We start from the raw sequence: 72,089 nt of genomic DNA, 5'->3' as shown, positions 1-72,089 counted from the left end.
AGTGTAATTTCTCCAACCCTAGCTTATTTACATATATTTCTTTATTGCTAACAATTGTTTTTAGCTGATGGCTTTCGACAATATCAAAGTTGGCATCACACATCAAATCGTGGAACTATTTTCTTCGGCAGCGAACTAGGCAATTTGTCGGGAAGGATAATCAGACTTCCCGACACGGGTCAAAGATCTACCTCGAACACTCGTCTCTAATTACAAGCATTCCCTTACATTCCAGCAATTCAATTTTCAGAATTCTCAAGTTTCTATCATAATACCCAGTGTTATCATAATTCAACACTAGGACAATATTTTGCAAGTTTCGCGCCAATGGGGGTTCAAGTGTCGTAATTATCTTAGAACTACACTCAACCTGATTCTCGTAAAGCCCGAGACATGTAGGAAACTTAGAGACCGGAGTTCGGTCATAATCCTCTCAAATTCCCTTTAGCCGGGACAAAATAGGCTACTGAGTCAACGTCTTTGCCCGACAACTCTTTTCATCATTACCGGGCAAAGAGGGACAAGTTGTTGACACCCAATTTTGTCCCGCCTCTCCTCCAAAATACCTATTTACGCTTCTAATATTTTTAGAAAATTAAAAAATGCATATATTTATTTATTTTTACTATAATTATTAGCCTTTTATCAATACCGGCACTTCATTATTATATTACAGTTACTTATTATTATTATTATTATTATTATTATTATTATTATTATTATTACAGTTCACAATTTTTATCATTTCAGTATTTTACCAGCTTACGCACACGCATCGCATTTATCTTTGCATAATTAAATAATAGTATTTATCTTACTGTGGATTTTCAAAATATTATTGCACGGCTATTACAACGCCATTTTTTATCTGAGCATTAGTGTTTGCATATTTCATGTCGAGCAATATTTTAACACAAGTTATTTAAATAGGTCTCTTATTCAAATTTAGAAGCCAAACTATTTCTTGCACTCGGTCCGTATTTTGACTTACCGGACTCCAAATCAAAGTCCGATTAATTTTTAATATCTTTTGGACTAGCCCATATCTTTTATCTTAATTTTTAGAACAATCCGTGTTTTAATTCGCTAGTCCATTCTTTTAATACCCGGTCTAAAATTGACCCAGTCCATAAATGGACCGGGTCTGACCCATTTATTGAAAAATAAGGGAAACCCTCATTTTCCCTTCATTTTCACTCCCTCCGCCTCTTTTTCCACCCGTCGTCTCCTTTTCCCTTCTCCTTCACCTCGTCTCCGCCTTCCCCTAAACCCTAGCGCCGCACACACCCCCACCCTCTCTCCTTCTCTTCCTTCTCCGCTCCCCCCCTCTTTCATCGTCATCCTCCACCTCTCTCACCCTGTCTCCTCTGACTTCGCCCATACCCCCACGTTATCTCTGACACCCTCCACTACACCTCTGCCGCCCCATTTCTCTTTGTCGCCCACCCCACGCCACTGTCACCCCCACCTCGTTTTGTCCCCCCCGCTCCTCTCTCTCTCTCTCCTTCTTCATCAGAAACCCTAAACCCACCCTATAAATAATTGTGGAGTGGAATCGATTAAAGGGGGACTTTTGGGATTCAGAAAATTCCCCCAAGAATTGAAGCCTTAAAATCGTTGAAATCCCCCTAAGAACAAGTCGTTTTTTTTTACGGCAGAAATCCTCTAGAAATTAAGGGAAATTCGGAGAAATCGCAGAAATTTCCCATATAAGACATTAATTCTTTAGCTGTACTGTTCGATATCAAGTCAAAATCCACACCTTTTGTTCTGTTTCGTCCTTAGCATCTGTCTAGATTCGAAGGGTATGCAAATTCGGGGTTTTTAGTGTTTCGAAATAGATTTGAAGTGTTCGAGTGGATATTGAAACCTTCGCCTCACTTCGCTGCACCCGAAGAAGGTAATCCTATTCTCTTTAAGTTATTTTTAGTATTGCTTGCTTATTTTCTGCCTATACATTAAATTGTTAGTATAGTCATGTTAATCATCAAGTTAAGATTGTTTTTTTGGTAATTGATATTCATTGCTTTGTGACGCCATCTGTTAGTTAAGCACGTTTACATGAGTTCGATTCCTGTCTAAACATGTTCATGAGTTAGTTCTTAATTTGGTCCCGATTAGTTAGGTTCAGGGATCAGTATGCAAGAGTTAGATAAGTAGATGCCTATTTTAATCATGTCCAGTTTGTATAGGTTAATTACTGATCCTGAAATCCTGCTTAGTTACTTCTGCTGGCAATCCAGTCCCTGTTGTGTTTGTTGTTACTAGCTGAAGATATTCTTGGTATTCGAAAATGTTGAAGGAGGTTCAAAATGCAATCTATACTTTCGATATTGGCTTAATGTTGTTTGGTAAAAATGGAACAAAATATATGACTATGTTTCAGTTAGCCTTAATCTTGATATTTGTTCATGTTTGTATTATCTGAAGATTATCTTAGTATAAGTCTTATCTGTATATTGGCTTGTTTAATCAAATAGTATGATTGATAATCCTTAACTAACATACAGTAATCCCTGCCTTAAAACTTTAACAAATATGTCCCCTGTTTGGTTCAATTTCTTTTTTTTTAGTAGTTACTTTCATGATTTGGTTCAGTTTAATATCTTTGGCTCGATTGCATTTTGTTATTCAGCAGACTTAAGACATTTAGTCCGTTTAGCATGACTAGTTGTTAGCCTGGTCCATTTCGAGTATATCTTTGGGAATTATATGAATACGATTTGTCTAGTTTCATGCGTGTCCTGTGTTAAACCAGGGTAGAACTAGCTAGTCGATTGTTACATAATAGGGCCTAAGCATGATTGGATTCAGTTTAGCTATGCATAATAGTGTAATCAGCCTGCCTTTATGTCGTTGCTTATCTGAGTAAAATAGACTAGAAGACATAAGAAATAAACTTATTTCAAGCTTATGTGTGAATTCTGTTAGCTTGAGGATTCGAAGTATATGTATGAATTATGGATATGGTATAATGAACTAGTCCCCTGCATTCAAACCTGGCATCCTATCTTTGCGTCTGTTAAGTATGTCCATTGGCAAACATGAATCTCCTCCATTGCTATGTGTGAATCTGTGTTGAGCTAACAGATCCAGCCAAGCTTATCACGCATTATTTTGAATGAGATGTGGTCTGTCTTCCAAACATATACCATTCCTTGTATTCCTTTTAAAACTGATCAGTATGTCCCCTGTATTCCTTTTAAAACTGATTTTACAAACGAATGAATGGTATATGTTTTAAATTTTGAATGCAAAAAGGGTTTCTATGGTCTTGATTCATGCTGGATTTGTCTAAGGTTCATCGGCCTTGTGTCATCCATTCCAAACTGTTGTCCAAAATGAGTATGTGGTCTGTCTTAAAGAGGATATCACTTTGATTAGATTACTGTTGAGGTGATCATTAGTATATCTTAGTTCTAGCATTTGATTGAGTTTAAGGCCAATAGCTTTTGAAAGTTTAAGTGATAGGCTAATGATGGTATGAGCATGAGTGCAGTTTGCTTCAAAGGTTTGTTGGTTTCCAGCATATAAATGCTCTATTGCTGAATTTTGTCTTAAATGGATAACCATGTATAAGTGTTCAGATGATAACATAAATCAAATAGTCCTTCAATCATGTTGTTTTACATATGGTTAACTGTAGCATATTTTCAATCCCTGCATAGTTCTTCCCCTACTCCCTCGCTGTTCAGCCTTATCCGAACGCAGTGTTTGGCATTTCATGACTGTTCCCAGTTCTGCTGCGATCTGAGCAGTTCTAGTTAATTTTCTGATTAATATCTAACTGTATATTATGCTTGCCTGGAATGTTTATTCTGGTCTGGATTACATGAGGCGTTCGCAAATTTCCTCCTCTGTTTCTGTATAAAATTGAGATATACCCAAATACTCCCAGAATATACACGAATTATTAATTTCTTTTGAATTCATATTCACATGTTTAACTTATTCACCGGCCGGGTACTAATCCTTTTCCTTCTCATTTCATACATGACCATCGCATGCGGGTCCAAAAGACTCGTTCTTCTCCCGCATTCGGAGTTGGGCCAAAGCCCCAACGCAATCTTCTCGGGTCGTCCCCATCAATCCTGCCCGCAACAAAAAATAGAAAACAATATTCTGGGCCAAAGCCCAATACACAGGAACAGCAGCAACAGCCCAACAATATGAAAACTGCTGGGCCGAAGCCCAACAGAAAATGGGTCCAGCAGTCCCCAAACGGGCTGGCCCATTTGATACTTATTACCCTCTTATTTTATTTTTGTGCATATAAATTTGTATTATGTAAACTAATTCTTTGTTTGTTTTGCTTTCTTAGTTTAGATAAATCTTAAATAATTAGTAGGCTTAGTTTTAGTAATGGGTAGTTAGTTTAAACAAAACCAATAATTTATCCCATAAGTTTTCATTTTTTTTTCTCTCCACATTAAATTATTCATAGAATATATGATATTTGCTTCAAGAATAATTGATGGCATAAATTCATATTTTTGATTTCCAAAACACCACTATTACATAAATGTAAACTCAAGCATATTTTATGAATATTGTTTTCAAGGTTCACCCAATTATATATTTTTTAACCAGGCATAATTAAATAAAGTTTAAAAGAGAAAGAAAACTCACTTCCTTTTGCTTTCCATTTAAAGAATAGTCTAGATTTTTGTACATAGTCATACTCATATCACACTATCTTATTCAAAGTTCAAATTTGCGAAATCTTCTATTAAAACTATTACTCATATGCAAATTATCTCTTACAGGTTTTATTTTTTTTATTTAAAATTATATCAACATATTTTTAAGTGTTACTTAGCATTTCAAACCTTCTTTTGCTAAACGGCATTTGAAATTTCCTTTCTCTATAAATTAGCGTATTTTCTATTCGTCTTATTCTAGCTAATATTTCTCATTTAAAACCTTAGTAATATCTATAAGCATTATTTTTAATAGCATTATTACATTTTTATCTTTTAAACCTTAGCAATAATTTACAAAATTATTTTCTTAAATATTATATTTGCATCTTTAGCCTTAATTAATTAACCTAAGTTTGGTCGGATAACGGTAAGTTAACGGATTCTAAAGGATGCCTAACCCCTTCCCTTTAGGATAATATAGAGCTCTTACCTAGAATCACACTGGTTAAGGAGACTATTAACGGAGGTTTAGTTTTAACTTTACCTTAATAATATTTAGGTGTCCTAATTCACCGTTAAATTAATTAGGTGGCGACTCCTTAAAACAAAAGAAACGGGAATCACCAATACGTCAAGCTTCTAAATCTACCCGGTTAAAATGGGGTGTGACAGTACCTCCAAGATTCATTGCATTCAAATGGATTACAGTATTAACACCCATGAAAGATAGTTCATGTCCTACATATTGAGGGCAACTAACTCAAATTTCGTAAGATTAATTATAGATTGGAAAGAGCAAAAAAATAGTACCTTTGTCTAAATAATTTCTTGAGATGATAAGAGTCTTCCTCTCAGCTTCCATTATCCTAAACGTTGTTTTTCATTTAATTAACTCACTAGTGAATTTGTCTGCACTTCGCGCAGTCATAAAAAAAATTATTAAATAATATATAGATAAAAAGGTGTGTATATATATGGTAACAATTTTCATACTTCCAGGAATTGCATGTTTAAATCAAAAGTAAAAACAGTATTAGTAAAAACAATATTACATGTGAGATGTTGTCCTTTAAAGAAAGTTTATAGATGACCCGATTTTTATAAACAGACTATTTGTAAAGTTGATATGTTTTCTTAATCAATTATCTCTTTATCTAGTATATATTTAATATATTTGCGTATCTAAGTCAGGATCTTTAAATATATTTCGAGAGTTTCTCCTTACATAAAAAAGAATATAAAATAAAGGGAAAATGGCGGTTCTAGTCCCTGTATTATTGGCTTATTATGATTTTTGTCCTTGTATTATTGTATTAAGCACATTTAACCCATAATTAAATAGTGTGCAATTTTAGTCCTTATCCCTACTTAAAATTAACACCATTAACTTTTGATATCTTCAAGAAAAAATATTACGCGTACTCGACCGTTTTTATAAATACTCAGTGTAACAGCCCAGGCCACCGCATGTAGAAATTGTCCGCTTTGGAGCCTCAGCCCCTCACAGTTTTAACTTAAGCCTTTCCTGAACACCCTTCAACCACTAAGACCATCTGTAACAGCCCAGCCCACTAGTGATATTGTCCGCTTTGGGCCTAGGCCCGGACGGCTTTAAAACGCGTCACTAGGAGGTAAGGCATGCTTACTTATATACCCAGCACCTCTCCTGTGCTATGCTGATGTGGGACTTTTCCTCCTAAGCTGGGGTGTCACATACACCCCCTCTTATGGACTCAGCGTCCTCGCTAAGGTTTGCCCCACCGCATGGGATTTGCCTAGACTCAACACTGAGGTTTGCCCCGCCTACCCGGGATTTGCCTAAACTCAGTTGAACTCTAGCCCCCCATCGACAAGGCTGACACAGGAGTGGCTCTGATACCATCTGTAATAGCCCAGCCCACTAGTGATATTGTCCGCTTTGGGCCTAGGCCCGCACGGCTTTAAAACGCGTCACTAGGAGGTAAGGCATGCTTACTTATATACCCAACACCTCTCCTGTGTTATGCCGATGTGGGACTTTTCCTCCTAGTGACGCGTTTTAAAGCCGTGCAGGCCTAGGCCCAAAGCGGACAATATCACTAGTGGGCTGGGCTGTTACACTCAGACCTACAATTTGATTCCCTAAAGAGAAACGTTAGAAATTCACATGTGATCATCTTCTTAAGAAGTGAAAGAACGCAATATTTATTCTTACAATTTACTTCAACTTTAACATAAATGCACCATTTCTCAAAGTAATACATGTTTGTGTTTATTCTCCCTCCACACCCACGTTGCTTTATATTTATCAATTCTCACGTCATACGTGTTTTTTGGTAGTTCTTGAAACTTAAACATAACAAACACTAAATGAATGATGTATTTCAATCACTAAAATTTATTCCTTTTAAGCAATCAATTATAGATTTTGAAACTTGATTAGTAGTTAGCATACTTCCAATCATAAGCCACTAATTTGAACCAAAAGAAAATTACAAACTTACAACAATCAGAAAGTTATATACAAATTAAGCTCAAGATCATAGGAAAAAATAAAGAAAGACAGAAATATAATACAATACACACATCGTTACGACCTTAATCATTAAAAATGAAACTAAAAAATATGAAATCAATATATATTTTTCAAGGCTCTTGTCGATATTCCCTCCCACAAGAAAATTACAATACACACATCGTTACGACCTTAATCATTAAAAAATGAAACTGAAAAATACGAAATCAATAAGTATTTTATTCCTTTTAAGCAATCAATTATAGATTTTAAAACTTGATTAGTAGCTAGCATACTTCCAATCATAAGTTACTAATTTGAACCAAAAGAAAATTACAAACTTACAACAATCAAAAAGTTATATAAAAATTAAACTCAAGATCATAGGAAAAATAAAGAAAGACGAAAATAATACAATACACACATCGTTACGACCTTAATCATTAAAAAATGAAATTAAAAAATAAGAAATCAATACATATTTTTCCAAGCTCTTGTCGATATTCCCTCTCACAAGTCGATCATCATCAAGAGCTTTCTTCGTCTTCAAGTCAAACAAAAACATGAATATAGTACTGGAGTGAAAATGGAGAACAACCTTGGGTAGAGTGTCATGAACAAAAAATATGAGTTTATATAGATAAAAATGGAGAAATACCATAAGGCATCTTAATCTTTGAAATTAAATATTTGGGGGTTATGAATATGAAAACTTGAGAAGCATGAAAGTTACAAATATTATTAAAAGTAGAAATTAAATCGGTGAGTTATGAAGATAAAAATGCAAAGCAAATAAAGGGTGAAAAAAGATAAATAAAGAAGAAAGAAAGATGCAAATGGTTGACGTGCTATAGTGCGTGGGGTCTGTTTGAGAAAACGGATGCTTTTTAGCCTTATTAATGTTCTTTGCTTTTACTCATACATTTACTACAAATTACTCACATTAAAAGGGAATGATAAAAGAGGACATTACCCAAAGGTGGGCTGTTGTAGCTGCATTCATTTGTGAGGCTTTTTATAAGTCATTTATTTGATTTTTTATGTAGAAATAACTCATAAAAAATTTTAAAAAAAGGAGAAAAAAGATAAATGTCAATGGAGGTCATAGAGAGGTGCCACATAGGATTGTTTATGCCTAGCTTTATATTATATATAGATTTAATCAAGTAACTTATTTAACCACTTTCAAATTTTTAAAAATAATTTAAACATAAGAATTTGGAGGAAAAAAATAAAGAATCCACAAAAAGATAAATCTAGATGTTGGCCATAGAGAGGTGACACGTTACCTTGTCTATATCTAGCGATAACGTTTTAAAAATAATAACGCTATAAGAAGAATATTGTAGAGAAAAATACATAGAAGAGAGCAAGAGTTTTATTCTTTTTGTGGATGAAGATAGAATTTAATTACTTTTTTATTTTTATTCTTACTCTAATAAATGTGAAAAGAGATTAATGTCGTAAAAAAAAAATATCAAATGGAGATCAAATAATGAATAAGGTAAATTAGTCAAATTATAATTCTAATCGACGTTTTCTTAAAAAACCATGCAAAAGACAACATGACAAGTAAAATGAGCTAAACCGAAAATATTTACCAAAAATTAAAAAATAGTATTTCTTCGTTTAAATAGAAAATCAATTTCTACTTTGTTTCGTTTTAAACATGTAAAATTAATTTAATAATTTAAATTAGAATTATCCAAATCAAAATTTGATAAAAAATAATAAGTATTTTACACCTTTAAATTAATCGAATTAAAATTGAAAGTATCAACTGATGCTTAAATATTGTTATTATTTTATCTCAAAGAGAGGAAAATAGTTTCTTTTTAAACAAGTCTTCTCTTTTAAAAAATATTAATAAATTTGTTGATTTTGTATTCGTAGCAAACATTAATATAATAAAGTTTTAGATACGGAGCACAAACTACAATGTTATATTAATCGTGTTTTGAACATAATATATATATATATATATATATATAATCACTATTCAAAGACAACTATATACACATAGATGCACTATAATCTAAAGTGTTGGGCCCGTGCGCTGATAACGTCCAAATACACTCCTCAAAGAGAAAGTGTACACGGTCGTATGCAATATATTTACCCAACTATGAGTCGGGGTCGATCCCACAGGGAACAATGTGCTAGGCGATTAAGAAAGTAAGGAACTTTCACCAACTACGCTAAAGCCAAACGATAGGTAATATTTTGGTTTTTGAGAAAATTATGACTAATGCGGAAATGTAAACTAACCTAGAAAGCGAATAAAATGATCAATGGCCACAAGCATGGATAATAGGAGATTACACTCAAGTAACGATCCAACGTATTTTACGATTTTACAACTAAGAGCGGATTTGTGTTGATAGATAATGATATCTAAAATCTCATTGAAAGTCTTCCAACCAAATCAATGAATTTCACTCTAAGCTTTTACAATCAATTTAACCTCAAGTAACTATCATCTTCCGAGCTCAAGTTATTAGATGAGTTTAATGACCCAAATTCTTGTTAATTAATCTTTCCCAACCTAGATTTCCTCTTCCAAGCTCAATCTAAGTAAATGGGTGAGTCCTAGGGTTAGCTACTCCCTTTGGAAACATTCAAGAATGAGATTAATTAAATCAACAAAGACCCACTTCAATAGCAATAAAAATCATTCAATACATAAGCAAAACAAGAGTTTCAATCCAAACTTTAATCAAGAATAGTTTCACAATCAAGATTCAAGTAATGGAATAAATACTACACACTTAGATATGCAATACAAAACAAGGAATTGAAGAAAGGATTAAGAAATATCTCATTGAAGTGCTTCCAATCTTCTCCTCCAATATTGTAGAAAAACCCTAGCCTCCAAAACTTGCAAAATGACCAAAGATCTCTATGTTTTTCCCTAAGCCTCTCTTTTGTAGCTCCTCTAATTCTTCCAAGTTTAAAAGAATGTCAAAATCTGCCCCCATATTTCTGTTTTTGCAATTCTACCCGTTTTTTGCAAAACTGTCCACTTTTGACAGTTTTGCAAATCTGTCCCGTTTTTGCAAAACTGTCCAGTTTTGACAGTTTTGCAAAAATGTCCAGTTTGGCCTCTTTTTTGACTTTCTTTTCACTTGGTTTCTTCCGATCACTCATTTCAGCTACTTGGCTTGTTTTGCTCTATTTTGTTCCATTTTGGTCCATTTTGATCCATTTTGCTCTTTTATGCTCTCCGGGTATCTTTTCCTACAAAACAACATAAAAACATAAAAAGTAACAACAAAAGTGCTTAAAGAGTCACAAAAACTTAAGGAATTAGCATCGAATATCGCGTAATTTCACGACTCATCATGCGCAGCACGGGCATAGGTCGTCTAGTTACTACTATTAAGAAGAGTGAGTTCCAACTCACTTTCTTGTCGTCCGTTGCAATTTAATAAAAAACAAAAATTGGCCCCATATATATTATTTAAACAACAACTAATATAAAAAACAATTGTGGTCACTCTTCTTAATAGTAGTAATATCCGCTCCAATTTAATTAAAAAAAAATTGTGGGCCCCATATATATTAAACAACAACTAATATTAAAAAAATAGTGCAAATTAATAATGTCCAAAAAAAAGTGCACCCCGTATTAAAAAATCAAACAATATTTATATAATTTCCAAAGTATCTCATTAAGTCAATAATGATGGATTCATTGCCACGTGCGTATTTGTAGCAAACACTAATATAATAAAGTTTTAAATACGGAGCACAAACAACAATATTATATTAATCGTGTTTTGAACATAGTATCCCAAATCAAGCAATATATATATATATATATATATATATATATATATATATATATATATATATATATATATATATATATATATATATATAAAAGTGAATCCCATATTAAAAAAATAAAAAAATGTGGGCAAACACATTGTATTCGTCCAAACATATTAAAAAAAATGCAGACTTTGTATTCGTAGAAAACACAAAAAATTGTGGGCCCCATATATATTATTTAAACAACAACTAATATGAAAAACAAATTGTGGTCACTCTTCTTAATAGTAGTAATATCCGTTCCAATTTAATTAAAAAACATTGTGGGCCCCATATATATTAAACAACAACTAATATTAAAAAAATAGTGCAAATTAATAATGTCAAAATCAAAAATTCACCCCGTATTAAAAAATCAAACAATATTCATGTAATTTTTAAAGTATCTCATTAAGTCAATAATGATGGATTCATTTCCACGTGTGTATTCGTAGCAAACACTAATATAATAAAATTTTAAATACGGGGCACAAACTACAATGTTATATTAATCGTGTTTTGAACATAGTATCCCATATTGACAAAATCAAGCAATATATATATATATAAAAAAAAGTGAATCTCATATTAAAAAAATAAACAATGTCAAAACAAAAGTGCAGACTTTGTATTCGTAGCAAACACAAAAAATTGTGGGCCCCATATATATTATTTAAACTACAACTAATATAAAAAAAAATTATGTTCACTCTTCTTAATAGCAGTAATATCCGTTCCAGTTTAATTAAAAAAATTGTGGGCCCCATATATATTAAACAACAACTAATATTAAAAAAATAGTGCAAATTAATAATGTCAAAAAAAAAGTGCACCCCGTATTAAAAAATCAAACAATATTCATGTAATTTCCAAAGTATCTCATTAAGTCAATAATGATGGATTCATTGCCACGTGCGTATTCGTAGCAAACACTAATATAATAAAGTTTTAAATACGGAGCACAAACTACAATATTATATTAATCGTGTTTTGAACATAGTATCCCATATTGACAAAATTAAGCAATATATATATATATATATATATATATATATATATATAAAAAGTGAATCCCATATTAAAAAAATAAACAATGTCAAAAAAAAAGTGCAGACTTTGTATTCGTAGCAAACACTAATATAATAAAGTTTTAGATACGGAATACAAATTACAATGTTATATCAATCGTGTTTTTAACATAGTATATATATATATATATATATATATATATATATATATATATATATATATTATATGCATAAAAATAGTGCAAACTAATAATGTCCAAAAGGGTGGGCCCCATACTAAACAACACCAAGCAATATAAAAAATAAAAAGAAAAAGAAAAAGAAGAAACTACATAAAGCATGGGTTTAGACCCATGCTTCGTCGTCCGTTGTCCCTTAAAAAAAAGTGTGGGCCCCATACTAAATAACACCGAGCAATAAAAAAAAAGGAAAGAAAAAAAAGTGAAACTCACCATCTCCAAACTCATGGGAAAAAAAAAAGTGGACCCTATATTATCAAAATCAAGCAATAAAAAAAAAAGTGAACCCCATATTAAAAAAAATATAATATTAAAAAAAAAGTGTTGGCTTTGTATTCGTAGCAAACACTAATATAATAATGTTTTAGATACGGAGCACAAACTACAATGTTATATTAATCGTGTTTTGAACATAGTATATGTATATATATTATATGCATAAAAATAGTACAAACTAATAATGTCCAAAAAAAAAAAAGTGCCCCCCATAAAGGGTGGACCTCGTACTAAACAACATCAAGCAATATAAAAAAAAAAATGGAACCCACCATCTCCATACTCACTGTAAAAAAAAAAAGTAGACCCCATATTAACAAAATCAAGCAATATAAAAAAAAAATGAACCCCATATTAAAAAAACAAATAATGTGAAAAAAAAAATGCAGACTTCGTATTCATAGTAAACACTAATATACTAAAGTTTTAGATACGGAGTACAAACTATAATGTTATATTAATTGTGTTTTGAACATAGTATATATATATGCATAAAAATAGTGCAAATTAATAATGTCAAAAAAAAAGTGCACTCCATATTAAAAAATCAAACAATATTCATGTAATTTCCAAAGTATCTCATTAAGTCAATAATGATGGATTCATTGCCACATGCGTATCAATCCATTAGTGGGAGCAAATGAAATTGTTTTTCTTCAAAAAGTTAAGTAGTCAAACCATACAGTTTTTTTTTTTTATATTAGTCTGAGATCTAATCTAGATATTAAACTGTTGTATTTTCTATTCCGCCATGTCATTTATTTGTTATGTTCACTAAAATAAATATACTTAAAATATTTATATTTTAAAATAAGATAGAATTTAATTACTTTTTTATTTTTATTCTTACTCTAATAAATGTGAAAAGTGATTAATGTCGTAAAAAAAAATATATCAAATGGAGATCAAATAATGAATAAGGTAAATTAGTCAAATTATAATTCTAATCGACGTTTTCTTAAAAAACCATGCAAAAGACAACATGACAAGTAAAATGAGCTAAACCGAGAATATTTACCAAAAATTAAAAAATAGTATTTCTTCATTTAAATAGAAAATCAATTTCTACTTTGTTTCGTTTTAAACATGTAAAATTAATTTAATAATTTGAATTAGAATTATCCAAATCAAAATTTGATAAAAAATAATAAGTATTTGACACCTTTAAATTAATTGAATTAAAATTGAAAGTATCAACTGTTGCTTACATATTTCTATTGTTTTATCTCAAAGAGAGGAAAATAGTTTCCTTTTAAACAAGTCTTTTCTTTTAAAAAATATTAATAAATTTGCCGATTTTCTATTCGTAGCAAACATTAATATAATAAAATTTTAGATACGGAGCACAAACTACAATATTATATTAATCGTGTTTTTAACATATTATATACTCTCTCTCTCTCTCTCTCTCTCTCTCTATATATATATATATATATATATATATATATATATATAGAAAACTACATACACATAGATGCACTATGATCTAAAGTATTGGACTCGTGCGCAACACGGGCATAAGCCGTCTAGTCTATTTCTAAGAGTGAGTTTGAGACAGGATCGTCAACCAACCAAGGGAAATTCTGTCATTTTACTCAATCCAAGTCTCTATCAAAGTGCAGGGCTGCAGGCTATTGAATTTCCAGATCGGAAAAGGGCCAAATATACCCCTGTACTATCAGAAAAGGATCAAATATACCCCTCGTTATACTTTGGGTCCAAATATACCCCTGTTATTATACTTTGAGTACAAATATACCCCTTCTCCGTTAAGTTATCCAATGTGGACATGTACACACACGTGACACTGACATTTTATTGAGATGGACGCCACGTGGCATGCCACCTCAAACACCCAATCCATTTTACTTCCTCCCCTCACCTTCTTCCACCACCACCATTGCAACTATGTTGGTGGTGGAATAGGAGTAAAATGCGAAAGCTAAAGTGGAACTGGTAATGATTCAACCAACCCATTTAAGGAACGAAGCTGGCATTACTTGGGTATAACAAGCTCGAGGAGAAGAAGGTGTTAACCCTTTTGCTAATTTTTCATCTTTTAACTGCAATTCAGCTACAACCTTTCCTTTTCTTTAGTTATATCTCTTGAATTTTATTTGTCTGTAGTGCTTTCACTGGCAAGTAATGGTCTTTTTCCTTCCTTTTGTTTTAATTCTGTTCTGGGCTATATGTTGGGAATAAAATAGACCCGCAAAAAATAATATTCATGGTATTAGTGATAAACGTGGAACACTAACTTATGGTTAAATCAATAAAGCCTCACCCCAAAAGGAATTCGGCAACTTTGCTTCAAAAAGCAAACATCTGACTCTTTCCATCAAGGTCCTGTTCATCCTCTCTGCTAAACCATTAAGCTGAGGAGTCTTAGGAGGAGTCTTCTGGTGTCTGATACCCTGTTGCTTGCAGTATTCGTCAAACGGTCCACAATATTCACCACCGTTATCAGTACGAATACACTTCAGCTTCTTTCCAGTTTCTCTTTCAACTGAGGCCTGAAACTGCTTAAAGACACCCAACACTTGGTCTTTAGTCTTTAAGACGTAGACCCAAAGTTTCCTTGAGCAATCATCAATAAAGGTAGCAAAATAAAGTGCACCACCCAAAGTCCTTGTCTTCATTGGACCACATAAATCTGAATGCACCAACTCAAGCAACTCTGTCTTTCTTGAAGGAGGATGAGACTTGAAAGAAACTCTATTTTGTTTTCCAGCCAAGCAGTGCTCACACTTTTCTAATTTAGCACTTTCGAAATTTGACAATAATTTCTTTTTGGCCAGAACATTTAGTCCTTTCTCACTAATGTGGCTAAGCCTCTTATGCCATAACGTTGAAGAGCTATTGCTCTCAACTGCATTCACCATATCAACACAGGTAGAGGCCGTAGTCCAGTATAGACCACGACGCTTTTCGCCACGAGCCACAATCATGGAACCTTTAGTAAGCTTCCACTTTCCAGCACCATTGGTACTGATATATCCCTCATCATCCAAAACACCAACAGAGATCAAGTGCAAACGAACATCAGGTGCATGCTTTACATTGTTTAAAACTAGTTTAGTTCCAATACTAGTTTTCAAACAAATCGTTCCAACACCAGCCACCCTAGATATAGTCTCATTACCCATACTCAAAGTTCCAAAGTCACCCGGAGTATAGGATGAGAAAAATTCCTTCCTTGATGTCACATGAGATGCGGCACCACTGTCCACAACCCAGCTTGACTCATCACAAGCAATGTTTATCAGATCCGCATCAAGGACAGTAACAAGATCTTCTGTAGTGACAGCGGCAACACGATTGCCATCTTCTTTCTTTTCCTCCTTATCTCTATTTTCCTTTTTCAAAATCCGGCAGAACTTCTTTGTGTGCCCTTTTTTCCCGCAATGATAGCAATCAATATCTTTAAGTCTGCTTCTTTGCTTCTATGATGTTCTCTATTTTGAGAACCACGATTCTTGCCTCTCCCCCTAGTGTCAGTCACCAAGACATCTGATGATGAGGTAAGCGCTTACGTCACGACTATGATGAGGTAAGCGCTTACATCACGAAAATGTGAACAAAAGAATTGGCTTGTTGGCCAATTCCACAATTGCTACCAATGTGATTTTGTCAAAGGAAGAAAAATCTTCCTTCCTTAAAATATGGGATAGGGTACTGGACCCCACAAATCTCCCCCTCCAGTCCCATTCACCTGAAGGAGGGTACACTGGCTTCTAATTTGAGTGCATGCCAACAAGTTCTTTGCACAATTCGAACTTGTCTCTCGGTACCGCCTTGGTCAGCATATCTGCAGGATTTTCACTCGTGTGAATCTTCTTGACCTGGAACAATTCACTCTCCACTTGTTCACGAATCCAATGATACCTGACAGTGCGACACACTTCTGCAACTTCGACTGCCATGGTATAGCTCCCCCTGAAAAAAATAAACAGATATCCAGTAGTGGATTTTCTGTTATCAAGGTCACCTGCCATATCAGAATCTGTATAGCCTTTCCAAATTGGATTTGATCCTCCAAAACACAAGCATTCATCTGAGCTTCCTCTTAGATACCTGAGTATCCACTTCACAGCTTCCCAATGCTCTTTCCCTGGATTTTCGAGAAATCTGCTAACAATACCAACTGCATGAGCAATATATGGTTGAGTGCATACCATTGCATACATCTTGTTGTTACCAGTTTTCCGAGCATACAAACTTTCAAGATGCTCCCATAGGGTCCGAGCATGTGTCTCTCCAGAAATATGGTTCAACACATTATCGTCAACCCACTGTCTAATAAAGCCGCAAACCTGCCGATGCAACAAATTCCACTCTTCATCTGATTTATTATCAGGCTTTTTATTTCCAAAGACAGGTTGATGAAAATTCTTGACATAGAGCAAATCTTCCATTTTGCCCTTTCAAATGGCATAATTTACGCCTCTCAAGGTAACCATTCTACTAGTGTTGGCTTCCATCGTTTATCACAAATACAAATACTATTTTATTCGAAGACCAAAGTAATTCTTTTCTGATGTGGAAGTTCAGACTGTGCTGCAACCACAGAGCATACTCAGACAGAACCTTGGCTTTGATACGACTTGTTGGGAATAAAATAGACCCGCAAAAAATAATATTCACGGTATTAGTGATAAACGTGGAACACTAACTTATGGTTAAATCAGCAAGAATAAAATGCAACAATAATGACACCAAAAATTTACGTGGAAACCCTTCTAAATAAGGGAAAAACCACGGCCAAGAGGAGCAGCTGATATCACTATAGCGAGGAAATTTACACTGTGTAGTAACGAGTACAAATACTCCTAAGACCACTACACCCTCAAAAAGAAAAACACTCTTTTGATTTTCCCACCTCACTATAATATCACTCACACTCTATTTTTCTTCACAGACTATTTTCTTACAGTCTATGGAACATCTCACTTTGCTCTCACTCAGATGTATTGTCTGAGATTTTGATGTGTATAGCAAATGATCTTGGTGTGTTACAAATGAACCATAAGCTGCCTATTTATAGGAATGAATTTCCTATGGTGAGGTAAGCGCTTACATCACGATTATGATGAGGTAAGCGCTTACATCATGAAAATGTGAACAAAGAAATTGGCTTGTTAGCCAAGTCCACAATTGTTGCCAATGTATAATTTATCAAAGGAAGAAAAATCTTCCTTTCTTAAAATATGGGATAGGGGACTGGACCCCACACTATGGACATACAACGGAATCGCCGGAGAGCTGACCAAGCTGGCATGCTTTAGTTGAAAACTAGAGACTCGGAATCGGTTAACATTCTTCTATATTTAATATTGGGAAAAGGTCAAATTTCCATGAACTTTGGGAAATCAGATTTATCCCCCTTTATTAGATCGATCCTCATAGTTATAAAAGTGAACTTTTTTTTTTTGGTAGCAAATATGTTGCAGTGGTGATGGAAGAAGAAGGTGAGGGAGGAAGTACAATGGGTTGGGGGTGTGAAGTGGCATGCCACGTGGCGTCCACCTCAGTAAAATGTCAGTGTCACGTGTGTGTACATGTCCACATTGGACAACTTAATGGAGAAAAAGTATATTTGAACTCAAAGTATAACGGCAGGGATATATTTGGACCCAAAGTATAACGAGGGGTATATTTGATCATTTTTTTGACAGTATAGGGGTATCTTTGGCCCTTTTCCGTTTCCAGATTGACATGCGTGCGTCTCATAACATTGGGAGCAAATGAAGTCTATGTACATTTCTGAAAATGTTGGTCCCGACTGTGGGCCCTATTTAGTAGCATTCAAAAATCAAGACCAATTAAATTCTTTTTCGGTCTTTCTAAAATTACCGTGATATCTAATCTAATTAATTGTTCTACAGTTCTATTTTGCCACTTTCAATTAAAGTAAACCAATGGATTAATTATAAATTTAAATAGAAAATGTATTTGAACGTTGTGTCATTTAGACATATGAATTTAATTTATATATTATGAACTAATAAAAGTTTAATTTATTTTCTAACCTTAGCAAATTAAAATTTGATAAGCTAATAAGTATTCTTTGGATCAAATTTATAACAATGACAAAAAAAAATTACATTTTAAAACTAATAAAATCAAAATTTAATCTCTTATAATAGACTGGTTGCGTTAATTTTCAAATTAGTTCATAATTCTTAATATTAACATTATTTTGTCTTAAATAAGAAACGGAAAAGAATTTATTTTTATGCAAATTATCTCTTTTAAAATATTAATTAATTCTATGTAATATTATATTGGCAAACTTTGAGTTTTCACAAGCTTTATGTTCAGAGCCAAACATAGCGATTTTCCATTTTACTATTTGGGACAAGACATTATTTAATTTAATTGATTTGATAAATACCTATACATCGTAAACAAAGAAAACTTCAGTAAAAGAATTTAAAACTAAATCTTGATAGGATAATCTAAAATACGCTTATGATTTAAAATTATATGTAATATTTTTCATTACAGTGACATAAATTATACAAATACTTTATTATGCATCAGTTTATTACAAATAAAGAATTGAAATAAATATTGTATCATGCTAACATTCTTTTTTACTAACGGTTAAGATAAATTACACACTTAGTTTTGTTCAATAATGATTTACTCTATTTATTTATAAATTCAACTAATGAGCAGGAAACTGGAAAGTAAGCTCTCCAGGATAATAATGTATAATAATTCATCCTCACGAAATTATAGATCAACTTATGAGCAAGAAATTGGAAGGAATGACCTTTAGAACAATAATGCATAAAAAATCAACCTCGTGAATTTATATAATACAATTGTAAAAAAAAAATGAATGCTAGATTCATGGTACTTTATATTTTTTTGAAAAAAGAATTTTATCGTAATTAATACTATGCTAATACATCAAGCATGTTCCAATTGAGGTTGATGAGTAAATGAGGTGACTTTTTTTTTTAAATGGTTAACTTATTTACATAATAGACATTTGAGTTTACACACAGAGAGTTTATCAAAATTTAAGTTTGAAGTATCTAATAGGAATAATTTATCATGTGTTCAAGTGCTTAGTTGGAAAAAACATATGTTTAAGTGTCTAAATAAAATTTATTGGCAAGTTTAAGAAAATGTCAAGATATTAAGCCCTAATAATGACAATACTTGACAAAATTATAGGATTAAGTTACTTTATTACTTTAATTATTCTAAAGTTTAGCCTAGGACCAACAAAATGTTGGTTAAAATATCCACACAAATTTGTGAAATTATATATACCTTTTTTCTTTCAATTTCCATTAAATAGGCAAAATATAAATAAATTTTAAATTTACTCTATATGTAATTGATGGAGTATGAAATTTCAAAAAAAAGTCACATCGAGCCCGTGCGAGCACGGGCTTCAGATTATCTAGTACAATTAGAAGTAGTGATCTTACAATTGCTAAGGTGAAAACGCTATAGCTTAGTTCATTAGTGAAGTGGCACTTAAGGTTCGTTTTCTCTTTAAGCTCGTTGCCTGTAATGTTGACATTTAGAATTGTTGGAGAAAAGGGAGCCAATACGAAATGTTTCTCTCCTTTCTTGTAGAAAAATATTTTTTTTCTTCTGTTTTATGAATTGAGGGGAAGGAGAAAAATGGAGGTAAAATAGAACCAAATGACGTCAAAAAGAGAACTCCTTGTTTGGTTAGCTGAGAAAATAAGAGAAGATGGAACATATTGTGGCTTGCAAGGAAAATGTTTATAGGACCTATGTTAATCTCGGCACGGGTTGGCTTTTCAGGGAGCTTGTGTCATCGCGTTCATGGAATATACTATTGTGACTTCTCTTCTTTAAGAAGGTTAAGAGCCTGTTTGGATGGGTTTAAAAAAAGCAGCTTATAAGCTGAAAACAGCTTATAAAGCAGGTTAAGAGCCTGTTTGGATGGGCTTAAAAAAAGCAGCTTATAAGCTGAAAACAGCTTATAAGCTGCTCTAGATAAGTTAAGCCAAACGGGCCAAATTTTTTTTTTTGCTTATTTTAAGCACAAAGCAACTTATAAGCCAATCCAAACGGGCTCTAAATAGAGGCAAATCTAGGACTTGAAACTTATGAAGTTTAGATTTTAAGACAACAATCTTAAGTGCTAGTAATTGAATTAATTTTGTATATATTTAATGAATTTTTCTAATACAAGTACGAAATTTGAGTCAAAGCTATTATATTTTTATTGAATTCTTATACTAAGGCTACATCCTCTTGATGCTAAGCGCCACTTTGCTAGCTGAAATTACTTGTGCTTTAAGATAATGTTCATTATGAGGGACGTAAAAAAATGAGAAAATCACTGTGTAACGATTGAGACATGCAGATAATGATCATTCTGAGGGGCGTAAAAAATGAAAAACCTTTACTCGGGGTTAGGTTATAAAATCCCTCACTCTCGCTTGTATCCCATCCGATTTTTCATCACTAAGGTTATTATTAGACATCATTGTTGTCAGAGGCGGATCCAGGATTTGAAGTTTCCGGGTGCCATGCGTCATTCAATCAATTTGGGCTTTGGGTCGGATTATTCGTCTTTTCGAACTTTGATTCGGGTTATTGGTCTTTTCCGATGAAACATTTATTTATAGCAATATACAGAAGAGAAAAGAATAAAACTTTCAATAATATTACTAATATCATAAATATCCATCATTCATTTACAATTGTCCTCGACGAGGTTTCATCTTCTGAAAATGATCAATGACGACATCATTACTTACATTTGTGAATACATCACGCTCTGTGTAACAAACTAAACAATCATTCAAATATTGATCACCAATGCTATTTCGCACTTCATTTTTGATCCGTTTCATGGATGAGAATGCTCTCTCCACAGTTGCGGTAGCAACAGGTAAGATCAGAGTTAATTTCACAAGTAAATAAACAAGTGAATAAGTATCCACAAGATTTGCCTCAACTAATGCTTTTGCCAAATCACGAATTCCTTGCAAGTTGGAGAACTTGGGATTACCACTTCGCATATGAAATATGAAAGTATCGAGTTGGTAACTCAAATCTCGAATATGTAGTTCATCAAACTCATCTGGGTAACACTTTGCTAAAGTCATAATTCTACCTTTATCAAAATTAGCAAAAGAATTGATAGGATTCAAGCTACCCATCCCAAGAAGCAAATCACTACTCACTACATCAAAGCGATCATTAAGCTCTTGAAGTTGCACATCAATCACATCACAAAAGATTTCAATACGCAAGTGGTGTGAATAAGAAACACCAGAAGACTTACGCTTTGACTTTCCAGGAAAATAAGACTCATCTAACTTGGGAATCAAAATATCTTGTGCATCACAAAATGAGGAAACATCATCCAACAAAGGCCTCCATCCAGTTTCCCTCATATGTTGCAATCTTTCTTTTGCAATGTTAAGAAACTCCACGGCATTAATAATATCTTGATCCTTTTTTTGTAAAATTTTGCTCAACTCATTTGACATTGCTAACACTTTCAACATCAAGTGAAGCATAAAAACAAACTTGAATGTTTTAATCTCAGTCAAAAGATATTTTGCTTGATTTCTATCACTTGAGGTGGAACCTTCATGTTTAATCACTTCAAGCACATGAACAATAGTTGAGAAAATAATAATAAAATTATCTAATGTTTTGAAATGTGATCCCCAACGAGTATCACCTGGTCTTTGAAGTCCGCGCATTTGATTTAGTCCTCGTCCAGTATGAACTTCACCTGATTCAAGTAACTGCTCCAACTTTTCAGCTTGATGATGACGAATCAAATCTCTACGCTTAAAAGATCCTCCAACAACATTCAACACATTAGTAACATGATCAAAGAAGTCTTCAACATCCCCATGTTTTTTAGCAATAGCTACAAGTGTTAATTGCAATTGATGAGCAAAACAATGAATGTAATATGCCGATGGACTGTCTTTCATAATCAAAGTTTTGAGACCATTTATCTCTCCTCTCATATTACTAGCTCCATCATAACCTTGCCCACGTATTTTGGACGGACTTAGTGAGTGATTAGAAAGCAAAGAGTAGATTTCCTTCTTTAACGAGCATGCCGATGTATCACTAACATGCACTAGACCGATAAATCGTTCTACCACCTCACCATTCTTATCAACATACCGCAACACAACAGTCATTTGTTCTTTGTGTGAGATATCTTTGGACTCATCCACTAATATACCAAAGTAATCTCCATTCAAGTCTCCAATTATAGCTTTCACTGTTTCTTTTGCACAAGCGTGGACAATATCTTTTTGGATCATAGGACAAGTCAAAGTATCATTTTGTGGAGCATTTTCTAATATCACTTTTCCCACATCCGGATGTTTATCCCCGTGCCATCGCAAAAATCCTAAAAAGAAGCCTTGATTTGTTGAAGATTCACTTTCATCATGACCTCGAAAAGGCAACCCATGGTGCAAAAGAAGTCTTGCCACATCAATTGAGGCTTCCAAACGCATTCGATAATCATTTTTTTCCTTCTCGGAATGTTTTTCAAGAACAACTTGAATTGATTGATGATGATTTGACAAATCTAGCATCTTCTTGAAACATTTATCATGGACACTATTAACCTCACCAACATGCAAACGAAACCTTTCAAGAGCCCTATTCCAACTCCTAAAACCATTTTTCGTATAAAACTCACCCGCAATTCCATGTACAAATTCATTTTTGAACAAATAACAACATAGGCAATATGCAGCATCTTTCTTCATGCTATACTCCAACCAATTAGAATGTGGACCTTTGTACCAACTTGAAACAAATTGACGACCTCTATTTCCTATTTGAGTTGTAGGAAATTTTTTCAGTAAAGGTTGAAAAGGTCCTGTTTGAATATAATGTCTCCTCACTTCATCCCGAATTCGAGGGTTGTATTCAGCAATAGGTATCCTTTCTCCTGGATCAGCTTCAAGCGATCCTAAATCGAGCACATCTATAAGTTGAGAACGATTGACATCCATACTAGAACTCGGTTGAGAACAATTAAATTTTGTGAGAAATTTATCCATCTTCAAAGAATCAAAGCACTTCCCTACAAAATGAAAGTTCAATTCACCTCACAATTTGAAGTAAAGCACCACAAATTTAAGCAGCCAACAAAAAACACACAAAGCAATATGCCAACTTCTTTACAAAAATGTACATACCCACAAGCAAAATTACACTTTTATACATAACTCTACAAAAATTCACTATTGATCCTACTATTCCATTCCTTCCATTTTCCTTTGTTTCTTTCTTTGTCATGCATATAAATCGATTATCCATCTTTCAGAATCCAAATAATATGTGAATTTTTGTTCACAACCCAGATACTATTTTGCTCAACAATATGTGAAACTGGTCTAAAAAATGAATTCTTTTGCACAACCCAGATACTCTTTTGCTCAAAAATATGTGAAAACTGATTTTTTGTGCACAGCCCAGATAATCTTTTCTCTCAAAATATGTTAATTTAGGCTGAAAAATGAATTTTTGTGCACAACCCAGATGCTATTTTGCTTTAAAATAAACAAAAAATTACGAATTTTGAAAGTAAAATGGAGATTTAGGTAGAATTTGGATACTGTTTTTTTTTTTTGCTAAAAAGTCCTGAAATAGTGAATCTGAACTGCCAAAATGGAGTTTTTAGTACAAAACCCAAATACTGTTTTGATTAAAGGTCCATAAAATATGTGAATTTCTATTGCAAAAATGAAGTAGCTAAAAACTGAGAAACTATTTTGACAAGAAGCAGCTAAAAATGACTCTCAATCAAGAATCAAGATTACAACTTTTATACGTAGATGTACAAAACCCACAAGCAAAATGACAACTTTTATACATAAATGTACAAAACTCACAAGCAAGATTACAATTTTAACACAAAAAAGCATTTTTGTAAGAAAAAAAACTCAAAAGAAATCAAGAAAGAAAGATGAAAAGATCCTTACAATAGGTCAATGGAGGAATCTGTCGAATGGGATTGGCTTTGGAGCAATGAAAAAGGTTTGTTTAGTTGATAAGAATTGAGAAGTTAGGGTTTGTTTCTTTGAGAATTGAGAAGAGGGAGAAAGGGTTTGTGTCTTTTTTTTAATGAGAAGGAAGAGAGGGAGAGGGTTTGTGTCAAGAATTAATAAATTAAGTTAACAAAGACTGCTACAGCTCATTGTGTCTGTTGAGCAGCACTACAACACGGGTTAAAAAAAAAATTATGCAGCCGCTGGGGCTCGATCCCGCGACCAGAGAGCAGAAATTAAAGCCTCTGTCCACTGGCACCAGCAGGTTACTTTGTAGTGGGGGTGCCACTTTAAATATTTGTACATAACTTCTGTATATTACATATATATTCATAGAGTTTCGGGTGAAGCTTGCGGGTGGCGTGGCACCCCCCGACCCTTAATAGATCCGCCCCTGATTGTTGTTCAGGCTCTTAAGCACTTCAGTGTTTTCGGTTACTACTCCCCGAAGACGTTGCCAGTCAACTGCTCCCAAGATATTTTGATAAGAATGTCTTGCCTTACTTTATTTATCTTACTTATTAAATTGTCTTGCTTTATTTATTGATATTATCTAGCAAATGAGTATTAACAACATCATTGTTTATTTATCTTAATCTGCGTGCTGCGTGTTCTTGAATCATTGATAAAATTCAATTGTTACTCTAAGTCATAAATTTAGGGGTAAACACAAATTACATTAAAAATAAATTACTACACAAGTCATATCAAGTGACATGATCGCATGAATGATCCTTTATTAAACATGCAAAGAAGAGGAACCATGCACCTAAAATTAAATAATAATATGTATTTTATTTTTTATTTTTTATAATGATGCCTCCTTCCACCGGAACTTCATTCACCTTTGTTCTTCCACTAAGTAAGTGAAGGAATGCTTGGTTCATTCCTAAAGAAGTTTGAAGGATCCACCTTAGTCTTCACATGAACCAATCTATCAAAATTAGTCTTAAAATGCTTAATCCCCCAAACCTTAGCTTGCCCATAGCTTGTATATCCCTTGATGTTGTTCACACCAATATCAATATCCCTATAGTTGATATAAGCAGCTCTTGGAAATTTTAGAAACAGAAAGAGCCATGTAAAAATAAAGCCTTCTTATCCAACTTATATGACTTTCAACTATTTCTTATTTCTCTCTTCATCCCAACACACCAAATATTCGATTTTGTATAAATCCCTGGATCTGTGAGGGAATGGAATAGATGATGCTTCAATCTCATCCAGTTTTCCACCATATGGATTCATCTCCAGTTGTGTTGCTACGGCTTCATCTTCAAAGAATAATTTCCAGATTCCTTCGAGACCTCCCTCTGGGATTTGACTGATGCACATAGTCAGATTTTGCCTTGAAGTGGCGCTTCGAGCGTTGAACCCTACATAGCAAGACATCAAGAGGTTCACCTCTTGGGAATCCTGCAAAGTACAATCTAGACTCTATCCAGCTCATTTCGATGCAATCTTCTCTTCTCAATCCTAATTGAAGGAAATTTCTTGCATGATGGGAAGTAATCGATCGATTCCACCGAGGAATATGGAGATGAATGAAGCTACAATTTTTAATTTGTTTTTATCACCTTATTCACTTAAGTTCACTCTATTAATCAAGATCCTAATGAACAAATCTTCCTGTAATTTTGGAGCAACATATTGCCACTTATGAACAATTTTGTGGCATTTGTTCCAATGTCTTTTTGAGTTTGAAAACAGTTACTTTCTCAAGAACATCTACTAATTTGATTTTCCATGCAATGACAAGTTCAAAGTTATTACATCCACCTCCTCTAACTGCCCAAAATAAATTTTCCCCCGTGGAAACCCTATCAAGAATTCTCCCATTCGCGTCGATCAAGCGTGCATCTACAATGTTATCTGCTGCTAGGCCATATTTTCTCAACATAACTCCATAACTACCTCCACTAAAATATCCACCCACACCAACTGTCGGACAGATCCCAGCTAGAAAACCTAAGGTTTTGCTTTTCTCCGCGATTTTGTAATAGAGTTCTCCGATAGCGGATACAGCTTCAACCCATGCACTCTTGTCATTGACATTAACATTGATTGTTCTCAGGTTAATAAGATCAACCATAACGAACGGAACTTCAGATGCATAAGAAAGGCCTTCATAGTCATGTCCTGCACTACGAATCCTAACGTGCATCCCAGTTTCCTTAGCACAACGAATGACTCATTGGATTTCGTATTCACTTATTGGGGTGATAATTACAGGAGGTTTAGGAGTTTCAGTGGTGTTGAACCTTAGGTTTTGTCTGGAGAATTGAAGGACCGATCAATAAGAAGAGTTATTTGGGGTGTAAATTGATGAAGTTTGGTTACTATGAGATAGGCATTGGATGAATTCTTCGTAGTTATTAGCTGACGCTGCCCATGAAGTTGATGAGAAAACAAGAAGTACTAAAAGAAAGATACCCCAAGAAATCTTCATTTTGCTTGAATTTTGTTCAGTTGTGCTATGGAAATGAAATAGCAAAACCCCTTCTATTTATAATGTGTGAGGAACTAAATTTATAAAGGAAGAATATCCAAACCATCCAGATCAAGACCACCATTCGAAATAAAATCAATGATTTGCAATAGGAAAAAGAGTGACCATGCGACTATATTATGATTATCTAGTTCTAACTTTTATTTCAATTCCTTACTATAAGCCAAGTTTGGTTAGTTAATTATTACAAAATAATTTGTTAACTATCTAGCTTAAAGATCTTTAAAAATTCTTCTTATGTAAAGAAAATAAAAGACTGACCATATACACAATATTATGATGAGCTAGTTCAAAATTTTAAATTCAATTTCTTACTTTAAGAAAAGTTTGGTATACTTTTACAAAATAAGATAGTTTGAGATCTAGCATCACGAATCAAGATCTAAAATATTTTTCTCTTACAGAAAGAAAATAAAATAACCACCATAATAATATAGTATTATGATAAAAAAAGAAAGAAAATAAAAGAATGACAATAATATTATAGTATTATAATCTAGCTCTAACTTCTAAATTCAATTCCTTACTTTATTCTAAGTTTGGTAATTCTGTTACAAAATTAAAGTTTGTAGCCTAACTTTTAGATTTATAATTTTCTTCTTACAGATGGAAAATAAAAGACCGGCAATAATAATACTATTATGAATTTATGATAACTAGTTCTAAATTCAATTGAACTTTGAGGGCTATTTATGTAATAACATAGATAATGTCTTTTATTTATTTATTTATTTTTATACGTGATAATTTGTCTTAGCCGAAAAAGCAAAAGAAAAAGATAAACAAAAAATTGATAAATGTCATATAGATGATTTAGCCCACTATATTTTTTTTTTTTTTTTTAAAAATTCTATCTATTTTTTCCTTGACCCTTGTTACTACATATTGTTTTAGAAGCTTATCTAGCTACAAAAGTATTTGGTCGAAGGCTCTGGATGACATTCATATCGGTTATAATTAGTTCTACCAGATATGATGACCGACGAATTGAGGTCCTCTTCCACTCGAAGCTTTATGCTGTATTGGTTATACGCGTCGTTCCAAGCCGTAGGAGAAAATTTCCTCGAACTTTCCTTGAGTTTTCTTGTAGCTTCCAAACTCTGAATATTCAAGTTGTCATTAAAGGCTATTACAGACCAATTATCTAGAACATTAGACAACAGCATTCTTTCCCTCTGGAACCGATCCACAAACACTCGGAGCAACTCCTCCAGTCTTTGCTTGATTGCAAAGATCCATTTTTCTACTAGCTGAGCTCCGTTGTGTGCCTTCATGAAAGCATATGCTAATTTTGCGAACGACCCGATAGATAGCAAGGTTAGTATCTTCTTCCTACCTGCAGATTGCTAGTAAGCAAACATATATTATGTGGATGAAGGAAATGCCAAAAACTGCGATATTCCAGCTTCCAAGTATTTGTGATAATGCAAATATATTTTTCTTATAATATCTTAGTGTTCTTTTGAAAATGATTCTACTTTATGAGCATGTTTCAAATGGTCCTTGCTTCACTATAATCGGTATCAATCTCCAGACTTACGACTTAATATTGAGTTCTGAAATTTGACATTCCTAGAAACGCATCTTCGGTAGAGGAAGAACGAGCACTACAAGAAAAAATATATTTGGCAACAAAAAAATTTGTTGCCATAAATTGATTATTGTTGCAAAAAGTACTTTTGACAATTAAAAAAAATATTTTGTTGCATGAACTTTTCCCAATGGTTGTTATTGCAACAACGTGCAACAACTTTTTTTTCCATTGCTAAAAAATACTTTTTGCAACAAAAATCAATAATATGGCAACAAAAAAAATTCTTTGGCAAAAAATATTCTTTGTCAACAATAAAACTAAGTTGTTACCAAATATAAAAAATTTTGTTGCGATTTCTATACTTTCTTATAGTGGAGCTTAGAGGCAGAGAATGATTACAGCCAGCGAAGCTACTAAAAGGCAGGTTTCAAGACTTTTTTTGGATGATAGATAGATGACATGACACTTTGAAATCATGTCTACTTTCCAAGATAACTAATTTCCATGAATGAATTAGATCAAGCGAGATACATTGTGGCATTAAACGATGCATTATATTGGTAAAATTGTTGGATGTTAAGGTCTCAGCATTCAGGTGTCATCATCCAAAAATCACATAGATGTCATCGCGATATTTGGAATTTGAGTAGTGACAATTCGGTTCACCAGTCTCATGAGTACAAGAGCAATATCTAGTAGAGTCTTGCGGATCGGTACGATGACATCGATACTTATCTTCGAGAGGCTACGAGACGTAAAGAAAAATTCTATACTTTCATTCCTTATCATGCATATTTAATTCTATTGGATCATAAATTTCAATATTTCATTCTCTCACAGATGGTGAGGACTCGTTCGACCGCAACTGGAGATTAAGAGCCCATACCCGTACCTACAGTCGTTTCTATGGTCGTGGCACGAGGTAGAGGCAGGGGACAAGGTTAGGGTAGAGCTTGTCTTGCAGCACCAACTAGAGGCCAAGCACGATAGCCGCCCAAGCCCGTGCCAGAGTCGTGTCTGCTGATTCGGAGGTAGTTACTGAGGATGAGCCGATTTCAATAGAAGAGTTTGTGCCAACATAGGCATCACCAGCTAATTTTATTGCTACTCCAGTGCTTCAGGACACGTCAGCTCCTATGCAGGGATATCTTAAGGGTATGGTTCTGGCAGGCATTTTGCCTGTTACTCCAGATGGCTCACTAACTAGTGTTAGAGGCTAGACTCCAAACCAGATGCTTGGTCTTAAGATTCCAAACTCTAGGGGCTCAATCAGCTGCTATTGGGGCTCCCGGTTCGATGAGGTACCATTCCTGGGTATTGCATCACACCCAGCTACTAGACCTACTATGTTTGTTGATGAGCAAAAGATGTGTGATAGATTCAAGAGGATACTTTGGAGATCAGAACGAGGCATATGCGTTTCTGATCAATTTTCTTGAGGGTATGGCTCTGGTGGGCTTTTTGCCTGTTACTCCAGATGGCTCACTAACTAGTGTTGGAGGCTAGACTCCAAACCAGATGCTTGGTCCAGGATTCCAAACTCTAGGGGCTCAATCAGCTGCTATTGTGGCTCCCCGGTTCGATGAGGTACCATTCGTGGGTATTGCACCACACCCAGCTACTAGTCCTACTATAGAAGATATGCGATAGATTCAAGAGGATATCGTTGGAGTTTCGAGCGAGGCATATGCGTTTCTGATCAATTTTCTTAAGAGGTTGCACGACCTGGAATTAGTGGTATCCCACACAGTTGACTATACCACATTTTAGATGATTTGGTCAGCAAACCTCTTTATAATCGTCATTCATTACAATAGCATTTTATTATAACAGCTTGATTTTTTCCGGAACTGATTTTTTATGTTATATTTTACTTCTCTATAACAACACTTTACCTATAACAGCAATGACATTCATTATAGCGGTACACTCTTTGTAAAACTACCTCTCTATAACAGTCATACTCAAATATTGTATAATAATATTTTCTAAGAAATATATTACCTAGAAAAATAAATATTAAAATATTTATGTTGATCATCAAATATCATGCACATAATAAATTTCAAGGGACAACTGATGCAGAAGGTGAGAATGAAAGTGTTGATGAAGAGCTTAAACCTACTGCCACTAGGGGTGAGATAGAAGAATCAATTGTTAAGCTCTTAGACAATCTTTAAGCGAAAGCTATTGAATTCCCTTTTGCTGAAAGTTTGACAAAAAATCTTCGTCAATTTAAGCGTTATATAAGAGACTGAAATTTATTAAACAACTTACAATTTTAGAACTCTATGTCAAACTTGAAATATTAAAACTTCTAATTAATTTTAAATGCATATGTTCCTTAAATTTTAATTTTTATCGGTACGGTATAACTAGTTATGGATTTATGAGTAATTTATTAGTCTTTTCAATTTTTAGTTAATGATATAATAATCAATTGAGATTTTAAGTTAACAAGTATTTGTTTTTGTTTATAAAATAAAAAATACAGGAAAATAGTTTTTTGTGTACTTTTGTTTATAACAGCTAAATGAAATCTAAACATGAAATGTCAGTATACGAGCATAACAGTACTTCGCTATAATAATCATGAAATTTTCGAACAAACGCTATCATTATAGAAAAGTTTGACTGTAATGGAGAAATTATATTGATAGCATGCCAGGTGGGTCACCTCCACTTATATGGACTCAGTTTTCGCAATGGTTTCTAGAGAATTTTGTTCCCCACAATGTGAGAGAGAGCAAGAGGAACCAGTTTGAAGGATTGCTGCTATGTTTAGTCTTTATTCCTACCATCTAATTTAGAAGTGATGTACTGTACTAATAAAATATACTCCTTCTATCTCAATTTATGTGATATATTTTCCTTTTTAGTTTATCCGGAAAAAAATAATACATTTTTATATTTTAAAATAATTTAACTTAAACTTTCCCTTTTACCCTTAACGAAATGATTTAAAGCTACAACAATATCATGACTTGTTTCGGACCACAAGTTTTAAAATAGTTCCTTCTTTTTAAAAAAAAAATCATGCTTAGTGAAACTATATCATATAAATTGAGAAAGAGGAAGTCATATGGGGAATAGGGAAATTAGGAACGTTGGTAATGGCGCTTTGGGGTTAGTTTAGGTTAGTACTTTTTGGGTATTTTTTCCTTTATCCTTTACTTTTTTGTTTTTCTTTTTTAAAATTAGAAATCATGTGGCTTTTTGTGATATTGTCACTTGGTGTTATGAATGGGCTGAGACCAGTAATAACAAAGCAGCCCAATGCTACATTTGTTGGTTATGTGTGAGATCCGGGTCGATAAACAGTGCATTCCAGGAGCAATAGGCTTATGCGATTTATGTTAAGCTTTGGCTCTGTCTGTTATCCCCTCCTCCTCCTTCTATGTTCTAGTATCTCATCTACCTTCTTCCCCTGTTATTCTTAGATTTCCCCATTAGTATTGTTCATTATTACCTTGTTGTTCCAATTCTCAGTTGTAATTTGGATGCTGTAAGTATAATTTATGTTAGTGTTGTGTTGATAAATTTGGGTTGTTACACTTGGCTTAATGTAGTGGCTTTGCATATGTTTTTATGATAGATATTTCTTCACAAACCTAACTTTTCAGGGATGAAATAGCATCTTTTCTTGCGATAAAAAGCAAACACAAAATTTAAAAGTCATTAATACCTTCAAAAACAAAAGTAAAGAAAATGATTATTTTAATATATTAGCTCTCAAGATCCTACGAGGGGAAGAGGTCTTACTAAGACGAGAAGGCAGCTTTCTCTTTGTGAAATCCGAGTGGCACTGCCTCCTAAGTTGAGCAAAAGACAAACACAAAGAATGGTATTCACCACTTTGTATTTGACATAGGATTACAGATCGCTCCAAAAAGGATTATCTTTTTTTCTTGAATATATATTTGAATATTCAAAATATTTAAATATTCTTTTTCCGACCGATTAAGAAAAATTATATATTTGAATATAATTTGTTAAGCACATACTACAAATAAAGTCTATAAAAAATAGTCTCTCTATCCCAAAAAGGTAAAGTCGTAGAGATAAGGTGTGCACATCCTATCCTCCCTACTCACATATGGAATTACACTGGGTATGATATTGTTGTTGTTATACTGGTACTAGAAATAAAGAAAAGGTAATTAAAAAATATTATATTGACAACCCCATTAAATTAAAGCTAAGAATGAGATTCTCTAATTTTTTTTTGGTCACTAATGAGATTCTCTAATTAAACTATTAAAGAATGCCAAAAAAGTGCCTAGTCACCTCCAAATGTGACACTTGATACTCCAAAAACCCGCTCAAGGCATATGAACGATAATTTTATGGCTGGAGAAGAGATGAAATGAATTGGATATGGAAGTACATAAAATAAACTATTAGATGAAGGGGATCATCTATACACCATTCGTGTTAGATCGGTCGAATCAACTATAATTAATTGAATATTTCATTAAATTCCAAAATAAGACATCAATTAAGGTTTGTGATTGAATGGATGAGATCCCTCCACCATTAATCATAGACTTGAGTTTGAGCCCTTAATATGAAATCAGGATCAATCGGAGTCCAAATGGGAGTATCAAAAGAAAGGAAAGAGACCCCTACGCCTTATGTTTATATTAAATCAATAAATACTCTCACCTTCCATGTTTAGTTGTCCAAATTTGATTTGACACACTCCTTAAGCAATAAATAAAAGATAATTTCTATATCATCCCTAATTATTATATATTGGGAAAAGAATTAAAAATAATTATAGTGTTTAATAAGGATAAAATAGGCATAAAATAGTAATTTTTCTCTTGATTTTCTAAAATAGACAAGTAAAGGTGGACATCTACTTTTAAGGGCCGTTTGGCCATGAAATTTTTTCACTTTTTTTTTCTGGAAAACGTTTTCAAACACAACTCCATCTTCAACTCTAACTCCAAAATATCAAATAAAATGAAAAGTATTTAATTTTCATGGCCAAACACAGTGGACAAGTAGAAGTAGACGGAGGGCAGGGACGGCCAACGACGTGGGACGGTGCGGTTGCGGGGCTAACCCTCGTAAACCCCCAAAGACTCTAACCCGCCCCGCCCTATTGCCATCCCTAGTCGAAAAGATTTCAAGATATCTATTTTCTATACTCACTTATATCACTTAACCATATATTCTTACTTTAAGTTATATTCCTCAATCAAATTATTGGATCTGACATACATAACAAATGTGGGCAAGTATTTTCCAAATGAAAGCTAGCCAATGAGAAGGAAAAGTTTACCAAAATATTTATCTTTTAAAAAAGACAAAAACACTAAGTTTGAAAATGAAAGAAAAGAATTGAAGGGAAGAGATGGTCCAAAAAAGCCAATGGTACCAATCAAATAAGAAAAATCCAAATTGCAGAACAGGACTTATCAAAATACCTTATTAATCACCTTGTCCCGGAATATTACAAAGTAGATTCCGGGCCGGCCAAGTTAATTAAACAACAATGTCATTCTCAACTTGGGCAGTCTAATCCTGCCCGCGGTCAGTTTTAAGTTTTATTTACGTTAGAACCCCCTTATTTTTTCCTTAAAACAAATTTTCTCCTCCAATAAAGTTTCAAGAAATTCAAAAATACTGAAAGAGTGAGGAATTCGAAGATCGCATCGCTATTATCACTGTAAGATTGTTTTATTTTAATAAATTAATCTTCTTTTGTGAGCTTCTTGTTTCTATTTCTCAATTTTCTGATTCTTTTTTCGTTTTTGTTTTGTTTGGTCAGTTTCTTGATTTTGTGGTGTGTTGTATAAGTGATGAAATTTAAAGATTGAATTTTTATGTTTTCCTTTGATGAATTATGTGGGGTTTGGGCATGTAATTTCGGGTTATGGTAGATGACTTGAGTTGACTACTTTTTTCTTTTCTTTTGAAGCTTTAGAGAGGAAAATTACAAGTAATAACTTGTGTTATGAGCTGAAATGAAGTGTTTGATACAAGGGGTTGAGTTAATTAGCTGGTAAAATTAAAAGGGTGATTGTAATTCTGAATTTTGGTATATATTGGAATTTGTGGTTGTTGTTCTTTTATATTCCTATACTACAACTACAACAATAACTAGGTCTCAATCTCAAAACTAATTTGGTGTTGGAATATGAATTTCTTGAAATTCATTCTATACTGTTTGGGGTCATTTTATTTGAATACTTAATTTTGGAGAATCAGGGAAAAGGCTTATCAGTGTAAATTTGTGTTTAGCTTAAGTGAATTATATATGATACCAAGGGTGACTTGAGCAGCTGGTGAAAATCACTAGTCCTAATATACTCCCTCCGTCTCGAAATATTTGTCGTCTTTTCTAAAAATACTTGTCTCAAAATATTTGTCTATTGAAAATACTTGTCTCAAAATATTGGTCGTTCTATTTAATCAAGACAAAATTAAGTAACTTTTTCCCATTTTACCCTTGTATTAATTAGCAATATTTAAGAGGTTCTCACCATTGATGGAGTAAATATTTATTGAGGAGAGGTTACTTGAAATATGTTAAGAGGGTAAAATAGTGAAAATGCTACCCTTATAAAAGATTTCTTAAGGGGCGTGTAAATGAAAATTGTGACAAATATTTTGAGACGGAGTGAGTATAAGTTTAGCTCATTTGAAACCTGGGATTGTGAGTTTCAGAGAATCTCCTCCAAAATGTACAAGTAAAGTGAAATAGATATCTAGAGTTGAATGAGTGTGCTCATTCAAGAAAGCTAAGAAGAAAAAGAATAGCTTCTGAATTGAGCTACACAGATGGAGTAAGGTGATAAAGTATTATTGATATGATCTTGAATGAGCGTTACAGTGTAATGAGCTAGCTTATATCATTAACCCCCATTATTTTTCTTGATAAAGTAATAAGTTTCATAAAGAGGGCAAAAAGGGCCCGTATACAAGTAATATATCGTTAACCATCTTTTGAAAACCTCTTAACAATGTTATTAAGTAGTGATAAACTAACTTCCAACTAAACTAAATGAATATTGTTCCCCTCATATCTTCTTAATTGGACTATTATACCCTTGTCTATTTACAATTGCAATCTGCATAACATTCAGATAGGCGACCTCAACTAGTTTCGAGTTGAGTCATAATTATTATTGTTGTTGAAACTAGGGAATGTCGTCCTTGTACACTACTATAGACTTGTCAATTTTGAGTACAAGGGCAAAAGCCGATAGCGACAGTGGTGGACGCAGGATGTTAAATTCACGGGTCCTCTACTAGCTATTGGCACAATGTACAAGTGATACGTCTATTTGAAACTTGATGGTGAACTTATTTAACATGTAAACTATAATTAATTTTATAGCTAAAAAAGATAATGTTATTCGTTTACCATTGTCAAAAAAAGAAAAAAGGATAATGTTATTCACAATTGTTCTTCGCGTTTACATATTTTGAAAACGATAAATAGAAGCATCATTGCTTACACTCAATTTATTGCAAAAATATTGGCTTTAGATTAACATAACTTGGAAGTTCCTATATTTACAAATACCAATTTTAAACTATATTTAATTGGTCCCTTAGTATCAGAAGTCAAACAGAAAAATTTAGAGGGAGGGGGATTACGTCGGCAGAAAAGTCAAACTGTTGAGACCAGCGAGAGGGAGAAGAATAACGCCGAAGTTTCTTCGGGAGAGGTTAGGAAGGATGAGTTTCATTCTACTGTTGAGGAAGAGGGAGCTTCACATGGTTCAGGAAGGTGGGATTGTGGTTTGGGGGTTTTTGCGGGGGGGGGGGGGGGGGGGGGGGGAGTTGGAGAAAGTAAAAAAGGAAAAGCGAATGAAGAAAAGAGAGAGGGAAAGAAGGAATTTTTTTTGTTTTTTGTTTTGGGAGGAGTGGATATGAAGCCTTGGCGTAATTAGTAAAGTTGCTGCCTTGTGACCAGGAGGTCATGGGTTCGAGCCGTGAAAATAGCCGCTTGCAGAAATGCAGGGTAAGGCTGCGTATAATAGACCCTTGTGGTCCGGCTCTTCCCTGGACCCCCGGCATAGCAGGAGCTTAGTGCACCAGGCTATCCTTTTTTAGTGGATACGAAAATTGTGAAAGAAAGTAAAAATGGAAATGACAAAGTAAAAAAGGACAACAACTATGGTAAAAAATGAAGAGATTCGGGACAAGGTGGGAGTGGCCTCCATGGCGGACAAGATACGGGAGGCTAGACTGAGATGGTTCGGACATGTCCAAAGGAGAGACATAGATGCTCCGGTTAGGAGGTGTGAGAGCCTGGCGATGGAGGGCTGAAAGAGAGGTAGAGGTAGGCCGAAGAAGTACTGGGGAGAGGTGATCAGGCAGGATATGGCTAGTCTTCAGCTTACCAAGGACATGACCCCAGATAGGAGGGTGTGGAGGACAAGGATTAGGGTAGAAGGCTAGTAATAGGATTAATAGCATTTTCCTTTCTTGTTGGAGTAGTATTATTTCCGGCATTTTCTTGTATTTCTTATTTTAGTATTCACATATTTCGTGTTCTTAGTCTTCTATTACTACTTACTGTCTCTTCTACTTTAGTTTTCTTGCTATCCTGATGATTGTTCCTATTTTACTTGAGCCGAGGGTCTATTGGAAACAACCTCTCTACCCCACAAAGGTAGAGGTAAGGTCTACGTACACTCTACCCTCCCCAGACCCCACTTGTGGGATTACTGGGTATGTTGTTGTTGTTGTAAATAAGTAAAAAGAAATGGAAATAAAAAGCTTCAGCTGAAAAAGACAAAATTCTTGAGCGGAGATTTGATCTTGCACCACGAGGAAATATAGAACTGCTTCATCCGCCTTATTAACTAATGTACCGACTGACTTTTTGAGTCTTGGTCGGCTCACTCATATTTCGCCATTTCTCGCCTCTATAAATATATAGCTCCCCTCATCCCCAGTCAAAAGCGATGGGTGCTCGAGCTACCACAGAGTTCGACTTGTGTCTGCCCTTGTGAAATTGAATACTTTGATGGCCAAGACAATTTCAATAAATAATGAGTTAACTAACATATAGGAGAATTAGTTGGCCAGGGAATTGTTATAAATGTAAAAAAGGGTACGTGGTGACAATATTTCTTTATATGGAATCAGGGGAATGGGAGCATTTTCAAGAGGACTAGATCTTTTGTTTTCTGTGCGTTGAGTTTCAGAAAATAATGTTCTTTTATTTGTTTTGCTGATTTTGAAATTCTTGTAGTACTTTTTAATTCTTTGTTTTATGACTGCTTCATTATTTTCTGTAGATAAATGAAATGTATCAGCCCAAAGGCGCTCCCAGTCCAAGCTTAGTCCAGAACAATGCAGCTGTGCATAGCCAGTCATTAGACTGTGGTGGCGGCTCAATGGATCCGATGAGTGGAGGCAACAACAATCCCAGTCTTGCCTCAAAACAACGTCTGCGTTGGACCAACGAGCTTCATGAGCGATTTGTTGATGCTGTAGCACAACTTGGTGGCCCGGATAGTAAGTTTCTGGACTTTCACTTTGGTCAGTCTCCTTATGTAACCAACCCCCCCACACACACCCCACCTCTCTTGCCTATGGACCACGGTAGCTATGTTGGAGTGGCTTGGGTTTCTACCTTTTGGAGAGTCCTTTGGGAGCATTACAGTCAGGTACTCGGGTGCACAGAGATGCTTGTGCACAAGCATACACAAATCATAAATAACCGATGGTAGATGGAAATGTAAATGCGACCCTGCTCCCAAGAATCTGGGCGGTCAACTTTCACTTGACCCGATTATTGGTTATTTTTCCATATATTTGCTCAAGCTTTATCTTTATGCAAAATATCCGTAAAAAATAAAATGATAGCTTATTAAAATCGTTGCAATTGGAGATATAATCGAACTTTGGTAAATTTGTAAGGTGCTATAAGGTTCAATTTGTATGTTTATATAATATATGATCTACCAGCAGTCAATCATTAAATTATGTGGATTTGGCTACTGTAATAACTAATACACTTTTTTCCTAATTCATATTTACACTTTTTCCTTTTTTAAACGTCCTAGAATGTCTGATGATTCAACTAAAGAATTACTTTATACAACTGCTTCAAGTTTCTAGAATTCATATTTATTTAAGTAATCAGATTTAAGTTTTAATGTGATGATTGCTACTAAATTTTTAACTGTTACATAACATTTAGTCCAGTGTAACTACCACTTAGATAATATATAAGTCAAACTATCTCATATTCCATGCCAGTCAAACCATGTTACATAAAAAGGACAGAGGAAGTACCAACTCTTTGAGGTGTGACAAAAGTATCCAGTATCTCCTTGTGTTTACATGTGGTGTAGGGGTAGTATGCTAGAAAATCCTGCCTTTCCTTTTGGATTTTTTGGAAGCCTTGATACTGTAACTGCTGTCCTGTTAGGACCTCTTGTACTTCTGCTGTACCTCTTTGGTACTCTTTGTTAATAAATTTACTTTTCCTTATCCAAAAAAATAATAAATGTTATTGATATTCTGTTCTACGGTTCAGGAGCTACACCGAAAGGCGTTCTTAGAGTCATGGGTGTACAAGGACTAACCATTTACCATGTAAAAAGCCATTTACAGGTGTACATTCACCACATTTATTTCTACAACTTATCCTCCGGGATGTGTGCTTGTATTATATTTTGTTAGGGTAACTGACTTGCATTTATTTTCCTGTTGACTCAGAAATATCGACTTGCTAAATATCTTCCAGATTCCTCATCTGATGGTAGGTTCTGATGGAATTCGAAATCTTCATGGTCGTTTGTTCCTTATATTTTGAACCTGCTTGATTATTTGAAAATGTGCTGAGGTTGGTTCTACTCCAGTAATGCTAACTTACTAACGTGGCTTCGGCTTGTGATTGCAAGGTAAAAACTCTGATAAGAAAGAATCAAGGGATATGCTTTCAAGTTTGGATGGTTCATCGTGAGTAGATTATCCCTTGTTTCTTGTGTAGATCTCTTTTGAATGCTCACAAACTGGGAATGCATCTACACTAGTAATCTGTTCTAAAATGACCATATAGACAGTCTTTGTTTGATTGAAAAATCTAAGTGGTTTGTATCTTTGAGGATCTTAAATATTTTACCTGACTGAGAATTGTTTGTTAACAGAGGTGTGGAAATCACTACGGCTCTAAAGCTGCAGATGGAGGTGCAAAAGCGACTCCATGAGCAACTGGAGGTAGGTTCTTTTAATGTTTTTTGGATAATTGGTATGGATATAGTCCTCAGGAAGCATTTAATTGACAGGTAAAGGAAGGTGGAGGAGAGTAACTTTCCTGCTTTTGTAACAGGAATATTCCTTCTCTTTTCCTATAGGAAATTAGTCTTTTGCACAGTTGCAAAAATAATAAGCAATTGCTAACCACCGACTTTTTAAATTTCGCTTTAAAAGTCTTCAGCATGCTGCTTAAACAAACACCTGCAAGAATCTTTTTCCCTCATTTACTTATCTTGTGTCAAGAAAATGTTTCTCTGAGTATATCGAGTCTCTTAAAAGGCGGAGCAACTGTACTAGTGTGATATACACTATTCCGTCCATTGTATATGAAATGGAATACACTAAAACAAAATATGCTTTTAGCGGCAATTAGTTAATGGCAATAATTTAATTGCGGTTAATTGTATTCTAGAATCAATTATTACCGGCAATACCAAACTTTAGCCCTAACAATAAATGCCGCTAAAGGCTTTAGCGACCTTGGATCTAATGGCATTTAACCAATTGCTGGTAAATGTTTTTGTGGCAATAACTATTGCCGCTAAAAGGAAAATATATTGCCGCTAAAAGCCTCTTTTGTTGTAGTGATAATGTAACAGAAAGTATACCAACTTTCCTTGTTTTCTAGTGGTGGAGGTATTAGCCTTCCATTGGTTCGAAGCTATTAAGAGGAAGAGAAATAATGCAAAAAACGTTTTTCTTTTTCTAAGGGAGGAATAATGCAAAAAAGAGTTGTAACCGAAAGATTATCTTTCTTATAGGTTAACAATATTCTATGTTAGAGGATCAAAACTCCTATATGTCTGACCATTTTCACGCAGACTCTTGGACATGCTCATGGGCATGGCTACCAAATGAAAATGGCCATACTTTATAGATTAACTTCATTCTGCCCAAAAAAAAATTCCTAGAAACTGACAGAATTTATCTATTGTTTCACCAAAAGCTCGTGATTAATTGACCATTCTTTCTGAAATGGACAGAAATTCACTTGGAATAATTAAATTCTCTTTGCTTTACTTCTCTTGAGTTTGTTAAGCATACTATTCTGCATGAAGGACTCCCGTTAATCAAGTCCTGCAAAAGTTTCATGCCCACTTTTTTCTTAAATTTACAGGTCCAGAAACAGCTACAACTTAGAATAGAAGCCCAAGGGAAGTATTTGAAGAAGATAATCGAAGAGCAACAACGGCTCAGTGGAGTTCTTGAAGTTCCTGGTTCTGGGGTCACTGCTCCTCCAACTGGTGACAACGGCCCAGAATCTGATAACAGGACTGATCCAGGGACTCCTGCACCATCATCTGAGGCCCCTCATGTCGATAAGCCTGTAAAAGCACATGTCCCAACCAAGAGCCTTTCTATGGATGAATCTTTCTCTTCACATCATGAGCCTCTAAGTTCAGACTCTGATTGCCAAGAGAGCCCTAACGGTGAGAGGTCATCAAAGAAACAAAGAGTTGGCACAAGTGCAGCATTCACAAAAGAAAACGTGGCACTTCCACATCAGATATTGGATTCAAGCTTGAGCCCACCATACCAGCAACCACATTCAGTTTTTATGACGAGGGATCAATTTAATCATGCATCAGGATTATCTCTAGGCATCGAGGATCATAAAGTTTCTGGGAGCAACATGTAGTTATTCGATGCCACGCCAGCATGCTGCTTGTGCAACATGACTTCAATTTATATAGTTTGTGTAACCTCTGAATATATGTATAATTGTATAATTCTCATTTGGTCACAGATACCGCTTGGTCTTTAATGTAGTAGGTTTGAGTTGCTCTTTTATCTCCAGAGGCTTACCATTTATTTATGATATAGGGGCAGTTTTTATTTATTGATATATTGAAGGTTCTGCATTCCACTCAGGCTAGTTTGGCTTGAGGCTAGTAGTTTTGTTTTTATTGAAAGTTCTGCAGTCTGTCTACACACCTTATATCAATGCCAATGATGAGGGTACTGTTGCTTATATGCTGGAGGTAATATTATGTCATTGTTACTGGACCACTGATTAGCTTCTATCACAGTTTGTATGCAACACCTCAATGCTGCAAGTAGCTCCTTCGTGACTGAATCTACCTGTGTTGTGGGTTAGTCTTGTTAGGATCAAACGTTTATATCATTATGCCAAAAGTAATAGCTGATGCCAAGGGCGCAATTTTATTTCTTAATCAAACCCATCAAGCAAGTGCCCTATTCAATCCTTCACCTGTGCCTTGCCATAAGTAGGATGTTGGAGTTACCTAACAATCACTTCCTCCCCCCACGCCCCCGCCAAAAAAAAAAAAAAAAAAGACACTGCCGCACACAATATGTTCTTGGGAGTTGAATCATGACCTTGATGTTCACCACATTTCTTATATCGTGTTTGTTATCCCTTTGTAGTTCTGCCTATGTGAGCTTCCCACCCAAGTAACAGTTCAGTTTCAAGTGCGGATAAAGGAGGATTATGGTAGGCGACAACTAGCATAGAAGAAGTTTAACTATGATGAGAAGCTTTGCTCAGTAATATATATAAGATGATTAAACTTTTTTAGCTTTGTAAAAGCTTAGTCAAGGAATGTCAAAATTCCATGACACATCACCTAAGGAGCATAACCTCAGGCTTTATTACATACAGCAAATATTTAAGTAGCTTAGCTAGTAGCATTCCAACTAGTAATCAGTTCCAGTACAAATGAGATCACCATTCTCTTTGAAAAGCTTGCAGTTTTCAGGTAAAGTGCAACAGTTGTCGCAATAAGATTCAATTAACTTATGTCGTCCATGGCGAGTTGGGCAAACCATGTAAGCTGCATCGTTGATGCAATTCCGAGGACATGACTTCTCATCTGCAGTTGCCACTTTGCCTCCTAGTACAAGTATTCCTACAAATGCAACCAGTTAAAGTGAAAATACATATCACTAATTTACTATGGTCTAGTGATAAATGTGTAGGTAAAAGATACACGTCTTGCCTTCATTAATTTGGATTTAACTGATTTACCAAAAAAAAAGTTATGGATTTAAGTATACTATAATGAGAGTGTGTAATTTTTGTACATTATGAATGTATTTTAACTACTTGTAGCAGGTTAATTATCAACCTTATTGTTTAGGTTACTAATGCTCCTTATTTATGAATGCTTACCTGTGATTTTATCTTTTAGATCGGTCGCGTCGAACTTGTTTTGACACTGTCTAGTGTATATAAGTTAATTCTTTTAGAAAATAAAAATATAACTTGCTAAAACCCATTAAAGTATATGCCGGTTTGAGAATTCGTTCCACTATCGATGCATATAAAATAAATCCATCTTGTTAGTCACTAAGACCCTAACTTTCATTCTATATCTGAAGTAACATTTAATCAAACAAAAAACAATTTGACATAAAAAAATCATTTCACTTCCTAAGCATGACAGTACAAGCACAATCAAGAACCATGTTTTATCCTGAAATATCATTTTTCATTATTTAAGCAATCGCGAAGTATCACTTTTAGTTTATATCTTAAAAAAATTATGCTGAAATTGCTTACCACACAAGAGGAGGAGAGCAAGGAAACCAACTTTGTGAATAGCCATATTGCTTTCTCTTGAGTTTCTACTTTGTGCATAGAACATGTTAAACAATCAACCTGTTTATAGCGGATGAATGATCTAAAGAAGGAAAAATTGAAACAGATGAACATGCGATATGACTTTGTTTCATTCCAAAAAAGTAGGTATTTCTCAAAGAATATAATTGTTGCACCAACATTGTAAAAATTGAACGCTATTATATTTGTGTAGTTTAGCATGTTATGGCTGGTTAGTTATCATTTTTATTACATTATCAATTGAGATATGTCACTAATTACTATAGTGACCTGATTGTAGGTGTGTACAAAGAAAACGGACAAATTGCATCAATCCTACAAATCGAGTCAAACTGAAAAAAAATACCCGACTACTGATTTGGTATAGAAAAGAAAAATCTGACCACAATTGATTTGGTTTGGTATTAACTAAAAAAAAGTCAAACCGAGACGAAGTCAATTCGACATTATATTTATAATTTATTCTGTAAGTGTAATTTCTTTAACTTTGTCATTGTTTTTTATTTTTTGACATTTTAACACCATGTTTTAATCTTGGAATTGTATCCCACAGTCCATATATATTAACTTAAAGGAAGCTCAAATCAAAACAAAATGTTTTTCCCCATGTCTGTATATATTAACTTAAATGAAATTATATTTTTCTTATACCTGGCAGAAATCCATCAATTTTTAATCAAAATTTTTTGTGTATATAAGTTTCTGATGTTAGAATGGATTCAAGTTCTAAAACTTGAGCTCGCAATATATGATATGAATCTTTCTCCCTTTTGTGGCGTGGTAGTTGATATTACTGTGTGTAATTGTTTACGCTGAATTAGATTAGGTATGACTGTATGAAATAATGTAGCATTTACATCATATCTCACAAAGTTAAATAAATTTTGTTGCAAGACATTTCAAAAAAAAAAAAAAAAAAAAAAATTGTGAATGAAAAATCCGAATTTCATTGGTTTGGTTTATAAACATAAAAAATCGAAATAATTGGTTTGGTTTGATAAATGCAAAATCCTAACCAACCCAACCTATGCAGACACCTAATTATACATTTTTTAAAAAAAAAATCATTAATGCATAAATTATGAACTTTTAATAGCCACGCACTTTACTTGTTGCAGCAGCGTGTGGGCTTTTCCATCAATCTATTAAATCCGCAGTTGCAAATCAACCTTTGAAATTCAGAGAAAGGGGAAATTCATAGAGAGGTTTAAGAAATTGAATTTCGAAATTTGCTGATTTAAGTAAAAACCAAGAAGTTTGGCAGCCATACATATTTGTCTCCCTTAGAATGAGTAGCATTGACTCGAAATATTATTAGACACCGTTACAGTAAAAGTTAACAGGAATTCCTCCACAATGAGCATAGGACTGAACCAGTACTATTGCAGCCATGTGGAAATGTTTCTCACATGGACTTAACTTACACACCATGAGATTTAGTGCAAAGAACTATTACACAATCAGGTAATTTATTGTTGTAACAGGTTACTGGTCCTTATTTTTTTATATTGCTACTAATTTCACTTGTTATGAACATTTAATTGCAGGTGTCTTTTAGATGATATGATAATATAATTTTTTCTAATCTTTTAGTACTTACAAGTTGAACCCATATCTTATACCCCAGTTACTAAATTTGTACAGCACAGAGTTTAGTAGAAGAATACACCATGACTTCCATTTGTTTTATTTCCCTCATTAGCATATGCAGCACTTTGATGTCTTTTTCTTTGAAATAATGTACGATGAGGAAGTTGCATTTCCACCTTCACTAGTCAAATCCATTAGGATGAGAATTGAGATGGTGGGAGAACTTATTATCAGGAGATGTAGAAGTCAAAAAAGTAGTTATAATTAGTGTACGTTAAAGAAGCGGTCACGACTCATGAGATGTTGCGTACAACTGTTGATGTTGGTTCTACATGTCAGCCAAAAAAATCTATATGTAATATAAAGCTAGATATAGACAAGGCGATGTGGTATCTCTCTATGGCTTGCATTTGCATTTATCTTTTTTCTCCTTTTTTCTCCTTTTTTTCCATTTTTTATTGCATTTTTTGGTTAATTTCTGCTCCTAATGTATGGATTAATAACAGCCATTTATTGGCATTTAAGCCCACGTCTAAATCAGCTCAAATAAACCTTTTGTTGAATCAACCCACGATCAAAAAACAACTAAATAACCCATAAATGGGTACATTTAAAGTTTCAGTTTTTTTAGCTTTGATTACATATAATTTGTAACACCCCGTATCTTGGAACTAAGTTTAGACTCATATCATTAGAGTTTTAGTGGAAAAAATGAAGGTTTGAACGTTTTGCGAAAATGGTTGATAGGTCTACTTCGGGCAGCCATAAATCCTTGATTAGCTGGGAATTTGGGAAAGTACCCTTAATGAAAGTTGTAGTATGTAGAAATACCTTTCTAACGATATAAGGACCAAGCCAATCAGAGATCGGAGTAAGGAGATATGATCATCTCAATATGGCTAATAGTAAGACACTTAAAATTCTATAGAATCGGCTAAGTTTTCGATACGTCTGCCTTCCAGTCAAATTTCGTGAAAATATATTGGGAATTTGAGGAAACTTAAAACATGAAAGTTGTATCCCTTTGAAATAGTTTTCCAACGGTATATTGTGGAGCCTAAACAAAGCTGTGTACAAGAAGTTATGTCCATTTTACCGAACACTGTGCAGAACCGACACACGTCGCTTTTTCAAGCGCGTGGGGGCGCGTTCGATGGCCCCGCATCGTGGGCCGATCGGGAAAATCTGAGTATTGACCTGGAGAACATTGCGCGATGGCCCCGCATCGCGGACCCATCGCGTAACAGGTGGGGTTCGGGTCAAAAAGTCGGGATTTCGCGTTTTAAGTTATATTTAAGATTGAGGTTTAGTTCCCTAACACCCCTAGTCACGAAAAATTACCCTAAAGTCAGGAAGAACAAGTCCCAAGCCCCGAGAACCTTCCAAGGTAAGTTTTATCATGATTCTAGGTTGAATTCAAGTTCCTAATCCCTTTCTAACTTGAGTAAACCTTTCCAACTCAATTCTAATATATACTCTAATAATCTAAGCAAGAAATCATTGTTCCTAAACTAGGGTTTTCAAGAAAACCCATCCCAAGGTTCAAGAATTCAAGATTTTGGAAATCTTCTTCAAAGCTCAAGTTTTGGAGCGACTAAGGTATGTAGAGTTACTATCTACGTGTGGGAACATCATTGTTCTTCCCCACGCCTCATAATCCATAAATTATGATTCTTTACGAAAATTAGGGTTTCTACACCATGCTCATGATAACCCTAGGTCCATGTCCATGATTATATTATCTATGAATTGTTATAATTCCATCATTGAGTTCTTAATATTTCTTTATGATTATTAAGAATCTGTCCATAATCTATGAAAAACCCATATATCTCACTCCATGGGTTCATGCATGCTAGTTTATGTTTTATTATGCTATTTCAAGAAAATACTATATATGCTTTACAAGTTCATGCAAGCAAGCTATAATTCATGATAACCATGTACAAGAAAGTTATATTCATGAAAACCATGGGCAGCAAGTGCCACTTATTTTACATGTTCATGTTTTTGGGAGTTGCTTTAATTACCGAGGAGGGCTTCAGATAGCCTGAAACTACGTAGCTACCGTAGGATGAGGATCGTTCCACCCATGTCCCGGACGATCTCTCATAATGACTGGATCCTTTCATATTTTATTAAATCTCATGTTCCCTGGCAAGGACTGAGTGTTTTGCTGGCGGGACACAAGCACCAGACCATGTATCGGTTATAAGTTATTGCTCTCCCTACTTATGATATTTTTACCATGTTATATATATATATGTATGTATTCATGTTCATGACCAGGTTTCAGTTCCTATCATTATTATTTCATGTCCCAAGTTATTTCTTTCAGTTGCTTTACATACCAGTACATTCAATGTGCTGGCATCCCCTTTCTATTGCCCGGGGGCCTGCATTTCACGATACAGGTATTGATCGACAGGACAACAGATTTGCTCATTAGGACATTGCTCGTATCAGCTTTTGGTGAGCCCCATCTCATTCGGGGTTGTGTCTTTACTTCTATTTATGTCAGTTATGCATCTAAGGTATACTGGGGGCCTTGTCCTGGCGAGTATGTTTTCCATGTTCAGACTTATGTTAGAGGTTTCATAGACTAGATAAGTCAGTTATGTTATGTCAGACATTCGGAGTCGTATAGCCGTTTTGGCTCATTCATGTTGTTTCCGCACTCATGTTTAAACAAGTATTTTTATTAAGTATTATGACTTACTACGTTTTATAAAGGCTCATCATGCATTCACGTTATATTTCGCTCATGTTATGCCTCATGATGATTCAGCAAGCCATGTGGTTCGCTCGGTCACATGCAGTAAGGCACCGAGTGCCGTGTTTCGCCCAGGCCATAGTTCGGGGCGTGACATAATTATTAATTAATTCTCATCAACCATATAATATGTAGCATAAATTTAATTTTTACCTACGTAATCCAGCTGATTTTGCCATTCTCTCACGCCAGTGAGTTCTTTGGGTTTTGTTTATATTTTATTATTTTAAATTCTTAAAATATTATATTGTTATACTTTTTTAAAATTTTTTTGGAACATTATAATGTTATTCTCTATACATGACTGTGATTTTTTTTGCAAATTGGAAATAGGTGAGTAATGAGTTTATATGTGGATGCAACATTCCCCCTTTTTGTTTTTGGTGATTTTGTGATACTAATGTTTTTGGCGGATTATTATGATTTCTGTTTGTGTTATTTTCTTCTTCTTTCTTTTTTGATTTCTAATGGGTATGAACTTTCTTGAATCGAAAGCGGATTTTCCAGGCAGTAAATTTTTTTATACCAATTATTTTCTGTTGTTTTTTTAAATAATGTGTACTTCTTATTCCTCTATCTTGTATTTTTATAGATAGTTTAAGCATGCTTTTGTTGCGTAGCTATTAACTGCTAAGGTTGAAAACTATATTAGTAAGTAAAAATGTTATGTTACAATTAGCTTTATATATAATTATATATCTCTTACATGAAACGAAATTAGTAAATAATCAAATTCTCAATTGTCAAAAGTATTCTCAATGAAATTGAAGCTTGAAATTCTGTTCTATTTGACTTCTCTCTCCTTTTTCGATGATGTCGTGTGTTGAATTCATAGGAAAATGTTTTAAATGAAATGAGCAATTTCTTAGTTTTTATGAAATTTTTGTATGGTTTCGAGAATTTTGAAAATGAAAAAGAGTAGCTTTAGAGTGAAGTTGTTGGTTATAAATAATGTGATGTTTTGGTAAAAAGAAGAAAGAGAAAAATTAAATAGTGATTGGGCGACGAAGCAAGAAAGAAAGAATAAGAGAAAGAAAATAGAAGGGAAAAGGGTAAAGGAAGGAAAAGAATAAGACAAAAATTAATTGAAGAGATTTCGCTCGTATACTTTTCTTCTCCTTCCTTATTCTTCTTGTGGTAGACATTGTTTTTGACGCATTTTCCTTTTTAAAGATTTTTTTTAAAAAAAAAACATTAAAATGTAACTCTTGAAAGGTAAGACAAGAAGTTAGATAGATACTTAATATATTAAATGAACAAAGGAAAACTGCATTTAAAATTTATAAGCATAGCAACATAAGGAGAATAAAACCCATAAAATAAAATATTAAAGTAAACAATGTTCCATCTATATAGATTATATTATTATATAAAGAATAAAAACAGTAATTGTTAAAAAAAAATTAAAGAAAAAGAATAAAACTAAGTGATAATAATCTAATCCATTTCAATTTGAAGACTAAAAAGGATTTAAATATTTTAAATATTCAGATATTTAAAAATATATTCCATATCTTCAATAAAAGTTTTAGAATCGCGCGAAGCGCGAACCAATTCACTAGTTATTAGTATATGCTAAAAAAAAGTGATTACGTTGTGTATAACCTTTTATATTCCTGATGTACTCGCTTTTGATTTGAGTAATAATTGAGAAGACACATTCTGAAAAAGAAAAAAACTTTTTATATCCCTAAATATCTCTCCTATTTAAATTAAATAAAAAAGGAACTACGGGCAAAATTTGTTGTGTATCACTTTTTTTATTTTTAATCTCAAAAGGAACTACGGGTAAAAATTTCATGAGTCGTATCTTTTCGTACTCGTAGAATCTTTTACTCCATATTTTCACTACCAGACGCAATGCATTTACTAAAATTTATTTAGTTGTGCTGGAAAATTGGTTTCTTAATAAAAGTACACCAGTTATCGACTATACTAGATGCTCCTTGCCAAGTTGAACCTGCACCACGTCATGAGAAGTTGCTCACTTTGGTTTATGCAGAGACGGATTCAGGATCTAAATTTTAGGGGTTCAATCTTAAGATTTTTCGTATTGAACTCATTATATTTTTTAAGTTATGAGTTCATATCTATTATTTATTATAATTTTAATAATTTTTTACACATAAATTTATGCTCGCGAAAGTTAGGGGTTCAATTGAACCCCGACTTACTACGCTTGATACACCCCGTTTATGCTAGATAGATTTTTCACCTTTGCCCCTGTTTATGCTAGATATATTTTTCACCTTTTTAAAATGGGTTTTCTATTATTATAAAAAAGTTCACTCGTGGACGAATGTAGCAACGTACACTTTGGTCAAAGAATCGGTAGAAACTTGAAATATGTACAAGTTTAGTTTGCAATTGTTTATTGCAATTGTTTATTCTGTCATTCAGATAGCAGCTTGGTTCACGCCATCTAGCTACAATCTGCTAAATTTCTGAGTTCAGACATTAATTAGTTAGTATAAATAAATTTATGATTATTAAACAATAATTAAAAAGGCAAGGAAATTGATTATTGTTCCCGTAGTATTTGAATTGTCAATACTAGATTAGGAGACTTACGGATTTCTCCTTTGCGGAAGCAGATCGTGTCACCGATTGTCGGGATCCTCATGAAGCGGATGGATGATCTCTTTGTCCACAACCTACATATATGTATCATTAGAGATAGGGTTTAGGAGAAGCACAATCCAATAATATAATGGACTAACGAGCTAACAGACTAATTAGCACCTTTTATGGATGAATCCGACCCAATAACTATTTCCTATAGTTCCCTTGTTGAAATCACGCATAGCTAATATCAAGTCCATATACATCAGGGTATAGGTCCTATATTTGGTTGGTACCTGGTCATAATTTTGTGATGTGGCAATTAATTGTTCTTTTGATCTCCGACGAAAGAAAAATATTCCGATTCTTGTAAACTCTCTTTGTCCTAAATTAGTTGTCGTATTTCACGTTATGAGAGTGAAATGAGGTTTTGACCAAAATTTTAAAAAATATTTTTTTTATCAAATTGACATGGGAAATGTTGTAACTTGTAATATTTTTCGTATAACTTTTGATTTTTTTTTATATAAAATATTGAGTTGATCTAGTTTAATTTAGCTTGAAAAATTAGTCAATTTGACTCTCCAAAAGTGAAACATGATAGCTAATTTGAGACGAGTATTACATTAACATCTAATTAATTAAAATGCGCACTTTAAGTCCCTCTTTGGAAGCAATATATTAAATTTAACAATTTTCAGAACTATATGGATAAAACTGGGTGATGATAACACAAAATACTTCTTCTCTGTTATTAAACAAAGGAAGTTAATCCAATCAGTATGTCAGATACAAGATGAGCATAATCAAGTCCAACATGACCCCCAACAGATCTCTGGGGTTTTTGTTAGATACTACCAACAACTTTTAGGACAGGATCAGGGTCAAAGGTGTAAGGCTTATTCAGGGTTCTTTTCACAAGGGCCAAGGCTGACAAAGGTGCAACAATGTCAACTGTTGAGATCATTCACCATGAAAGAAGTCAAGGAAGTTATGTTTAGTATTAATGAGAACAACAGTCCTGGTCCTAATGAGTATGGGAGTGGATTCTACAAAGCTGCTTGGTTTGTCATTGGACAGGACATACGTGATGCTGTACTAGAATTCATGAGCTCAGGAAAATTGTTGAGGCAGTTGAATGCTACCCTGATTTCATTAATTCCTAAGGTGGATCATCCCACCAGTACGCTAGCCAATTCAGACCTATTTCCTGTTGTAATGTCCTTTATATATGTATTTCTAAGCTATTATGCACTAGGCTGGCTGAGGTTTTGCCAGCATTGGTAAGTGATACACAAGCTGCATTTGTAAAGGACAACTCCTTAGTACATAATGTACTAATGTGTCATGACTTGCTCAGACACTACAACAGGAAGATGACATCACCTAGATGTCTTATGAAGATAGACTTGAAAAAGGCATATGACATGGTAAATTGGGATTTTGTTCATGAAATGCTTGTTGAGTACGGGTTCCCACCTAAATTTGTCCAACTAATTATGGTTTGCGTGACAACAACTAGTTTTTTAGTCAAGGTAAATTGGAAAAGTTATGGATACTTTGAAGGAAAAAAGGGTTTGAAACAAGGTGACCCCATATCACTTGTGTTATTTGTGTTTTGATGGAATAACTTACTAGGGTGCTGAAACAAATGTGCAAGCTACTTGATTTCAAGTTCCACCCTATGTATAAGGAGTTGCAACTTACTCATCTCACATTTGCTGATAACCTCATGATTTTCTATAAAGCCAATGTGGCTTCTGTAAAGAGGATTAAGGAGGCTCTACTACACTTCTCAAATACTATCGGTCTTGCTGCAAACTCAGAGAAATCAAGTTTCTCTATGGCTGGTCTAAATGATGAAGTAAGAGCACAACTATTGCAGATCACAGGATCTCAGGCTGTACAATTTCCTATGAGATATTTAGGCCTGCCTTTGTCACTCAAGAAATGGAGTATGTTGGATTGTCACCAACTTAGCGTGAAGATTCCTGAGAAAATCATAGCAGTATCAGTCAGGCACCTATCTTATGCTGGAAAACTGCAGGTAATTAATTCCATTATATTCTCTATTCCCAATTTCTGGCGAGCTGTCTTCATATTGCCTCAAAGTGTTTTGAAAGAAGTGGATAGGAAGTGTAGAGAATTTCTTTGGGAAAGTAATGAGGAAGCAAGAAAAGTTGCTCTTGTGGCTTGGGATTCTATGTGCAAACCAAAGAAACAAGGTGGTTTAAATATTAGAAATTGTAGAAAATGGAATTTGGCATTAGTCGGCAAGCTGATTTGGTTGTTAGTTACTGATAAAGAAGTATTGTGGGTGAAATGGATACATGAGATATATATGCAACCTAGTGATGATTTCTAGCTTCATGTTTCCCCAAATGACTCTAGCTGGTATTGGAAGAAGATAAACAAGATAAAAATGGGGATGCAAAACTGGTATAGGAATGGTAATTATATTTTGACTGATAATGATAACTATGTTGTTACCAAGAGTTACCTTACCATACTTGCAAATGGATTTGTTGATAACCATAACCTGGTCTGGAGTAAGCTTTTACAACCTAAACACAGGTTCATCTTGTGGTTAGCTTTTCAGAGGAAATTGCTTCCGATGATTGGGATAAGTATAAGTTATACAACTGCTGAGTGTGTACTATGTGATCAAGGAGAAATGGAAGATGCTCAGCATCTCTTTGTGGAGTGTAACTGGGTTCAAATACTTTGGAGTGGGATCAATCAATGGTTGGAAACACAGGTACCTCAGATGGAGCCTAAGGCAGTAGTGAGATGCATCAAACAGCATCACTGGTGCAAGATGAAGAAGGAAGTAGTACATGCTGTGTATAGAGCACTGATGTACTTTACGTGGCAGGCCAGAAATTGGAAGATCTTTAGAGAACTCAATGTAAATACTAGTTTTGTAATATAGCAGATAAAATTCATAGTAAAGGAGAGGATTGGTATGTTTATAGGATCAAAACAAGCTAGAAAATGTATAGGTTATCTAGAGGCAATTTGTAACTAGTTTTTCCTGAGGCTTGGTACTCCTGGCAACTTTGGCTAGGGGTTCAGGTGCTCTTTAGTTTGTTCCTTTGTTTGGTTGTGATGGTAATAAAATTTAACAGGTTATTACCAAAAAAAAAAAAAAACTTATTATCCAGAATTATGTTTAATCTTTAATATAGAGAGATCAAATTTGTTACATGGACAGTGCTTTTGAAGTCTCCGAGCAAAACCATGCATTAGACAATTCTGCAATAAGGATTATCACGATATAAATGAACACTAACCCTGCTATAATGTTACGTCACGGATAATCCTTATTCCTAATTGCAGAGATTCAACCCTTAGGTCCATAATATTCAACTTAATAATTTAATTTATATCCTGCAGGAGAATTATGCCTACATAGATTTATGGAATTCTATACCTATATTGGGTGGAAAAGAGATGTCAAAGGGGCTTCTTACTTCCCAAACAGATCCTCCTACATCTATATATAAACGCTGGTTTATCAAGAATACGCAAGAAAAGCACTTCGAATTCTAATACTCTATCTGAGAGTTATGTGGATTATTCAAGAATCGAAGTTGATTTGCTTTATAAAAAGAAGATATCAATGAACTTCTATGAAATGGTTTCACGGGATTCAGCCAATTGTCTTGATCGTGGAGTATCATTGAGAAATAGGAATCTGGGTTATCAAAGGATTTCCTGCGATTATTTCTAGTATGGAATGAGCCAATCATCCACTTTGGTATCTTATTGAACAAAAATGGTGATATTGTCGCACCCAAGGTTAGTTTGTACGATCGGATGCTCAGGAGGTTCGGAGGATCCATATAGCTGACTTCCACTCCTACCGACTCCTGTCACGTCTATCGATCTTGATCAGAGCTCCGCATCATATACGAACATTGGGGTCACAGAGAGTGTTATCCAAACGTGTTCAAAATCAGAAACCAAAATCTAGAAACTGAAAACGAAAAATCAGAGTAAACCAGGAACTGAAAACAGAAAAAAAAAATAAGAAACTAAATATCCGAGTCCATAGAATTCATTGTGTGTCCTTAAGGAATTTAATCCCCTCAATTACCCGAGGTTAAGGATTACTTCCTCACAGGATAAAACCGATAAGCCTGTCAATGGAGTAACGGTACCTCAAACGCCAATGACTTCATGCGAACTCAAAGATGGCAACGAATCACACAAGACACTGACTTAGTTTTTGTTTTGTAAAAGTATGCAGAATGCCAGAATGCTGATTTCGAAAATTTTAGTATTTTGAAAAATGAGGCATTGCCTCTAAATTTATAGCCCACTTGAACGCTTAGCAGAATTGTACGTTAATGAGATTGTGAGTCTGCATGGAGTTCCTATTTCTATTGTATCTGATCGAGACCCGAGTTTTACATCCAGATTCTGGACTAGCTTGCAAGAAGATTTGGGCACTAGGTTGAACTTTAGTACTTCTTTCCATCCTCAGACAGACGGCCAATCCGAGAGGGTAATTCAAATCTTAAAAGATATGCTTCGAGCCTGGGAAACACTTGTTCAGAACAGGTATGGTGTCTGTTTGGAATATTCCGCGAATTATCAATCAATCAGATCATTTGACCAAATCCCAAGCTGAAGCTGAGCGACGACCACGGCGCGAGGGGAGTTCCTCTTCTTAACTCTTTAAGAGCTAGAAGAAGTGTTTCTCTATTTAATCACACTTATTTTCCTTGCCACCACCTATGTGGGACAAAACTCCTTTCCAAAAAAGGACTTTGCTTTAAATCTCATTTTCTCTCTATTTTCTTTTTCCTTCCATTTCTCATTCACACCCACTCAGCTAGCTTCATTCATTAGCTAGCTTCAACAGAGAGGTCACATCACCCGTATTTTGGGTGTTGAAAAATCTAACTTTGGCTTATATAAGGATAGCTAGGATAGAAGGAAGGGCATCTTGCTCACATTTTTGTAAACCCTATCCCTCTTTTCTCTCTAAGGCAATACAGACTGGAACTGTCACGACCCAACCCCGTGGACCGCGACCAGTGCCCGAGCTGGGCACCTATACGTACCCGATACCCCAAATTAGCATATTAACAGAATAATAATATAATAATAATATTAGTGGTCGCTACAGAACTTAGCAGAAAAGCAGACTTGGCACACATAGGCCGATAAGGCCATCACAGAACAGAATATCCCAAACATATGTACAGAACCCACACAGATGTATCCACAGACCTCTACAGAACATATCATAATCATAAGACGGGACAGGGCCCCATCATACCCTGAACAAAGTACATATCCAGATAGCAGTGACAGACTGTACCAAAAGATGGGCTCTGTAGAAGAGAGCGCCCTAAATAGCAGAAATAGGATCCTAAACGTGTGGATCAGCGAACCTGTCGTCAGTACCTGCGCGGCATGAAAACGCAGCCCACGAAGAAAGGGGGTCAGTACGAAATATGTACTGAATATGTAAAGCGGAATCACAGAAGTCAAATCATAATGGTTACAGAAAATGAGTACAGAATCCAGAGTGTCAAATGCATATTTCCAAAACAGACAGAATGCATACAGAAACATATGTCATATCATATCATATCCGGTCCCTGACACGGGACTCGGCAGACAGAATGTGGCCACCCTCCCGACGCTGGTGCCACTATACAGAGGAATCAGAAAAAGGGGCGTGGCCCCGTTTCATATAATGTCATATCAAAATGGCCATACAGATCAGATCAGAATAGGCGGACATGGCACATCATACTCCACAGACCCATGTACGCGTATACCTGCCCCCTCACACCGGGACGCGGCGAACAATGCAGAGAATTACGCTTGACAACATATCCTGGCCCGGGCTCAGTGTGGGAAACATTGGGACATCCACGAGTGGAGTAGTGAGAGACTAATGCAATTTAAAAATATAATAAATATTTTCAAAGACTCGATGAAGCGTATCGAAGACAAACAAATCCAATGGGGTCGGACGGAATCATAATAAATGTATTTCAGATATCATAATAAATTACAGAAGTATAACTTTCCCGAAGTCATTCCGAGTGTCAAAATAATTTATAATATTTAACAGAATATTTAAAATGATATTCGTTAAGCGATTAGTAGGGTAATTAAAACATTTCTTTCAAAAATCGCTTAAAAAGGAAGCTTTAACACATTAGGGGCAAAACCGTAAATAGCGGGCCCGCCTTGGGACAAACAAGGTGGCGGGCTCAAATTGTGCCCTCTAAGTATATAGTATCACCTAAAAAGGTTATACAAACATTCTATGATTTTCTGAATAATTTAGAGCAAAATTGCATAATTTCAGAAAAAAACGTATCAAAATGGTTCAATTCTACTGAAGGAAAAACTGAAATTTTGTCTTGCGGATTCCGAGGGCCAAGAGGTCCTTCGAGGCCCGGATCCGACCCTAACACACTAGGGGCATGCCAAGGGAAGAATTGGGGTTGCTTTACATACCTTTCGCGCTCCTTAAGCCTTTCCAAACTCACTTCCCGTTTCGTCGAAAAACTGCAATTGGTCAAGTTTACCAATTGTGAATTATTAATGCCATTATTTCAACTTTAAGCATATTTGGCTACCGAAATTTCGGCAGCACTTCCCCTATACATATGACACCCCGAGAGTTCAACTCGGCTATAAATCATCAACAACAACCCAAACGACAACAACAATATCAACAATGAACATTAAAAACACAAATATCCTTCAACTAGTCATTTTTCTCACAAGTTGACATAATCTTCAATTCAACCCAACTTTCAACTAAGATCAATAATTTCATATTCAACAACCATCATGATCATCACCATATAGTTCTAGAAACATTTCATATCGTTTTCCTTAAGATATACACTCGATATACATGATATACAATCTTCCGCCAAAATCATAACTTATGCAAAACATCAAATCTTTGGCATACAACTTCATAACAAGTTTCCAACTTCCAAATTCATCAACCATAATCATAATTCACATCTTAACAACTTCATTTCCATAATATCACAAAATTATTCTAAAGTGACATAATCATCTACATTCCAACTTCAACCAAAATTCATTCAACTTTCATTCCCAATATGATTTCCATCATAACCACAACTAGAATGCAACATAAAATTCAACTCATATATGTATACAACATATATACACCCATGGCTACATATATATATATACATACCCACTTTGCAAACTTCCTTATTTCCATAATTTCTACTCATTTCCACATACCACAACATAAACAAACCTTCATAACATAAGAAAAAGGAATTGATTCTTACCTTTTTCTACAACTCCTTCACTTGAACAAGTTGTCAACTTGAAGAAATAAGTGCTCCTTCTTCCAAAACAATTACACCAAGTTGTAAAGGACCCTTAAATTAGTAGGAATACCACAAGAAAATAATTTTTGGAGGAAGATTTGGAGGGGTGAATTTTCTATGGCCAAACCCGAAATGGCCCTTTTTTTTGCTCTTGTTTTGTTTGTTCTTTCTCCTTCTAAGTTTCTTGAATCATCTAAGGGATAATGATCCCTTTATAATTAATTTGCCACATGGAAATTAATTAATTTGGTGGGCTTGGACCAGGTATGGCCGGCCACCCTCTCACCTTGGGCCTAAATTTTTCTTTTCATTTTTTTGGGCCAACTCGGTTGGTCCCGAGTTGGGCCTAGCCCACTGACCTTTCGAGCTTAAAACGTCCATATCTCCTTGTACCGACGTCACCTGGGAACCCACGACCTATGGATGGAAAGCTAATTCAATTATCTACAACTTCTATTTCAAGGTATTTTCGAAATTCCAAACTTACAATACAGTTTTTGCCCCCCAAAGTCAGGTCACCCGAAAACGTTTTCTTAAACATATTCGTTTGGAGGACTTCCACTTTGATTTGGCCCAAGGGTCCTTCTTGAGTTGTGTTTAACTTCACATATGTGATTTATATAATTTGTCACATGTCCCAAAAAAAAATCTTGACGTGTGGGCCCCACCTCAACTTACAATTAACCCGACGTTCAAAAATACGGGATGTAACAGGAACATCCATTATTAATATGTTTTTCTTGAAGCATTTTCTTGTTTGTTATCTTGCATTGTGCTACACCCGTGCTCATTGCTACTAGGGGTGTACAAAGTAAACCGACAAACCGCACCAAACCGATAAACCGAGTCAAACCGAGAAAAAAACCCGACTAGTGATTTGGTTTGACTTGGTTTGGTGTTGAAAAAAAAACTGATCATAATTGGTTTGGTTTGGTTTTAACTAAAAAAAAGTCAAACCGAACCAAACCAACCCGACATTACATGTATTCAATTTTTAAAATATTTTATACATAAAAATATTTATTTGTAATGTAATTTATAAATATTTCTTAAATTTTTTCGTAGTTTTTTTATCTATTATCATATTATTCAAGCTTGAACTTAGAATTTTGAACGTCAATAAGTTTTATATCCTATAGATGTTAGTAACTCAAATAAAGTCCAAACCAAAACCAAATCAACACTAATGCTAACAAAAGAAATTCAATTTACCATTAAGAATGACAATAATGTTGGATATCTATTCTTTAGTTTTGCATAATTGATTTAGAGAGTGAAAATACATAACTTAAGTTTTTTTCTTTGTCATGAATTAATACTCATTTGTCGTACTTATTTTAGCATGACTTAATATTTTTAGATTATGGTCATTTTCTTTATGGCTTGTTAATTAGCAATATTTATTTTAACCGATTTTATTAGCTTTTGTTAAATATTTTAATACAATGTCATCACTCTTCTCACATTTTGTGTTATTTTCTTAAGAAACACGTTAATTATATAGTTGTACCTTACTAGTACTAAAGAAATATTTGAAGTAAACTTTATATGTTTTGTATCAAGACTATTGTTGACACGCAATTTTGTACCCCTTTTTCTTTCAATTAATTTATCTGCGTTTCTTGATCAATAATAATTTGGAAGAGTTATTTCAAATTTACTTAACAAAGCATTATATTAATACTTTCAAATAATTATTGCATGATTATTTATTTTAACAAGAAGTTGTATTATATATTTGAAAGCGGTTAATCCTAGTCTAAATTATTAAGATGAAGATACCCATATAAATCAATTAAAAGAGGAAAAGGACCAAAATTCGATACCAGCCCAAATGAGTCCATTACCCGTTAATTCCCGACCAGCCCACCACAACCAATTCGGTACCCGGCCCATTATCCTAACAACCTACCAGGCCCAACCTTTACACTTTTCACCTCTCAACCCTAATGAAAGAACAGACGCCTCTTTCTTTTCTTTCTCTCTCGTCTCCCTGCTCTCTCTCTCTCTCTCCTCCCTGTCAACAAAAGATGCCAATTTTTTTTTTTTTTTTTTTAAATCTGATTTCTATGCAAAGAAAATCAGGGAGCAGGGATTGAATCTCAACCCGTGACACCCCACATTCAAACGGCTATCTCACTTTCAAATCCCGCCCAAAAAACGAGAGACAAACCCTAGTTCTCGTCTCCTATAAATGTTGCCTTAAGTCCTCAGCCGAGGGGGAGGTTTTGTTTTTAGCATCTTGGAGCATTACCATACGAAATACATTCCCTACACATTTCAAAACTTTAGGAACCCTTAATTTCCAGAGTTACTCTCTCTGTCTCAGTGGACTTTAGCTGTGGCAGAGATTTCGGAACTCATTTGTATCGAGTTTCAAATTCAGAGTTAGATTCACCGACCTTTTGACGTCGGAGCCTCGAACCTTTTTCCTTGTCTTTATTTTTAGTATTTTGCGTGTTTAGCTTAATTTGTGTTCGTGTGTTAGTTAACAGCTGTATTAGTGGTTGTTTAGTTTAGTCGAATTTAGTCTTAGTTATTACAGCATAGCATTAATTAATCATGTAGCTAGTTTAAGAATCATACATGTTAAATTTGCTCATTTATTAATCCTTGCTATATGTTAGTGTAGTCTTAAATCTGGTTAGTAATCGTTAAACATGTATTAAGTGAGTTATCGAGTCATTAGCATGCCTATAAGATGGTTAGTTTCATGTGCTTGTTTAGATATCTGCTAATTCATTTGGATATTTAGTATGGTTCAATGCAACATGGTCAGTCTAACAGTTCCATGTGTGTTTAAACATTAGTTTAAATTAGTCCCTGTTCAACCTAATTTCATTCTCGATTAAATATTTAGTTTCATCATCTTCATTTAGTTCTGTTTGTTTCAAATTCCCGTAACTTAGTTCTGTTTTAATTTTATTTTTGTTTTAGTATGTAAGCCTCAATCCTCTCCCTTTCAATTTCAGCCTTTAATTCTGATTATTATGTGATATTTGTTGTTATTGAGTAATTAATGTTAGTCGATGAGTTCTGGAACTATTGGTATACTTTAGCCATTTTGCTGTTGTGTTTTGGGGTTGAAACTGCTGCTGCATTTTTTGTCATTCTGCTGCTTTATGTTGGTCCATGAAGTGTGGCATTTTAGCCATTTCTCTGTTTTACTTATGGTTGTAAATTGCTGTAATTACAGCCACTTCAAAGGAATATCTTTCAGGTTTTATAGTTCGTTAAAATTCAATCTCCGAGCATGTTTAAACATAAACGAGAGTCGAAATTATTTTCAAAAGAAAGTATATGGTGTTGGTATATAAATCATGCTGCTGAACTATTGGCTGTAACATGAATATTGACGTATTTCACGGGCTGTTATGATCCTCATTGTTGCTTATTATTTCTTGCTCGATATCGACAAGAATAGTTACTCCCCTGTACTAAACCTGCCGCTATTGTTTGTATTCTGTGTATGAAGAAGGATGATTCCTGCCCAGATTTCATATTCGCCAACACTTGTTTTTACCTCGCTTATGCTATTGGGAGTTGGGTTTAGTTTATAGTTAATAATCTGAGTTGGTTAACTAATCGTTTAGTTCAAACTAGAGCCTTCCCTTTCTCTTTGGTTATTCACGCTAAAGCACTGGTCCAATGTAAAGGATCAGTTCAAACCTCGCTGTAGCAAGAGTTAAATTTGGACAGTTATAGGCATCATGACACTTACGAAACATTTGCTTGCAAGTTGTGAATTTCCCTCTCTGATTTTAATATTCGTTATGAGTCCTATCATTATTCTAATCCTATTTTTTCTTTTATTTTGCATGAATACCGGAGCCGAAGAGTTTCACTTGAGACTCAACGACGACAACGTCACAAGAAGTCTTGGTACAGGATTCCATATCTTTGCCAAACCAAGAGCCTGTCTCTACCATCTTCTATCACCAACGTCCCTCACTCTCTCCCTCGAAACAGAAAACTAAAGAGGGACGAGATGAACAGTGAACATCACTCACGTTAACATTTTGCTTTCATTCCTCTGATTCTCATACTCTATTCATGTGTTTTTTTTGGTTCTGTTTGGATGATTGTTGGCTATGGTTTTAAACCTCATAGTGAGAATATTTTACCCGGAACTTCCCCTTATGATACAGCTTCAAGTGCTTGACCTTAGGGAGCGGTAATTAAGATGTTTTAATCATAGATATTACCCGTTAGTTCAGCCAGTACTTTAGTCAAAGAATGATTCTATTTCGAGTAAGCTTCGATCTCGAATCGGTAAAAAGAATGGTCAGTTTTTTTACTTGAAGTTGCCATACTCCATTTTTTTGAAAAGAAAGCCAAATATTTTATCCCTACTTTGTTAAACATTCTGAGGGCTTGAGTTTTTATTTAAACTCTAAACATAGAACTTGCTATGTTAGGATTCTCATTTATACATGATATCTGTTCTTATTCATACGCCTTATAATATTAACAGGGCTCGTTTCATACAAATTCAGTATTATTTATACTTATTAACAGGACTTTCTCAAATCAGTTCAATATTAGTTATGCCTATTGATGTGGCTGGTCTCGTGTTTTGCCATTTAGAGATTTTCAAAACACTACAAATTTTACATTAACGTTAGCTTATTTTGAGAAATAAAAGGGTAAACTAGTTTCATGGATAACTGTTCTACTTTAGCTTCTTTCCAACACTCGAAATACGTATTTGTTAAAACAATCTTTGCACAGTTTGTATTGAACTAATAGTCTTTCTACAAGACCTTTAAATGTTTATTAACATTAATCTTACAGATGACTGTTTAAATTTGTTAGTCAGTGTAACTTATTTTCTCCAATATTTATAAAACATTGCACCATCTTGCGCTTTCTTCAGTTTATTTACAACTAAACTCTTTTTATGTAAACTATTATTTTTTACAAGTCTTATTTTAAATAGCATTTTTACATGTCTATCTGTAACTTTAGCTATTTTCTTTTCTATAATATTATATTTACACTTAGCCTAATTAATTGTAAGTTCGATCGGTTAATCATTGTTAATGGATCTTAAAGGGTGCTTAATACCTTCCCTTTAAGTTAGTTGAACCCTACCTAGATTTTGGTTTCGTAGACTTTAAAACGGAGTTAACTTTAGATAATTACTTTAATTGACCTTAGGTGCCTTAATTCATCATAAATAATTAGGTGGCGACTCCATAACTTTAATTAACCCCGTAATTATCGGAATGTTATAAACTATTTTGACTTCGGTTAAAATAGGATATAACAACTATTCCGAAAAAAAATCCGAAAAACCCGAGAAAACCGAATAACCCGAGAAAACCCGAATTTTATTGGTTTGGTTTGGTGTACAAATTTAAAAACCCGACGCAATTGGTTTGGTTTGGTGTGTAAAAAAATCGAACCAACCCGGTCCATGTACACCCCTAATTGCTACTCTAAACCGGACTCATAAAATAGTTTTCAGGATTGAATACGACTCACTTGAATACGATTTACTTATCTTCAGATCCTGTAAAAACAAACCTCTAACTGATTTTCTGATATAATCCGTTTTCACCGGAAAACAATACCGGTGACTAAGAATTTGATTGTTGAAGGGTATCTTAACGAGCTTTCACACTTTAATTAAGTGGAAGAAGAATTAATGTCCAAACTTGCTTTCAAAGGATCGGGCACATTCTTGAATAGCTCAAAATTATATTTTGATTTTGATTTTTGAAGTCGGAATTTGACTTTGACTATGTAAATTTCAGTATAATTAAGTCATTAAGATGACAAACATATCTTAAACTAAAAGAAGGTCACGTATCAATTATGATATCATACAGTTAAATAGTTTATATGCTTGTAGTTCTTAATCTGCTTGAACACTCTTATTTTTCTTTTCCTTTCTTAGGTCCGCTTGCTATAAATAGATCTATCACCTGTTTGAAACATATATAACTAATTAAGAAGAATGGCAACTAGAAAATTTGGTGTTTTAATTCTTCTCCTTTTTTTTGGTATGTCTTCGATCCCTAAATCATCTATGTTTATTAGTTCACTTCGAAGGTTGATCAAACTCCTAGCTTGTTAGGATGAAAATGCCACTTACTTATTACTTCATGTTGCTGCTCTCTTTCTATCCTCATATTGTTGCTTAGTTCAACTATTAATATCATGGTCATTATATGAATGGATTAAAATATGTGTATGATTAGGAGCCGTTTGGACATGATTTGAAAGCATGAGATGAAATCATGTTTGGACATGCAATTTGGATTTCTTAAGTTATATTTTATAGATATAAAAATTCCACAAGTTGTGAAAACTATCAAAACTTTCCCAATTCTTATACAATCTTACCAAATGAGCAAGTCATAGTTCATAATAAAATTAATACACTACTAGAAGACTTTTCTAAAAAACACAACATCAATTGATCAAACTTTGTTTCAATAAAAAGGAAAATTTAACATGTATAGTAATGTAACTACTCTTTAATATAATCCTCCCACATGGTACGAGCATAAATAACGGTTGGTAGAAGTTAATGATGTTGGTAAATGGTTGGTGGGAGTAATTGTTAAAAATATCTACCAATTTATGGGTATTTTTTTACAAAATATAAACTTATGGTTTTGAAATCATGATTTGAACTCCCAAATCATGCTTTTTTGATGATTTGGATTTTCATCTCATGAGATGAAATCGCATGTCCAAACGTTGATTTCATCTCATGACTTGAAATCATGACATAAAATCGAATGTCCAAACGCCTGCTAAATTGAACATGCTCTATGATTTTTGATCACCAAGAAATTGTATTTGTAGTGAGCACTTAAAGTTACGAGTGTCAATTGTTAGAAAAACAATAATATGGATATATTCTGTCCCCACAAATACTAGTTATAAGCGTTTATATCTGCACGTAGTGCATTGGAGAGGGCAAATCAATTCATTTTTCCTTGCAGGCCAACTCTTTAGTGCGGACGAACCCAATTCCTTTTCTTGTTGATCTTTATTATTAGTCGACTAGGAAGCAAAGGCAGGCAGAGTCAAAAATTTTAGTTTATGATCATAATTAATTCTATTTACGTACTGGTCTCTTGATAGATTATATGTATATTAAATAAATTGTTAATATAAATATAAAATTTAAACTAAAACTATTAAGTTGTGCCGCTCTGTAGCCATTGTGGCTTTTCCCCCAACTAAAAGAACAATTTTTCATAAAGTGAAAAAAGGAGATCTTTCTAACCAACGAGGGGCACACTCTTTTGAGATGCCAACTAGTTTCTTCCAACAAATATTCCATCCAATGCTAGAAGTACCTATTAATTACTGATGCATGTTGAACTATCTTTTATAATCGTGGTGTCCGGATTAACTTGCGTGTTCCTCAATTAATTTCACGGGATACCTATTACCTTCCATCAGCAACAGGTACCAAGTAACTCTGTCCACCAACAAGGGCGGATTAACACCCTCGGCAAATTTTTTTAAAATTTTCTGAATTTATGTAGATATATATGTTTTGAACACCCTTAACAACATGGAAAAGGCTAACTCAGCGGTTTCCGAACACTCTGTATGAAAATTCTGGATCCGCCACTGTCCACCAAAGGTAGGACAGGAGAAAAGAAATCACTTTGTATTTTTGTCTCTATTGAAATTTGAATTCTGAAACTTCATAATTCTAAACTCACTTCATTGACCACTAGGTCACGCCCTTCATACATATTAGAACTAGTTTCTACTAAGATTGATATAATTTGTTTCATAATATATAACAGCGGTGATTCTCTTGGGAATTGGCAACATGGAAAAAGGGGAAGGGAAAATGTGCCCACAGATATGCTACGATGGAGCAGCTTACATGATGTATCCATACTCAGGGACCGAACAATTTGCTCCTACATGTAACTGTTGCTTAGCTCCACAAGGATGCTCACTGTACCATGCTGATGGAACTTTAATTTGCACCTCTACTTGAACTTTCAACTCCAACATTATTCCCTCTGATAGATATATCTGCTATTGATGATCACACTTAAATATGTTATCTTCATGTAATATGTAGAGTAATTACTTGTGTTATGTCGTTTGAAGAATTACATTTTGTTGTCTTGTTGCAAGAAATATATATGTCTTAGTGTGATCGATATATCTACAAAAAAAATGGGTAATTTGCGGAGGTTGAAAGTTGCAATTTGCGGAAATTTTAGCCTCCTCAAGCAATTAGCGGAGGCTAAAACCCCCACAAATTGTAACTTTCAACCTCCGCAAATTACCCTTTTTTTGTAGTAACGGTGTTCTTTTATTTCAAATAATGATGTCGTGTTGTGGAATAGTAGAAGTTTATTACCTTAGGTGTCCCCTGCACATTCTAATTATTTACTCCTCTGTTCTAATGTACTTGGGCGCTTTGCAAAATATCAATTTCCTTTCCAGAAAAGAATGAGATGTTTTTATATTCGGAAATAATTTAATTTTACATTTCTCATCTTAACCTTTATGAGAGCATTATAACCACACAAATATTATGACATCACTACGACTATAGGTCTCCTTTTTTTTTTTTTTTTTTTTTTTATGTCACGTAAGTTGGAACAGACAGAGTATATGTAAGATCGGAAATAGCTAGTTGATCTCATCAATTCTTATCACCCTCCCTAGTCCATCAACCAAAAAAATTCCCCAGCTGATTCTTCATTTATCCCTTAATACTACATAAATATGAGGAGAATAAATTGAATTTTGAAAATTTACCAACTTAAATGAAAAGATTCATCACTAACTGTTTCCATAATATAAGATCGACGACTATATCAGAATAGCAAATACCATACTCTACAAATATATAGGCTCAAGGCAGCTTATTGCACAAATATTTAAATTGTAGTAGCCCTTCTAACTAAGTTCCAATACATTTGACAGATCCATTATTACGGAAAAGTTTGCAACCTTTCCTTGCTGAGCAACAGTTGACACATACTCGTGTAATTATCCTGTGTCCACTTGATGGGCAAACCATGTAAGCTATATCTGGATCGCAATTCCGAGTACAAGCCTTGCCATCTGCTGATTCCACTTTACCTCCTAATAAAAGCGTTCCTACAATTAATGCAATCATTCTTAAATAAACGATTCACTCTGCATAAATTGACTAAATGGAAAATATTATTTTCAGTATACAATTTTGAAGGAAAAAAATGATGAGTTGACATAAAAGAATTAGAATCATGGTAGTATATCACAAGCATGAATAAGACTTTACCGGACAAAAGGAGGAGAACAAGGAAAGCAACACGGTGAATAGCCATGAATTGTATTGACAATGTTATGATCTTATTTACTTTTTATTTGCATATTGGAATTTGGATGTTATATATTGCTATTTATAGCGAACGGCTGTTGCTAAAAAACAAAGGAAGAAGTAAGAAAATTTTATAGGAATAAGAGAACTTGTGCTGATGCTTTTTTCATTCTAAATTTAGATAATGTTGATAGTTGTCCAGATGGTATCAGGTCAAAGCTTCCTACTTCCTTTGTCCTAATTTATGGGTCAGAATTTTTTGTTTAATCTATCCCAAAAAATATATTATGTTTTTTTATTTATTTAGAAACAATTTAACATTAAATTTTCTGGTTTACTCTCGATAAGATGATTTGTAGCCACACAAATATTTATGACTTATATTAGATTATAAATTTAAAAAATCATTTTTTCTTTTTAAACGTTGTACTGATCAATCAAACACACCAGATAAATTGAGACGGAGGGAGTATGAGTTATACCCTGTAGCTTGTTTGAACCAAACTATCTACTTTTGGTAGTATTATTATTTGAGATAGATGAATCATTAGCATATACTTCTAAACTGTGACAAGTATTCAGATAGTGTAGTGTAGAAGCAAAATGACAGGGTGGCTCTTTTGTCTGCAATGGAGTCCTTTGGAGTTATCTTTTTAGCATGTAACCTAGATGAACATATGATATACCCCTTAGTGTCATCTATGAAAACGTAGATGGAACTTGCGTATAGATTCAAAAAATCCTCCTCAAGATTAAGTAAGACCAATATATGACGTGCCTCCAATTCAAATTATAGAAAAAGCTTGCTCAATAGCTATCGTAGTTGGCCTATACCATGAGAGAACTTATTAGCTATTGCCGATGGCAAAATCAAGATTTTCAATATATTGTAATTCAAAAAGACCCAAAGAAAGCAATCAACTGCCAGACAATTGTAATCTTATAAGGAGAAATGCTAATTAAACAGAGTGGAAAACGCATATCATATCCTTCATAGGGATATCAGAGGTTGTCATCGCATAGTCCCAGCTGATAATTATATATTTATATTCATATTAGGAATGAAAAAGAGAGAAGTACATAAGGTAAAAGACATAGCACACAGAGCAAGAGGAGAGTGATCAGGATACTAACTTTGCTAGTAGCCATGCTTGTAATTTACTTAGTATTATCTGCTAGGAGGATGTGAACCTAATTAGAAAGTATTTATAGGAAGCAAATATTACGAACAGAAGAATGTGACCTTAGGAAATATCCAGACTATAAAGTACAACACATTTTTGGCGGTAACTGTTGAAGTGTTGAGAAACTTTTGAATATGTAAGCTCTTAAAACCTTTTTTTTTTTTTTTTTGAGTTATTAAAACCTAAACGCTGGTAGGGATATAAAAAAGTACAACACATTTTTAGGCAGTAGCTTTTACAGCGTTAGGAAACATCTGAATATGTAAGTTCTTAAAACTTAAAAGCTGGTAATTGGTATTTTAAGAAAAACAACTTACATACAGGGGCGGATGGAGTCAAAGCCCACAAAAAATTATAGTGTATATTTACGGTTAATTTTATGTGTTCATATACATGTACATATATTGACTTTTGAACACCCTAAACAAATGCAAAAATAGGTTCATTTATTTTTCCGAACACCCTGATTGAAAATCCTGCATTCTCCACTGCTTACGTACGGACATCAGCTATAACCTATATACTTTATGTGCTTAAATCATTTTACTGAAGAAGCTAAATAATTTTCATCTAATTATGGCAACAATGTAGTGAAGTAACAACAAGGTTACTTCAAAAGCGGCCGTCTGCCAGCTATTTTGCTACCTAAGTTCTTGTAATTTTTTTCCTAATTTTTACTCAGCCTGCATTACTTTTCTTCGTAGCTCTATTTGAACTACTTGGAACTTGGAAGATAGAGAGAGTCCAACATTCCCCTTGCAAACAGAAGCGTGGCTTTATCTTTCACCTTGAGTTAGTCTGAAAAAAATTAAAACCGAGCTGAAGAGAGTGGTTTAGTAAGGATACTTTTCACCACGCATTATTTGAAAAATTGTTGTGAAAAATTGAGTTTAATATCTCAAAAAGAAGTTTTAAACGCATGTCTAAATTCATTATTTTAATATTATATTAATTAGTCTTTATTTTCAAGAATAACGTTATCTTTAAAAGACCATTTGAATGGTCATAAATTTGTAGTCAAATTGAGCAAAGTTATTACATAATATTTAATACATTAAATAGCTCTTTTTGTGGTGTTAATGATGAAATCATTATTTGACCAGATTTATTGTATACGTTATTTAAAATTGATATCAGTTGAATGATTTTAACATATACTCTATATACTTAAGTTATTTTCTTTGATAGTAGATATAAAAAGACACATTCTTCCTATAGATATATTACCAAGTTAGTAGATCATATACTACTAAGATAAATTCTTCCACTATTTATTTTTCGTGTGTTGGGTCTTTTATAAGATAAATCTTTGTTAGATTCTGACTCCTAGTTTTGTACTAGAAGAGTTTGTTGAATCCTGGGGGATACACCTATACCGGGTGAAATATCTTTAAGGACAGTGTCTTTTAACATGCCTCAAGCTATGAAGAATTCTCTACGAGTATTTGTCATCAAGTATTTTTTGTAAGATTTCCAACAAAAATAGAAATTTGTGACCAAATAATCTATGTAGCTACAACAAAATTCGTCGTTAATTCTATTTAACGACAAATTATCAAAAAATACTATTAGTTAATAGTAATTTAGCAACGAAATTCATATCTAATTCTAATGTTTTTACTTAGTGGGGTCTTTGGATAGATAAACTGGACAGTGAGATCACGCCTGGCTACTTTAATTTGTCATGGACAATGTGGAACTAATCTAGTTGAATTTTTTTTGCCATCAACCTATTTCAACCACCATAAAAGAACATGAATTAGCAACAGACAATTACTCTGTTGCTAAACAAAAATCAGCTGGTAATCCTATTTAACAAACTGATTATTTAGAAAATATGTTAGCTACGGGCTATTTAACGACATATTAGTAACGAACTGTTGGTAGCTATTTTTTTTCTTTAAGCAAATGTGTTTCTACATTAGCCAATTTCTATTCTTTCAGAGGTTCTTCATTGTTTTTTCTTTGATTCGTGTTAAATCATTGTAGAACATCTTCATCAAACATTAGCTATGGGAATTGATGTATGATCGAACCAAAGATAATGCTATTACACTCCAAACCTTTCTCTTTTTATGCTTTCCTTAATTTCTTTTCCCCCTTAATATTCTAGCTTGTGCATGGAACCACAATTCCATTTTGCTTCTCTAATTTTCTTTCTCCTTGTTAATCTTCGTGTTTGTTGGGTGCTTGCTATAACAATCTGCATCTCTTTCAATAGTCATTTCTTTCAAATTGCTTCTGACATGGGAATAATGTAAAGCATGTACCATCAACTATTTTCAGGATTTTAGGATCATTTATAAAAAAGAGTATTGTCCATCAGAATTTTGGTTCCATTAATTTAGAATTTTGAAACATGATTTTCTTTTATAAAACATAACGGATGATGATGTCCAGAGCATGACATGGTTAAAGGATTTATATTTTCATTTTATACAAAAAATATTTTTATATCATTTTGATTACCAGTCTTTGTATTTTTTTTTTTTTTTGTCTGCATAAATGCAAGGGCTGTATTGTGGTTTCCAATTCTTTGATTGTCGCTGTTGATAAATTAAGGTCGGGGAGTCAAGAGTGTTTGGGAGTTTTTTCTCTTCTGGTTATGGACATCTGTTAACTACTCAAAGTAAATCCTGGATTTTTCAAGTGCTCCTTCACTTTTGGGTTTGTGCTTATATTCTCTCTGCTTCGTTTTTTTTTTCTTTTCTCTCTTCCTATATATCCATGTTTCTTTCTGCCTATCTCTATTAACGAGAAAAGAAAAAGGAAAAAAAAAAAGGGTCACAACCAACTCTCCCTTCTGCTCATCTGCATCCGCTAGGTAAGGTTTAGTTTACACTTCAACTCCTCTCTTCTTCACTGCTATCTCTATGTTTGGTGAGTTGTCCCATCATCATCTTTCAATAAATTTCTCCGGAAAATTCAAAGTTAAAAGATACCCAATTTAAATTCTGAATTATATGGCTATAATAAAGTATCTACAATTTTATACTTGCAATTTGGGGTTCATAGCAATTTGGGTTTCTTCCAATTTTTCAATTTTATTTTATGAAGAGAAGGAAAGAAAGGGCAACACCAATTTAAGAAATTGGGTTTTTTCCCTTTGTCCGTGATTTTCCTGTATATGTTGATATATTAAAAATTTCATTGCTTTTATTACATAGCACTCTTTTTAAATTCAATCAGTTAGTTTGAACATGACTTCTATTGAAGGACTCCTTGACATGGAATCTGAAGTTTTATCAAAAGGAAGGAAAAAAAGAGAGACTGTTTCGTGTCGTGAATATTATTGTTACAAACTCCAAATAAGAGATAATGAACCAAATGAAACTTCACATTCTGGAAGGGTGTTTCAACAATATATTGTTGATCAATATATAAAACTTGAGACACAAAGATTAGATTTTATTTCATTTAATGAAGATCTATTTAGAGTTGAAGCACTACAAGGACTAATTGATCTGTTAAGGCAGGGAGAAAGAGATGCTTCAAATATTGGGAGGCAAAAGTTTCTTCCTGTTACTTTTATAGGAGGTCCAAGAGATATGCGTCGAAGATATATGGATGCCATTGCATTGGTACAACATTTTGGAAAGCCCGACATATTTTTAACAATGACTTTTAATCCCTCTTGGCCTGAAATAGAAGAACATTTAGTGCCAACAGATAAGGTCCAAAATAGACCTGATTTAGTTAGCAGAATGTTCAGAGCTAGAGTAGAGGAACTTAAAGCAGATATTCAGAAAAAAAAATTTTTGGAAAGATTGTAGCTTTTATGTATACTATTGAGTTTCAGAAATGGGGTCTTCCACATGCTCATTTTCTAATTATACTTATGGATCGATATAAATTACTAACTCCGGAAGCTTATGATAAAATTGTTTGCGCTGAATTGCCTGATCCTAATGCAGATCCTGATCTAT

The 72,089-nt window shown here is 34.1% G+C and overlaps 3 protein-coding genes and 1 pseudogene across 3 annotated transcripts; 1 reads left to right on the top strand and 3 right to left on the bottom strand.

Annotated features, from left to right (window-relative positions):
- Positions 1 to 21,134: 21,134 nt before the first annotated feature.
- LOC132644304 (uncharacterized) lies at positions 21,135 to 24,850 on the bottom strand. Its single transcript, XM_060360894.1, has 2 exons — positions 24,469 to 24,850; positions 21,135 to 23,567 (listed from the first exon to the last, which is right to left on the bottom strand). Exon 2 carries the CDS (start codon positions 23,542 to 23,544, stop codon positions 21,190 to 21,192), a length of 2,355 nt encoding a protein of 784 aa, XP_060216877.1. The 5' UTR covers positions 23,545 to 23,567; positions 24,469 to 24,850; the 3' UTR covers positions 21,135 to 21,189.
- A 542-nt stretch (positions 24,851 to 25,392) lies between these two features.
- LOC132616533 (tetrahydroberberine oxidase-like) lies at positions 25,393 to 26,983 on the bottom strand (annotated as a pseudogene).
- Positions 26,984 to 33,948: 6,965 nt separating this feature from the next.
- On the top strand, positions 33,949 to 41,603 carry LOC132644287 (myb family transcription factor PHL7-like). Its single transcript, XM_060360881.1, has 7 exons — positions 33,949 to 34,254; positions 37,844 to 38,063; positions 39,091 to 39,167; positions 39,273 to 39,315; positions 39,458 to 39,515; positions 39,704 to 39,773; positions 40,930 to 41,603. Exons 2-7 carry the CDS (start codon positions 37,853 to 37,855, stop codon positions 41,449 to 41,451), a joined length of 981 nt encoding a protein of 326 aa, XP_060216864.1. The 5' UTR covers positions 33,949 to 34,254; positions 37,844 to 37,852; the 3' UTR covers positions 41,452 to 41,603.
- Positions 41,604 to 42,299: 696 nt separating this feature from the next.
- LOC132644295 (proteinase inhibitor PSI-1.2-like) lies at positions 42,300 to 43,492 on the bottom strand. Its single transcript, XM_060360886.1, has 2 exons — positions 43,336 to 43,492; positions 42,300 to 42,682 (listed from the first exon to the last, which is right to left on the bottom strand). Exons 1-2 carry the CDS (start codon positions 43,418 to 43,420, stop codon positions 42,471 to 42,473), a joined length of 297 nt encoding a protein of 98 aa, XP_060216869.1. The 5' UTR covers positions 43,421 to 43,492; the 3' UTR covers positions 42,300 to 42,470.
- Between the last annotated feature and the right edge of the window lie 28,597 nt (positions 43,493 to 72,089).

The sequence above is a fragment of the Lycium barbarum genome, chromosome 1 (genome assembly GCF_019175385.1).
Source record: "Lycium barbarum isolate Lr01 chromosome 1, ASM1917538v2, whole genome shotgun sequence".
In the NCBI taxonomy this organism is placed as follows: Eukaryota; Viridiplantae; Streptophyta; class Magnoliopsida; order Solanales; family Solanaceae; genus Lycium; species Lycium barbarum.
Note: the sequence above shows the minus strand (reverse complement) of the source record. Positions and strands in the feature narration are given on the sequence as shown.

Excerpts from the sequence above, each read along its gene's own strand:
- LOC132644304 (XM_060360894.1), bottom strand. The coding sequence starts at position 23,544 with ATGGATAAATTTCTCACAAAATTTAATTGTTCTCAACCGAGTTCTAGT.
- LOC132644287 (XM_060360881.1), top strand. The coding sequence starts at position 37,853 with ATGTATCAGCCCAAAGGCGCTCCCAGTCCAAGCTTAGTCCAGAACAAT. Across the intron at positions 38,064-39,090 it reads ACAACTTGGTGGCCCGGATA|GAGCTACACCGAAAGGCGTT; the intron begins GTAAGTTTCTGG and ends TCTACGGTTCAG. Across the intron at positions 39,774-40,929 it reads GACTCCATGAGCAACTGGAG|GTCCAGAAACAGCTACAACT; the intron begins GTAGGTTCTTTT and ends TTAAATTTACAG.
- LOC132644295 (XM_060360886.1), bottom strand. The coding sequence starts at position 43,420 with ATGTTCTATGCACAAAGTAGAAACTCAAGAGAAAGCAATATGGCTATT. Across the intron at positions 42,683-43,335 it reads TGCTCTCCTCCTCTTGTGTG|GAATACTTGTACTAGGAGGC; the intron begins GTAAGCAATTTC and ends TTGCATTTGTAG.